The sequence below is a fragment of the Pelodiscus sinensis genome, chromosome 22, assembly GCF_052426305.1.
Source record: "Pelodiscus sinensis isolate ZL-2025 chromosome 22, ASM5242630v1, whole genome shotgun sequence".
NCBI classification, from domain to species: Eukaryota; Metazoa; Chordata; order Testudines; family Trionychidae; genus Pelodiscus; species Pelodiscus sinensis.
The window spans coordinates 14,715,767-14,783,536 of record NC_143073.1 but is presented as its reverse complement, the minus strand read 5'-3'; the positions used below and the strand labels follow the sequence as shown (position 1 = coordinate 14,783,536).

Sequence of the window (67,770 nt, the reverse complement as noted above, 5' to 3'; positions counted from 1 at the left end):
GTTGGGCACAGCTGCTTGGGGCTGCTGCTCGGCCCCGCCCGCGGCAGAACAAGCCGCGCAAGGCAGGAACCGGCGCGGGGCCGCCGCATCTCCCCAGCAAGCCGGGGATGGCTCCCGGTGAGTGCGGGGCGTGGGGGCTGCCCCGTCACACCCCCCCCCTTGTCTTGTACCCCTCCCCTATGTCCGTTACCTCGTGTACCCGGGAAAAAAAATCTGCGTTCCCGTGTGCCTTACCGGGTCGGTGCACGATCGCAAACTGGTATGGCTATAGGGCGAGGTACCATCGCATAACCCTGGCGTTGTTGTCCTTCATTGAGTGCATCCATCTAAGCGGTGCATGATCTGTCACGAGCTTGAACTTGTTGCCTACAAGATAGTACCTAGCGAGTCCACCGCCCATTTTACCGCTAGCGCCTCCTTTTCTATGGTGGCGTAATTCCGTTCTCTGGCCACCAGCTTCCGATTGAGGTAAAGTATGGGGTGCTCGTTCCTGTCCGCCTCCTGGGAAAGTACGGCCCCCAAACTCCCCTCGGAGGCGTCTGTCTGGACTATGAAGGGCTTGGTGAAGTCCGGGTGTCTTAGGGCTGGCGCGTGGGTCAGCCTTTCCTTCAGTATCTGCAGGGCCCTCTCGCACTGGGGGGGTCCACCTTACCTTCGTCGGGTGGTCTTTCTTTGTCAAGTCCGTTAAGGGGCCAGCTATGGCTGCAAAATCCGGCACAAACTGGCGGTAATACCCCGCCGGCCCAAGTAGCTGGTGGACCTGTTTCTTTGTCGTGGGAGCCCGGTAGTCCCTCAGAGCCTTGACCTTATCTACGAGTGGCTTCAGTGTCCCTCCCCCGACCGTGTACCCCAGGTAGGTGACTTCTTGCCTTCCAAAGTGACATTTGTTGGGGTTGGTCGTCAGCCCGGCCCCCTGTAGGGCCTTCAGGACAGCCTCGACGTGTCTCAGGTGGTCTGCCCACGACCTACTAAAGACGGCTATATCGTCAATGTAGGCCATTGTGTACTGCTGGTGGTCTTGCAGCACCTTGTCCATGAGCCTTTGGAAGGTGGCCGCCGCGCCGTGAAGGCCGAAAGGCATGGTCACAAATTGAAATAGGCCAAAAGGGGTGTAGAACGCCGTCTTCCTCTTGGAGGCGGGCGCAAGGGGAATCTGCCAATACCCCCTGGTCAAATCCAGCGTCAAGATATACTGCGCTCCCCCTAATCAGGCCAACAATTCATCTACCCGTGGCATGGGGTACGCGTCGAATCGGGAGAGGGCATTAACCTTTCTAAAGTCTATACAGAACCTGAGTGTTCCGTCAGGTTTGGGGACAAGGACAATCGGGCTCCTCCATTCGCTATGGGATATTTCCACTACCCCCTAGCTCCAGCATCGCCTGGACCTCCCCCCGTACGGTATCCCACATCTTCCGTGGGAGGGGCCGGATCGTGTCGCAGACCTTCTTACCCGGTGTGGTTGCGATGTGGTGACTTGTCACCGTCATCCTCCCCGGTGTGCTCGCCATTACTGTGGGGAACCGCTGTAACAGGGTGTGTGTAGGTCGGCTTGCTGTTCTGGTGTTAGGGTCGTGTCCACCCACACTGGCGTGTCGGGGTTTAGGTCTCCGGCCCAGGGTCCCAGGTCCACCTCGGGGTCCTCCGGAATGACCAGGAGTTGTTCGTGAACCTGCCACCTTTTCAAGAGGTTCACGTGGTAAATCTGCGTGGTTCGTCTCCTTCCGTCCCGCCGCACCTCATAATCCACCTCCCCGATCTTGCGAATAATCTTAAAAGGCCAGCAGCCTTTGACTCCTGGGAGGGGAGGAGTACCAGTACCTGGTCTCCGGGCGCAAAACTCCTTCGTTCGGTGCCTCGGTTGTAGGTCCAGGCCTGCTTTTCCTGCGCCCGGGTGAGGTTAGCCCTGGTGAACTCGGCTAATCTTTGCAACCTCTCCCTGAGCTGCACGATGTAACGTACCGTGCTTGTTCCCCTCGGGCTCTGCTCTTCCCAGGTTTCCCTCAGGACATCCAGTATCCCCCTGGGCATCCACCCGTACAGGAGCTCAAAGGGGGAATACCCCGTGGATGCCTGTGGTACCTCCCGGATCACAAACAGCAAGGCGGGGAGGAGGGTGTCCCACCCGCTGGGGTCCTCGTCCACGAACTGGCAGAGCATCGCCTTTAGCGTTCGATTAAAACGTTCTACCAGGCCATCCGCCTGGGGGTGGTAGGCCGATGTTCTGAGGAGTTTGTTATCCATCAGTTTACCCAACTCGGCCATTAATCGGGAGGTCACGTTCGTGCCCTGATCCGTCAAGATCTCCTTGGGGATCCCCACCCTCGCGAAGATCCTCACCGCGAGGGTGGGGGCGGTGGTGTTCCTTAGTGGTACCGCCTCGGGGTACTGGGTGGCGTAGTCTATGACCACCATAATATACTTGTTCCCGGTTTTTGAACGCTCGAGGGGTCCCACCAGGTCGAGGGCAATCTGCTCGAATGGTTCATTCATTAGGGGCATGGGCACTAGAGGGGCCCTCGGCACCCTCCCCGACTCTGTCTTTTGGCAAGCCTCGCAGGACTGGCAGAAGTCCCGTACCTCCCTATACACCCCGGGCCAGTAGAACCTTTGCAGGATTCTCTGGAGGGATTTTTCCGTCCCCAGGTGCCCCGCCCATGGGTTGTCGTGGGCCAGCTCGAGGACCGCTTTTCTATGGGAGGTCAGGACGAGTAACTGTCTCTGGCCCCCCTCGCTCCCCGGGTCCCTACCGACGCGATAGAGGCGGTCCACATGTACCTCGAAGCGGGGCCCATCGTGTCCGCAGCCTGGGTCATCCGAAGCCCCGTCAGTGGCGGACTCCCAGGCTCGTTGGAGGGAGGCATCGGCCCGCTGGGCCTCAACAAAGTCCTTCCCTTCGAGGACTCCGTCCGCTGTAGGCTGCCACCGTCCCTCGGGGTCCCGGTCTGTCCTGCCGCTGGCGTCCGATGCGGTGGGGGCCTCCGGGGCCATCGGTTCCGCCGCACAGACCCAGCCAGCTCCTTCGGGTCGCTGCCAGGTCGCCCACAGGTGTTGGAACCCCCTCCAATCGCGCCCCAAGATCGCTGGGTAGGGCAGACGCGGGGCTAGGGCCACCAGGCATCAGGTCCCCCCCCCTCCGTCAGTCAGGGTCACCCAGGCCGTGGGGTACTCACGCACATCGCCGTGGACGCACTGCATCCTCACTGGGGGTCCCCTCAGGTTTGTGGGACCCACGAGGTCCTCCCAGACTAGGGTCTGGCTGCTCCCGGTGTCGATGAGGGCTTCCACCTGGATGGCGTCGAGGTGAATCAGGACCGTCGGTCGGGGATTCCCCCCGGGTTCTCCCAGGTATGCTGTGAGGGCCTGCCCAAAGGAGCAGTCCATGAATGGGCAGTCTTGCCGGAAGTGCCCCTCCTGCCCGCACTCAAAGCAGAGGTTCTTCTTGGGCTCGGGGTCACTGGGGCGTACGGCCCCCGTGGACAACCCTCCTCCCCAACCGACGGGATCCTTTGGGGTCGGCCGGGACCACACCGGGGCCAGACGTCTCTTCTCGTCTCCCCCCTTGGACATCGCGCCTTCTCTTACGGTGAGAGGCGTCCGCGTTGGCGCGGGGGGGAGATAGGGGGCTCAGGCCCTCCCTCACTCCGAGCCCCGACCCAGGGCCCTAAGGTCTGGGGAGATGCTTCAATCCCCTCAGTCCTGGTTGGTGGGGGACGGAACCCCCTAAACACACCAACCCCCCGGGTTCCAGTACGCTGCCCTGGGTCGCTTCCTACCTCCCCGGCTGCTGGGCCGCCGTGTCGACTGGGTCTTGGGGGTCTATGCAGATGGGGTCCGAGGTGCCTCTGTCGGTGCCTCCTCTTCCCGGCTGCGTATCGGCCTTCCCTCCTGGTCTCTGGCGGCGGCGCCCTTTTTAAGTGTCCCGCCACCCTGACGTCCTCCGTAGTGGGGCCGGCCTGCCCACTCCGCGGGGGCGGCTGGCCCGCCAGGGCACCGGCACAGGTTGGTGCCACGGGCAGTGTCAGCGCCCAGCGCTCTGGCACAGCTGGGGAAGCGGCGGTGGAGTCGGGCACAGCTGCTCGGGGCTGCTGCTCGGCCCCGCCCGCGGCAGAACAAGCCACGCAGGGCAGGAACTGGCGCGGGGCCGCCGCTTCTCCCCAGCAAGCCGGGGATGGCTCCCGGTAGTGCGGGGCGCGGGGGCTGCCCCGTCACAGGGAGGCTAATAATTCTATCACTGTGCTGCTTGTACTACTGAGCTCTCATAAGGAGCTGCTCTCGTCCCTGCTGCCTATTCCTTCCCAGTGGAGCTCTTCTGCAGTAACTATGTTCCCCAGGACTGGAGAGCATAGTTCCCACCCTAGAGTCAGACGAACACACAGACACATCCACTAACAGAGCACGTCTGAGAGGACCAGTTAATCCAAACTCACAAACTGACCTCTCACAGGTCCCTGGGCTCAGTAGGCTGCGTTGCACAGCAGTGCCACGCTGTGACCCCCAAGTGCCCTTGGACTCAGTGGGCTGGGTTAAACAGCACATGAAGCTGCCACCCTCATACGCCCCCAGGTTCAGCACCTCCCTATCCCCTCTTCATACCACAATTGTTCTGCTAGTAACCCACTTGATGAGCAAACCGCACAGGATTTGAGGGCACTACAGGGGTCTTCAGCTTAAGATACAAGGAGCATTGTTGCAGAGTGAATGGCGAAGCCAACACACCCTTGAGGGAGAGAGAGCGAAAAAGAGAAAGGAAAAGAGAGAAAAGCAACCAGCTTAATAAAGAACATTATTTATTTTTAGGTAGTAACCATATCATGGAAGTCAAACAAACAAAACAGAGACATTATTAAATCGAACTTAAATCAGATTAGACATTAGGTCTAGCAAACCATAACTGATCACATAAAGGCAGGGTAAGGGGGCTTTACCTAGAAGAGAGAGGTGGAGGTGGTGGGGAGAGGGAGGAAGAAGAGATCTCACCACTCTGTATCTTGAACTGATTGGGATTGCCAGATGGTGTTGGCAGCTGGGGGTCCAATGTGTTGGAGATAGGCAAAGCAGAGCAGAGCCCCCAGCATGATCAGTCAGGAGAAGATGAAATCCTAGTGGAACTGATGCAGACTTTAGTTTGGGGTTGGCAATAATTTTTAATGGGGGGGCCACTCCACGATTTTTTAAGTGGTCAAGGACTGCACTTCTGTGGAGGGGTGTATGGTCTGGGACGGCGGGTGGTGTGTAGAAGGCAGCTTGGGATAGAGGACTGGGGTGCAGGAGGGAGTGTTGGGTCTGAGGGGGAGTTTCGGTGAAGGAGGGGCTATGATCTGGGGCAGGGGGAGCAAGGTTCAGAAGGGGTTATGGGTGCAAGAGAGGATTCTGGTCTGGGGGAGGGGTGTAAGGGGGGTGTGGTGTAGGAGGGGGTGCAGGGTCTTGGGTGGTGACATGGGGCAGGGGAATGGAGTGCAGGGCCTGGAGGAGGGGTGCAGGAGGGAGTGCAGGGTCTGGGAGGGAGTTGTGACCTGGAAGAGGTGGGGAGAGGGGATACAGAGGGTTTGGGTGGTGGCTTGGAGCAGGTAGTCGGGAGGAGGGCGGGGTGGGGGTGTCAGGCTCTGGCTGGGAAAGAGTGTGAGTATCCATGTGGCTCTGCTCTAGCACAGAAGGGAGGAAGGGAGGGAGGAGGCTTCATTCACTGCTGCTGCCTTCAGCAAAATTTCTCAGCTCATATTGTCTGGAAACTGGTCAATGGAAGCCTGGAGATTTTGCTAGGGGATGCAGACAGCGCTCAATGCTTTCTCCTCCCAGCCCAGCTTGCAGAGCAATTAGCAGCCTGCTCTTTAAAGCGGCTGCAGCTGCTCTGTAGTAAGGATGCTGGCGAGGCAGCCGCAGGCCAGATCTGGCTCGCTAGCCACCTCTTGCCCACCCCTGCTTTAGATTCAGACCTCTGAAGATTTTTCTTGAGCAAGGATAGGAGTTTTTGTAGGGACACAACAATGGTTCAAGGGGAACATTGGATTTGTTTATGGGTAAACAGATGGTTCAAGGGAATATTCTAAAGCTATTTTGGTTAGGCTAGACCAGGGCTACTCAAGTTTGGAAGCCCTGGTGGCCACAATGATACTCACAACACATGCTGAGGGCTGCAACTTAAGTGTGGTTGCATATATATGCAAATATATGCAAATACATATTTCACATTTATCTCCATTTCCATTTATCTCTGCAAAAGTGAATTCCATCTCCCAAATCGGGTTGAAAACCCTGTGTTCATCCAACAAGCGTCTCTTCTTTGTTGCCATTTTTAATAATTATTAAAACGAAAATTGTATACCAGTGTTTTGGGTGTTTAGCTTGAAGCTTCAGGTTGTATGTTTCTTGGAACGATTTTACTGTAAAAAGAAGTTTCCAAGCCAGAGCGTTCCAACTTGCAGCGGGTGGGGAGCTGGGCAAGTCAGGCTGGACACAAGAGGCAAAAGAGGAACAGATGCCTGGGAGCCCTGTCCTGAATTCCGGCAGGGCTGACATCCCCACGCGGCAATCCGTCGCTCCATGTGGGAGGGAAGCAGAGCTGCCTGGCCATGGTGCCAGACCCAAACATGACCAGTGTGAGCCAGTCAGCACCTCTCAGGCACTGCCCACAAGGCTAAGCAGCCAGCACTTCTTCTTCGAGTGATGTCCCCGTGGGCACTCCACTGTTGGTGTTGGGTCGTCCCGGTGCCGCAGATGGGAGTTTTCATGAGCCGCAGTCAGCTGGACCGTGCATGCACGGCACACGCTTCGCACTGTTTGCGCCGTTTTGATCTCTCTCGCAGTCCGGATCCTGCCAGTTCCTTTTTCACTGCCTGCGGTTGCAGACAGAGCGAGCCCTCTCTCCTCAGACAAGCAATCTTGTCAGGAATCAAAGAAAATCTTAAATTAGTGTTTATAGTGAGTTATAGTTCAAATAGTTATAGTTCCTAATTATAGCTCGTTCATAGTTTTAAAAAAATGTTTTTATCTTAGTAGATAGTATCAACAGCTATGCCAGGCTCTCCTGGCTTTAAGAACTGCACCACATGCCGTGACGTGATGCCAGCATCGGACATACCTCGGCGAGGCACACGTGCCTCAAAAATGCATCCACTGTGCCAAATTGACTGTTAGGGCACATAGGGACAGAGAAATGAGGCTAAAAATGTTCCTTTTTGACAAGGTGTGATGTAGTGGGGGTACCTTGCTGGTTGCTATGCTGGGCAGTGGGCTGTGGGTGACCTCTGCTGTCTGTAGCATGGCCCAGCAGGGCAGGGGGTGAGTCATTATGCAAAGGGGGCTCCAAACCTGTCTGACCAGCTACCCCACAGGGAGAGAAACAAAGGAAGGTGGAATGCCGCCCCTGGCTGGGGGGCAGGGCTGGAAAAGAGTTTGTTAGTCTCTGTCTGGTATCATGGAGGAAGCAGCCTAGGCAACAGACTGGGATTTAGGAGCCCAGACTCCCCCATATCTAGGGGGGCTGAGGCATCCTAGGCCTGCCCTGTAACCAGATTACATCTGTGCCGTATCCTGGAGAGGCAATAAACTCCCTCTATTCTACTGGCTGGTGGAGTCTGTTCGTACCATTTCGGGGGTGCAGGAGACGGGAAAACCCCAACGCGCCGTCACACAAGGCATTAAAACCCATGGAGCTATCACAGCCAGTCTCCACTCTGCGATCACCTAGGTCTGAGAAAAGAGCTGTTTCTCCGTAGCCAGCTCCAGCTCGAAAAAGAGCTTCACCAGCCCATTCCCTACCACAGGCCCTCTTGGCCCGTGTAAGTGTGGGTGACAAACTGTGCACTTCTGGCACCTTGGCACTTAAGCATAAGTCGGCCTCAGAGCCGAAAGCCCGGCAAAAATATACTTCCGTGCCATCAACAGTCATAATAGGCCATCGCTCGGCAGCGCCGGCGACTACACCAGCCATCACAGCACCGATGACGACAGCACCATCTGTGTCGACACTGCCTGTACACGCGCCTGTTACAACAGCACCGACTACATCAGCACTGGCAACTTCAGCGCAGTCAACCTTGGCACTGTCACCACTGTCGCAGACATCCACATGGCCAATGTCGTCACCATATGTGCCATCCAGCCCACTGGCACCGAAGAAAGCAAACCAGAAATCTGACCCTACGAGACAGCTGATCCCGGAGCCATTGCTCTTCTCCCCGGCACTGTCCTCTGCACCACCTTCTCCCTATTCACCTCACTTAACAGAGGACGATAGGGGTTGGAACCTACGGGACCAAACCAGACACGATAGGTCCAGATATCATTTGTCACTGTTACCCTATAGAAAATATACCTTTCATTCGCTTCCTCCTTTTTCAAGAGGTTCACCACATTCCCCACACCTCCCAGTATATCATCACACTCACTATAGGAGTGGATTTTCATCTAGATATGCTTCCTCTGTGCGATCAGAGTACAGGCGACACAGCCCAACATACTACCACTATTATTCTCATCATATCTTGGTTCATCATCATTATCATCACTTTGATGACGGTCACCCAACTTCTTGTGCTCCTGCATTTTCTGCCCAACTATCACATAGATAGCAAATAGTAGTCACACCTCCCACCGCTCCCTCAGAACTAGAGAGGGTCAACTATCTGATGTTGGGGAGCACCCACTGGATGTCTCGCCAACTGATCAGTCCTCATCATCTCCAGATGAAGTGATTATACCTAGTGACCAATCTCCTCCAGACGACCTGAAGCAGTTTCGGGAACTCTTTAAAAGGGTAGCTGCAACCCAAGATATTCTGTTAACCGAAGTACCAGAGAAACAACACTGGCTTCTAAAAAACCTTCAGCCCTCACAACGGGCGAAGATCGCAATCCCCATAGATGAGGCTATTACGGAAGCCGCTGATGAGATCTGGCAGACTCCAGCCTCAGTATCACCAACCAATAAATGGGCTGACAAGAGGTACTTTGTTCCTCCAAAAGGAGCCGACTTTTTATTTTCCCATCCACAACCAAAATCATTAGTTGTTGACGCTGCCCAACACAGATCCAAACTACCACAACACAAGAACACAGAGGAGAAAGATAACAAGTGTATGGACTTGTTTGGCAGAAAGCTCTACTCTTCCTCCACTTTACACCTGCGCATAGCTAACTATGCAGTGCTATTGTTCAATCATAATTTTGACAGTTATTCAAAGCTTACCACTCTTATGTATCACCTGCTGGACTTTAAGAGGCCCATATTAAAAATCTATCATTCAAGAGGGTTACGCTTCCTCCAGGGCTGCCCTCCAAATAGCACTGGAGATAGCTGATACAGCAGCCCGAGCTACTGCAACATCGGTGGTTATGAGGAGAGCTTTGTGGCTACCACCTGCCGAGGTCCCTCATGACCTACAATAAAAAGTGGAGGATCTCCCTTTCGATAAACAAAAGTTATTAGCTGAAAAGATCGACGAGGTCTTATATTCCAGCAAAGACCTTCAGCAAAGAACAACTTTGTGCACACGAGATGTATACTCCCCCATACCACCGCAAATGATACACCCCATATCAAAAGCATAGAGAGTTCTCTTACTCCAGATATCAGCAATGTGGCTTCGATCACGCAAGGAATAAACAGCATCCTCAGAGGAGACGCCCCCAGAGTTCCCATAATACCAATAACCAGGTGAACAAGCAGCAGGTTTGATGTGCTGGTTGAGGGTCTGCAAAACCTCCCCATCACGCACCAACCATTACATTCCACTCCTGACTTTCACCACCGTTTGAAGCCTTTCTGTCATCGCCAGGCTGCTATCACATCGGACCATTAGGTCCTTGAAATCATAACATCAGGGTACACCATCCCATTTATCACACTGCCTCCCACTTCCCCACCCTCCCCATCCCCCTTCAGGGACCCTTCTCATGAATATCTGCTAAAACAGGAGGTGCAGCGACTGCTCAACCTTGGAGCAGTAGAATTGGTACCCGGAGGCTTCAAAGGCAAGGGGTTCTATTCCCATTACTTTCTCACCCCAAAGAAGACGGGAGGCTGGAGGCCTATTTTAGATCTTTGCAGACTGAATCGATATCTTCAGAAACAACAATTCAAAATGGTTATCCTAGCATCAATAATCCCAGTGCTAGAAAAGGGAGACTGGTTTGCAGCCCTCAACATGCAGGACGCCTATTTTCACATAACCATTCACCCTGCACACAGACGATTCCTACGTATCGTGGTGGGAACAGATAATTACCAACACTGGGTGCTACCATTCAGCCTTTCTTCTGCACCCAGAGTGTTTTCAAAGAGGCTGGCTGTTGTTGCAGCCTACCTTCGCAGATGGGCCGTGATTATCTTTCCTTACCTACACAATTGCTTGGTAAAAGGCCCATCAGAAGTAGAGACACACCGAATGATAGCAACAACCAGGCAAATATTTGAGCTGTTGGCCATTATACTAAATACATAGAAATCAACTCTACAACTGACACAATCTCTAGAGTTCATAGGTGCTCTCCTAGATTTTAAATCAGCAAGGGCATACCTACCCCTGTAAAGGTTTCAAGTGACCCAAGACCTTACTGCTGCTCTCACAACCAGCCCCATAGTCCCAATGCTCACCTGTCTTCAACTTATGGGTCACATGGCAGCTACAACCTATGTAGTCAATTATGCGAGCCTGCACTTTCGATGCCTTCAGCATTGGCTTGCTTCTGTTTCCATTTCAGGCGACCAGTGCACTGACTTGTATCTCCTCTTTCCCACGTCTTAAGATCTCTCACACGGTGGACCAATCTGCACAACCTTCTAGCAGGCATACCATTTCACTGAGACCAACCCTTGGTACACAGAACTACTGATGCGTCCCTCGTTGGATGGGGAGCCCACATGGATACCATGTCAATACAAGGGCGATGGATCACTCGAGAGACTTTACACGTCAATGTATTAGAACTCAGAGCTGTTTTCAATGCATGCAAGTATTTCGTTACACAAATTCACGGCAAAAATATCAGAATACTGACCAACAACAATGTACTATATACAGGCAGTCCCCGGGTTACATGGATCCGACTTACATCAGATCCCTACTTACAAACGGGGTGAGGCAAATCCGCACTAGCTGCTTCTCCCCAGCAGACCAGGGAGACACGAAGCTAGCGCCCCTCCCCCCCCCCCCCAGCAGACCAGGGAGACGCGGAGCGGCTTTTCTCAGCAGACACCTCAGCTTGAGAATAAAGGACTGAGGGAAGTGAGGTGTGGGAGAATAAAACTGAGCTCTGGAGAAATGTTTGGCTAGAGTTTCCCCTACAATATGTACCAGTTCCGACTTACATACAAATTCAACTTAAGAACAAACCTACAGTCCCTATCTTGTACGTAACCCGGGGACTGCCTGTAAATCGTCAAGGAGGTGCCCGTTCCCATTCTCTATGCACTGAAGCAATTCCGTTAGGGAACTGGTGCATACAAAACAAAATCATCCTGATAGCTTCATACTTACCAAGAACATAACAGCAGATGCCCTGGACCATGAATGGGAGCTACATCCTTGGGTTCTTCAATCCATGTTTCGGTGAAGGGATCTCCCAAAAATACACCTGTTCGCATCCTACAAAAACAAGAAATGTTGACATTACTGTTCCAGAGCTGGCATCGGACTGGGATTTCTAGGGGATGCCTTTCTCCTCAATTGGAAAGGCCCCCTCTTATACGCATTCTCTCCTACTCCGCTTATTCCCAAAGTGCTAGAGATTACCAGAGACGAGGCAACAGTTATTCTCATAGCACCTTTTTGGAAATGACAGATATCGTTCCCTTATCTGTATCTGATGTCTCCTCAGCCTCCCTATCACCTTCTGATTCACCACAACTTCTTAACTCAGAACAGTGGAACCTTACTCCAAACCACAACCACATGTCCTACGCCTGACAGCATGGCTCGTTGTTGGTTCTATTAGGAGGAACTACAATGTTCAGACCAAGTAAAAGAGGTTCTTTTGCACAGCAGAAAGCGATCTACCCATTCCACTTACCTCCAAAAATGATGTAGATTCCTTTCCTAGTATTCCAACAAAAATTTGGACCCAAGCACAGCACCTTTACACAAAATGTTACACTACATCTTGTCCCTCAAGGAAGCGGAATTGGCCCTTGCATCCTTAAAAGTACATTTGTCACCCATTACGGCTTTCCATCAACCAATAGAAAGGTTCTCAGTCTTTGCACATCCCATAACAAGATTTATAAAAGGTTTTTCCAACTTATACCCACCATGCAGGTTAACACTACGACCGTGGAACTTGGAAATGGTGCTGGACACTCTTACCCAGGCCCCCTTTGAAAAAGTTTCTGCATTGTCTTTATTTATGAGAATGGCAGGGAACCTGCCTTGAGTCAGGGGTCACTGACCCATAGAAAAGTCATTTGAGAGCAGGGGACACAGTACTGGGGAGGGGTGCTTGTGGGTTCTGGGGCAGGGAACAGGGTGCCAGTGGGGGCAGGGGAGAGGGGACAGGGTGCCAGGACAGGTTTCTGCAGCAGGGGACAGGGTGCTGGGGGGGACAGTTTTCTGCAGAGGGGAGCAGGGGGACAGGTTTCTGTAGTGGGGAAGGCAGGGGGAGAGGTTTCGACAGGGTGCCAGAGGGAACTGGTTTCTGCAGGGGGGGCAGGGTGCCGGCATACAAGTTTCTGCAGAAGGGGGGCAGGTTTCTGCAGTGGGGTGGGGGGGCAAGGGAGAGGGAACAGGGGGCCAGGAGGGCGGGGGACAGATTTGGGGCAGAGGAGAGGGAACAAGGTTGGGGGCAGAGAGTTCCCTACACCAGCCACAGAGGGAAGCCTCCGACCCGCGCTCCCTCCGGACTGACCGCAGGGCAGCCGGGCTGGAGCAAAGAGGAGCGGCTGCCCGGCCAGCTGGCCATGGCACTCAGCCAGGGTGCACCAAGCTCCACGTGGGCAGGCGCAGAGGGGAAGCCGCCCGATCAGCTGGAGCTTCTCCTCTGTGCCAGCCCACGTGGAGCTTGGTGCACCCTGGCTGAGCGCTGTGGCCAGCTGGCCGGGCAGCCACTTCTCTTCCCTCCAGCCAGGCTGCCCTGCGCTCAAGCCCAGGGAGGCTGTGTCTAGCTCCAGCTGTGCTGGAGCAAGCTTCCTAGACTGAATGCAGGGCAGCCGGGCGGGAGTGAAGAGAAGCGGCTTCCCGGCCAGCTGGCCATGGCGCTCAGCCAGGGTTCACCACGCTCCACGTGGGCTGGCGCAGAGGAGAAGCTCCAGCTGATCGGGCAGCTTCCTCTCTGCGCCTGCCCACGTGGAGCTTGGTGCACCCTGGCTGAGTGCCATGGCCAGCTGGCCGGGCAGCCGCTCCTCTTTGCTCCAGCCCGGCTGCCCTGCGGTCAGACCGGAGGGAGCGCGGGTCGGAGGCTTCCCTCTGTGGCTGGTGTAGGGAACTCCCTGCCCCCAACCTTGTTCCCTCTCCTCTGCCCCAAATCTGTCCCCCGCCCTCCTGGCCCCCTGTTCCCTCTCCCTTGCCCCCCCACCCCACTGCAGAAACCTGCCCCCCTTCTGCAGAAACTTGTATGCCGGCACCCTGCCCCCCCTGCAGAAACCAGTTCCCTCTGGCACCCTGTCGAAACCTCTCCCCCTGCCTTCCCCACTACAGAAACCTGTCCCCCTGCTCCCCTCTGCAGAAAACTGTCCCCCCCAGCACCCTGTCCCCTGCTGCAGAAACCTGTCCTGGCACCCTGTCCCCTCTCCCCTGCCCCCACTAGCACCCTGTTTCCTGCCCCAGAACCCACAAGCACCCCTCCCCAGTACTGTGTCCCCTGCTCTCAAATGACTTTTCTATGGGTCAGTGACCCCTGACTCAAGGTAGGTTCCCTGCCATTCTCATAAATAAAGACAATGCAGAAACTTTTTGGCTGTCTAGACTGGCAAGTTTTTCTGCAAAATCATCTGCTTTTGCGGAAAAACTTGCCAGCTGTCTAGACTGGCTGCTTGAATTTCCGGAAAAGCACTGACGATCTCATGTAAGATCGTCAGCGCTTTTCTGGAAATACTATGCTGCTCCCGTTCGGGCAAAAGTCTTTTTCCGAAAGACTTTTGTGCAAAAGGGCCAGTGTAGACAACACAGTAGTGTTTTCCGCAAAAAAGCCCTGATCGTGAAAATGGCAATCGGGGCTTTTTTGCGGAAAACCGCATCTAGATTGGCCACGGATGCTTTTCCGGCAAAAGTGCTTTTGCGGAAAAGCATCCTGCCAACCTAGACGTGCTTTTCCGAAAATGCTTTTAACGGAAAAGTTTTCCATTAAAAGCATTTTCGGAAAATCATGCCAGTGTAGACGTATCCTTTGTGTTTAACTTAGTATTTTATTTAAAAATGAAGCCTGGCCAACAAACCCCCAATTGGGGCCAAGCCCCCATCTGGCCACAACCACTCCTGCATTCTCCCTTCCCCAGACCCTAGATCTGAGCCTATCAAACATTGGAACCCCCTGCCCTGAGCCCCTCACATACCCCAACCCAAATTCCTGCACCCTCACATCTGCAAGACTGTGGCTTGCTTAGTATCCCAACACTGCCCAGCCTGGAGCCCCCTGCCCGAGCCAGTGTCCCCTTCTCCACCTCCTCCTGCATCCAGATTTCCTCCCAGAGCTTGCACCTCTCACCCCTTCCCACACCCAAATCCCTCATTCCCACCCCAGAGACTACACATCCTGTTTCAACACAGCAAAGGTCCAGCTAGACTGCAGGATTTTTTCAGGATTCTGGAGATATCCCAGAAAAACTCTTCTGCATCCAGGGTTGCGTTTGTTCTTCCGCTTTTTTAGTGGAAGAGCAAACAGGCTCTTTCGGTCACCCCTATATTCCTCTTTCCACAAGGAATAAGGTGGCTTCCAAAAGAAGGGTTTTTTTCTGACATTTGGTCCAGTCTAGACAGGCCAAATGTTGGAAAAACCTCTTCCTACAGAAGAATTTTTTTTGTAAAGCAGCAGTATAAGGATTGGGGATAGTAAGTGACGGAGAGGAGGAGAATAGAGAAGCCGGGGCTTCAAGGAAGGGGCAGGGCAGTAGATCTTGGCTTGGTCTGTCATTTAAAAAGGTTGGAGACCACTGCCTTAAGGAGTAAACCACTTCCTCAGATACCTAGGGCACACTTCACAAGAGCTGTTGCAACATCTCCAGCCTTTCTCCGTGGAGTTCCCCTTAAGGACATTTGCAGAGTGGCCACATGGTTCACCAATGACACCTTTATGAAGCACTATGCTATGTCGCAAGTTCAAGTGAACGACACTATTGTAGCCGCCATGGTCCCATCGACTGCTGTCAAACCATCCACTTATCCTTGAGTACTGATACACACTCACCAACAGTGGAGCACCCATGGGGACATCACTCGAAGAAGTTACTCTCCTTGGTGCAATAACAACGGTTCTTTGAGATGTGTGTCCCCGTGGGTGCTCCACTACCTGCCCTCCTCCCTGCTTCAGAGTCTCCCATTATATCTTCCAGATACCGGGGCGGACTCAAGGAACTGGCAGGAGCCAGACTTCGTGAGAGATCAAAAGGGTGCGAATGGCACGAAGTGTATGCCATGTACGCACAGTCCGGCTGACTACTGCTCATGCAAACCCCGATCTGCAGCGCCAGGACAACCCAGCACCAACACTGGAGCACTCACAAGGATACACATCTTGAAGAACCGTCGTTACTGCACTAAAGTGAGTAACTTCCTCTTCCCACAATGCCCCGGGGCTCCTGGCAGCTCCTCGCTAGGGGCTAGAAATGCAGATACCCTGTACCCATCTGTTCCAGCCAGCCCATCCGCTTGCATCTTTCAACGCTCACTTCATCTAGGAGACACCTTGCTGTTGTGGAGAGTGTTCCCAGTAGAGGCCATGTTCAAAGGATCCCACCCATAGGCCGCATGTTGAGCCCCACGTAAATCCAAACTGCACCGCAGGCCACAAACAAATGGGCTACGGGCTACATGAGTAGCCCTGGACTAGACAATAGAAACTGATCATTCCTGGCTATGGGTGGTGTTCCTATGTGAGAACTCATAATGAAACTAGGCAGTTTCAGTATTTTGGATATAAGTAGAGGGTCTATTACTAAAGTTGGTCTGATAATGACTGATTTGGTTGTGAACAGGCATCGGTTCATTAGCATCGGGAGTGGAGGTTTCCCACCAGGCAGCGCTTTTCTGTTTTCAGTAACCCATAGTTCAGGGCGGTTCTTACTTTGGAAATGCTGTTCTCCATTCTGCAGGCTAATGTAGATGTCTGTTCTATCTATGACTCAGATGAGACTAGGGGTGTTTCCTTAATCCTATCACCATTGGCTGGAGGAGGTTAGGTGCCTTTTCATTGCTTTGTCTTTGGTTCAAGCAGAGGCCTGGTGGTGGAGGGTGTCTTTCATGAACATTATGCACTGTCTCCCTACAAACACAGAGCTGATTGGAGTACCTGTGTTACCTGAAGGAATGAACAGAACAGAGAAACATCAAGAGATCCATCCTGTCACCCATTCCCAGAGTCCGATAAACAGAGGCTAAGGACACCATACCATGCCTGCCCAACCTGGTTAATAGCCATTGATGGACCTACTGGTACCTTCCATGAATTTATCTAGCTCTGTTTTGAACTCTGCTATAGGGTATGTCTACACTGCAGTTTTTCTGGAAAAACGGCCATTTTCCCAGAAGACTACACTTATGTCTACATTGCAATTGCATTCTTTTGACAGAAAGTCAAAAGAACGCAGGGGTTTTCCCAACAGTGGTAAACCTCTTTCTACGAGGAAGAAGTCTTTTTCTGAAAGAGCTCTTTTGGAAAAAGGCATGTGTGGACAAGGAAGAGGGTTTGTTTGTTTGTTTCCAAAAGAAGAGACCTCCAGGAAAAAGCACAGGCCCTAATGGCCACTCTGTACATAGTAATCACAACTTAAATGCAAGATTGATTGGACACTATATGGATGCTATCTTTTGAAAAAGCAGATCGCTTTTTCAATGTGCTTTTGCTGTATGGATCCGAAAGAAGCCTGGATGAAGCCATAATCTTGGCCTTCACAACATCCTTCGGCAAGGAGTTCTACAGGTTGACTCTGCATTATATGAAAAAATACTTGCTTTTATTTGTTTAACTTGCTATTAGTACAAGATCTAGCAGTCACCAAATGATACTATGGGAAGGAATAAATAACTCTTCATTCACTTTTTCCACATCAGTCATGATTTTATAGATCTCTATCATTCGTCCCCTCCACCAGTTGGCTCTTTTCCAGACTGAAAAGTCCCAGTCTTATTAATTTCTCCTTATATGGCAGCCGTTCTAAACCCCTAATTATTTGTGTTGCCATTTTCTGAAACATTTCCAATGCCGAGGTATCTTTGAGATAAGGCAACCACATCTGCACACAGCATCCAAGATGTAGGCATACCAAGGATTTATATAATGGCATTCAGACATTTTCTGTCTTACTCTGTATCCCTTTCTTAACGAATCCTAGCATTGTCTTTTTAACTGACACTACACATCGAGTGTGTATTTTCAGAGAACTATCTATAATGACTCCAAGATCTTTCTTGAGTAGTAACAGCTAATTTAGTTCCCATATTATATAGTTGGGGATTATGTTTTCCAATATGCATTAATCAACACTGAATTTCATCTGCCATTTTATTACCCAGTCACCTTGTTTTGTGAAACCCTTTTGAAGCCTGTTTTGGACTTAACTATCTTGAGCAGTTTAATATAATTTACAAATGTTGCCACTTCACAGTTTATATCTTTCTACAGATAATTTATGAATATAACTGATTAGGACTGGGCCCAGTATGGTCCCGAGGGCCATTTTTCATTACCTTTCTCCATCTGAAAACTGACCCTTTATTTCCCATCTTTTAACCGGTTATCAATCCATGACAGACCCTTCCCTCTTATCCCATGATAGCCTTTGACAAGGTCCCTCACCAAAGGCTCTTTAAACAAAGTAAGCTTTCTGGAAATCTAAGTACATTATATCCACAGGATTCCCCTTTTCCACATGCTTGTTGACCCCCTGAAAGAATTCTAGTAGATTAGTGAAACATGATTTCCCTTTACAGAAAGGATGTGGATTCCTCCCCTCCCCCCCAAATTATGATAATCTATGTGCCTGACAATTCAATTCTTTATTGTTTCGACCAATTTACCCTGTACAGGCTGATAAATATAACTTCATTAATTGCCAGGATCACCTCTAGAGCCCGTTTTAAAAATTGGCATCTCATTAAATATACTCCAGTCATTTGATACAGAAGATGATTTAACCGATAAGTTACAAAACACAGTTAGTAATTCTGCAATTTCACATTTGAGTTCTTTCAAGACTTTTGGGAGAATACCATCTGGTTCTGGCGACTTATTTCTGTTTAGTTCATCAATTTATTCCAAAACCCTCTCTAATGTTACCTTTGTGACCTGAAAGCGATGTGCCAAAAGATCTTTAAGACAGAGGAAGCATGGGTCAGAGCTACTGGCAGGAAGGCACTCAAGCTGAACTGCAATAGCTAAGGACCATGCATAGCATACACCAATAGATCCCAAACCATCACTACAAGAGCAGAGGGAGGTGCTTTAATTAAAATTTTTGGCCAAAAAGATTGCAGATTAGGGTTGACAAACAGTGAACAAGGCAAATTCATGAAAACTTTCAGTCAGACTCCAAAACACCCTAAACTCCAAAAATATTTTGTTTCGTCATGTTCTTGGCTTTGTTTCAAACTTTACTTCAACTATGATTTGCCAAATCACAGAAATCAATTTTGGATTAACTTCAACATTTTCTTGATGTACCTTTTTTCTCCACTGTTCAATTAAGAGTTTCAAAAATTCTTATTTCCACCCAAAGGCTATGTCTACACTACCGGGTTCTTGCACAAGAACCCTTGCACAAGAAGTCTTGCGCAAGAACACGTCCACACTGCCATGAGTGAGCTGTGCTTTTGCGCAAGAGCACCCATGGCAGTGTGGACGTCCTCTTGCACAAGAAAGCTCCGATGGCCATTTTAGCCATAGGGTTTTCTTGCGCAAGCAACCCCAGAGGCGCCTCCACACTGCCCTCTTGCGTGAGAGCTGTTGCGCAAGAGAGCTTACACTTGTAAGAAAAGAGCATAGCTCTTGCGCAAGAGCATCCTCTCTTACCACACCGTACTGTAAATCTTCTTGCGCAAGAGAGGGTGGGCAGTGTGGACACTCTGCAGGTTCTTGCACAAGAACGGCCATACTTGCGCAAAAATCCGCCAGTGTAGACATAGCCTTTAAAATGATTTTCTCCCTATGTTTTGGAACAGCCAGCAAGCAAACAAAAATCCCATTGTGTTCACAATTTCACTTATGACATGAATTTTAATTAGTAGAAGACAGCCAGGTGCTACCCAATCCTGGTCCTCTGCAATAGGAGAGAATTGGGAATAGTGTGTTCTTTGTAACTCTGTCTTGAAGATGGGTAACTACAGGTTACGACTGATCATGTTTTCTTCTGGAGGACAAGCCAACCAAGAGAGATTGATCAAGAAAAAAAAAAAAAAGACATCCAGTCTTGATTTAATTAGATCTGTTCTAGTTTAAACAGGAGCTCATTTGGGAAACTTGCATGGATTGTGTTGTACAGGTCAGACTAGATGATCAGTGGCATTACAATCTATTATTAAATTTTGTAAGATAAACAGCTGATGCTTAATGAGAATTGTTAGCCATCAAAGTCTTAGTCATATCCTCTCACCCACAGGCCACACAGAGATAGGTAATTCTGTATGGTATGGCTCTAAGTCCTGAGGGTGCAGTCAAATGAGCTTAAAGAGCCCATTTAAAGAGCTGTTGGTGGTTGGAAAAACTGCAGCCCTGAGTAGGGAATAAAATTGTGGCTCATCAGCAGAACAAGGGTGCTGAGAAAAATCAGATGGGCTAAAGAAGAGGGGAAGAAAGTGTAAAGGCAGCTTTGAGAGCTAGAAATCATATCTGAACTACCTAGAAAGAAGAGTATTGGGTCTACAGAGGGGAGAGAAACTGCACAGTCTTAAAACCACACAGAAGCAGAACATACAGTAGCTAGAACAGTTCTTTTAGGGGACTGTTTTGCCAAGAGCCAGTAGCAGAGACATACCACAAGTCAATGAGCACTTTTCACATTTGAGATTATGGACTATTAACGATAATGCTCGATGTCAGGCTGGCGGTCGGTTTCTAGTGGAGTGAGTCAAGGATCTGTTCTAGGACCAGTTTTGTTCAACATCTTTATTAATGACCTGGATGAGGGGATGGATTGCACCCTCAGCAAGTTTGCAGATGACATTAAGCTAGGAGGAGAGATAGATACACTGGAGGGCAGAGATAGGGTCCTGGACAGATTAGAGAATTGGGCCAAAAGAAATCTGATTAGGTTCAACAAGGACAAGTGTAGAGTCCTGCACTTGGGATGGAAGAAGCCCAAGCATTGTAACAGGCAGGGGATCGAATGGCTAAGTAGCAGTTCATCAGAAAAGGACCTGGGGATTACAGTGGATGAGAAGCTGGATATGAGTCAACAGTGTGCCCTTGTAGCCAAGAAGGCTAATGGCATATTAGGGTGCATTAGGAGGAGCATTGCCAGCAGATCCAGAGAAGTGATTATTACTCTTTATTTGGCTCTGGTGAGGCCACATCTGGAGTAGTGTGTCCAGTTCTGGGGCCCCCATTATAGAAAGAATGTGGATGCATTGGACAGGGTCCAGCAGACGGTGACCAAAATGATTAGGGAGCTACAGCGCATGACCTATGAGGAGAGACTAAGGGATTTGGGTTTGTTTAGTCTGCAGAAGAGAAGAGTGAGGGAGGGATTTGATAGCAGCCTTCAACTTCCTGAAGGGAGGTTCCAAAGAGGATGGAGAGAGGCTGTTCACAGTAGTGACGGATGGCAGAACAAGGAGCAATGGTCTCAAGTTACAGTGGGAGAGGTCTAAGTTGGATATTAGGAAAAACTATTTCCCCAGGCAGGTGGTAAAGCACTGGAATGGGTTACCTTGGGAGGTAGCGGAATCTCCATCCCTAGAAGTTTTGAAGTCTCGGCTTTACAAAGCCCCGACTTGGTTGATTTGGTTGGGATTGGTCCTGCCTTGGGCAGGAAGCTGGACTTGATAACCTCCTGAGGTCTCTTCCAGCTCTATGATTCTATGAACGCGGGACCTTGGCTCTGCATCAGGACTTAAAGATAACACCCTCCTGCTCCAATCACTAGAGACCATTCCCTAAGCCAGAGTTAGGGATAGAACTCAAGAATATTGACTCCCCGGTACTGATCTCCTTCCCAAGTAAAAGTGATGTGGTCTAGTGGAGACACTGCCCCCAGATACCATCTCCCTGCTGGAAAGGAGATCAAGGCAACCAAATAAGCATTGACATCTCTGGTTTTATTAAAATTAAATATAAGTTACAATGGTCAAATATTAAAAACTAAATCCCCAAATGACAGATATTCCCTATTTCAAACCCTTCAATATTTAAATTCATTTCACAGAAATGCTACAATAGCAGAGAGCACCAAAAAGCCAGTTTCTTCCTTGAGAGATGCACAGGGATATATGAAGCCTTTGCCTCATGCAGTACAGTGACGTGCAGTACTCTGGGAGGCATTTTGCCTGTAGATCAGGCTGTTAACTTGCATGATAAAGGTTGGCAGATACTGGCAACACTGGTATAGCAATTGGCTTTTCACTGGGATTTGCAGAGAAAGAGGTCTTGGGTTTGAGGATTATTTTAGCTAGTTCGTTCATACAGACAACCTTGTTTTAATCTGTTAATACTTGAGACTCAGATTTTGCTCATACAGGACTTTCCACCCAGAGATATTTGCAGTATATGCTGGTAGGTAGGTCAGTCAGCTGCAATGTTGACATTTTACATGGCAGAAAGAAGTGGAGTGGACGAGCCGGGCATGTAGACATTTCAGGGGTTGCAGGTGTCCAGATCAGGCAAGCTGTTGGGATGCCAGCCTCCAAACATCACGGTGACAGATGGTCAGAGATCTCCAAGAAGGGACATCTCTGCCTATCAGTTGCTGATTTGAACTGACAGCCTCCCATCAAGTCTCCCTGCTTGCCACGGAGATGAGCAGTGATGGGTCACACCAGTCTTTGGTGCCTTGCAAATCTCTTTGCAGGTTAATGAGAGCCAGGAATTCTAGTTCCAGTGATATGATACAATCCCATAGAGCTGACATAATATAATGAGACCAGTTTGTCAGTAACTACCTGCCTGGAGGGGAAGTGCAGCCAGCACTGGAGGGAAGAGGAGCTGGTTTCTCCTGAGTGGTCAGAGCCTTTTGACAGCAGCCAGACCCAGTTCTCCTGGGCAGCCCTGGGAGCCTCATATGATATAGCAGGGCAAAAAGGCGAAGTCCTTCATCTCTGGATCATAGGCTGTAAGAGGCAAGCAGAGATGTGAGTGCAGGCAGAGATGTAACTCCACAAACAATAATGTAACTCCCACGCCCACACAATCCAGCCTGGCAAATATTTACCAGTGAAACCTCTCTGCTGGATTTCCTATCCCTGTGTTAGAGAGGAAAACAGAGACAGAAAGGAAGGCAGGTGCTGGTATCTGCATCTCCTACTCTCAGAGTGTCCCCCACCACTAGATCCCACTTTCCTCCCGAAGCTGGGGATGGTCATTCCCAATTTCCCCTCCCTCCAGGCCAAGGATAGACATGATATGACTCACCCGCACAACAGATGACAACATCAATCCCTGTGAAGGAGGTGCCACTGGCAGGGGGAATCTGACTAGGGCTATGTCAGTGTATTCACTTAAACGGTTAACCAATGAGCTTGGGCTCATCAGTTAACCCTCATAGTTACATACCTCTCCCCCCTCCCGTGTATCAGAGGCAGGAGGGGAGGGAGGAGTAGGAAGGGGCCAGGAGCTGGTGGCTTCACAGGAGCCCATGCTTGCTGGGAGAAGCTTCTACAGAGCTGCTGCCCCCTGCAAATGTTAAGTTACTTGCACTGCTGGCTGTTACGCATTTCTTACAGGGGCTCTCCTATTGCAAAGGGGTCCCTGCCACTCTTTAAATAGCTCCCCGCTGGCTTTTGCCGCAGCTCAGCCAGCTCTTGCGAGGGCTGCGCACCGGGGCGCACCCACTTCCTTTCACCGCTGGCAAGGGCTGAAAACCGCAGCAGTTACACGTTTACAGAAGCCTGCCGCTTGACATCCCTAGATCTGACACCACCACCCACCCAAGGGTGGCGGGAGCAAGTGATTTGCCATCACCCCCTCCCACACACACCGCCTAGGGGTGGGGGCGCACTGAAGGGGGAGTGACTTGACGTCGCCTAGCTCCCTCCCTTTCCAACCCACCCCTGGCCAGAGCAGGAAGGCCCCAGGCGTTGCCTTGGCTCTCCCCCATTCCCGCAGGAGGCAGCACGCGCGCGCGCGCGGACCGTTAAACCGCCGCCGAACTTGAGAGGGGAGTGGAATGTGAAAGGGGTCAAGAAAAGGAGAGCGCGCGCGCGAGGCCAAATACTCACGGTTGATTGGCAGTTGCTCCCGCGTACCCCCGCCTATCAAGACCTTTTTCAGCGCGCGCCACAGCCGCGATCGGCCCGCCTCTTGCGGCACGTCATCGCCAGGCATCGCCTCGTTCTCCTCCTCCTCCTCCTCTCGCTGGGCAATTCGCTCCCAGAGTTCTGGATCGACGGGCGGCAGGGCCAATCGGCTGCTACCGTTACTGCTCCTTCTCTTCCAGCCTTCGCCCCGGCGGCCGCGCACGCGTAGCGAGGTGACTGTGCGGCAGAAGGGGCACGTGACCTCCTCCCAGCCCTGGTCGCGCGCCAGGCGGCAGAGGCAGGCGGTGCAGAGCGCATGGCGGCAGGGGGCGGGGCGGCGCCACGCACCGTGCGCGGGCCCGAGGCGGCGCGGGGCGCGAGCCCGGCGGTCATAGGGCAAGTAGCAAATGCCGCACTCCGGCTTGCTGTCCGCCTCCATTTGGTGTAGCCGCTGCCGTACCCCAGCGGGGTGAGAGCGGGAAACGAGTGTTCTGTCACCTCACAGCTCTGCCCGGCGCGCGGGCCGGCGGCGGTTATAGAGACGTTCTGACCCCGCCCCCGGCCTGGCCCCGCCCCCAGCCGCCGTGCGCCAAGACGCCTGGGTTAGCGGGGGCGGGTTCCACGCGGGTCCAACGCTCATTGTCCCACCCGGGGAGCCGCGCGCGGCTTCGGCGAACTGCCCCTGCCCCGGGTACAAACAGCGGCTGAGCGGGACGCCCGAGGGTGCGGGGGCGCTGGGCTGGAGCGGGGGGGGGGGGGCGGACTCCGCCCTTGTAGTGCCAGCCGGGGGGGGGGGGGCAGCGTCTCTGTCGCGGGGTCCATGCAGGCGCGGGGCTGGGGAGGTTCGTGCGCCCAGGCTGGCTGGGAGCGGGGCCTCTCCCGTTTGGCTGACGAGGGGCTTGGTGTCACTGGGGCTGTGGGTGCGGGGGCAGAGGGGTCTGCCTGGTGCAGGGGGCCCAGTCGGCAGTACCCGGAAGCAATGGCCTCGGGAAAGGAGGAAATAACGTGGGGGTCTGTGCCCGACCGAGCTCCCGCCAGCCCCGGGTTTCCCAACCTCTGACTCACGCCTGCCTGTCACAAGCTGTGAGTCATTCCCAGTGTAAATAAATACATCAGGTGCCTGCGTGGCACATGGCCAGGCAGCTGTTGGCCTCCCACCATGGCCTGGCTCATAACCCCCCATTTTCCAGGATGGGGAGATGGACATGGAGGGAGCATCGCCCCCCAAACTCTCCCCCCATCCTGGCTGGCTCAGTGGGGCAGGGAATGGGACACAGGGCCCATCCCTTTTAGGGGCTGTTGGCTACCTGGCCCCAGGGCAGGGACAGACTGGCTGGCTGTCTGGGGAGGGGGGGAGGTTGCAGAGGAGTTGAACAGGGGCCTGTCCTCTCTAGGGGTGCCAGCTCTGCAGGGCTATGGGGTGGGGGCTGGGTAAAAGGGTCTGTGCAGAGGATTTCCCAGCCATGGGCGCTGCTCCAGCTTCTGCCAGGAGTTGCAGCATCCTGGCAGCTGGTTCTTCCAGGATTTCTCAACCTGGGTCTAGTGGGTGGGATTGCAACCCAGAAAGGGGGCCAAGGCACTTACCCTGCAGCAAACACCTCCCAAGCCTGATCTCCTCCCCGAGCTCTGGCAGTGTCCCTCACTCCTGACCTGCAGTTCCTGCTAGCTAAGCCCTGTCCCCCTGAGCCTGGCTGGTGCCACTCACTCCTAACTTGCAGCCCCTGCCAGCCCAGCCCGGTGCCCTCCTGCCCCAGCAAGTGAAATAATCACACAGTCCAGTGCCCCAAGATTAGCTAAATAGGTGGGCAAACTGAGACATAGAGCTGTACCTACACATTTCTGGAAATTGAAGTGAGAGTCAGTTTTGCATGGACACCTGCTAGGTGTCCATTGGCCTTCCTAATTCATAGGACCTTCAATAACCTCACACACTTTGCTCAGGAAACATGAAATTTGTTGGCTAATTACCATGAGCCTGGTGGCTGGCTGGGCCTGTTTTACCACCCTTCCACAAGGGCTGTACTTGGGGTGTCACCTTCCCAACAGGCAGTGCCTGGGATACAAAAAGGAAGAAGCGAATTAGCTGACAGGACGTGAGTGGACAGTTTCCAGCTGTAGCACATGGGGCTGTGTGTGGGGGAGGGGATGGGGGAGAAGACAAGGATGTCCTATGTGGGGATTGGGTGCCAATCTGCCATAAGGGGGCATCGTGGTGCAATATGCACACTCCACTGGGCAGGCAAGGGGACTGACAGTGTGCTTGAAGGTCCAACAGATTGCAGGGCAAGAGGGTTACAGCCAAGACATGGAGTGGTTCCTGTCTCACTCTGAAATGTGCAGCTTAGGTATGAGAATGTCCCATTGACTTAAGTGAACTGGCTCCTGATTGACTCCAGAGTGAATGAGGGGGAAGTTAGCCCTTTGACTCCAGTGGAGTGACTCCAGATTCACTCCAGAGTGAGCAAGGGGGAAGCAGCCCATTGACTACAGTAGAGTGATTCCTGATTGACTCTGGAGTGAGGGGATAATTGGCCCATTGACCCCAGTGGAGTGACTCCGGCTTGACTTGAGTGAATCTAAGACTAACTGGGGTTTATGGGTCAAGCATTTTGTCCCCTCCATTCTCCACCAGGGTTGGCGAGTTTTATTGGCTGGAGGCAAAACACAGTGGCTGTGTCTAGACTGGCCAGTTTTTCCAGAAAATCAGCCACTTTTCCGGAAAAACTGGCCAGCTGTCTACACTGGTCGCTTGAATTTCTGCAAAAGCACTGACTTCCTACTGTAAGAAATCAGTGCTTCTTGCGGAAATACTATTCTGCTCCTGTTCAGGCAAAAGTCCCTTTTGTGCAAAGCTTTTGCGCAAAAGGGCCAGTGTAGACATATCAGATTTGTTTTGCGCAAAAAAGCCCCGATCGCGAAAATGGCGATCGGGGCTTTTTTTGCGGAAAAGCGCGTCTAGATTGGCACGGACGCTTTTCCGCAAAGAGTGCTTTTGCGGAAAAGCGTCCGTGCCAATCTAGATGCTCTGTTCTGAAAATGCTTTTAACGGAAAACTTTTCCGTTAAAAGCATTTCTGGAAAATCATGCCAATCTAGACGCAGCCAGCCAGACAAAGGACTGGTGCCTGGCCTTGCACCTCACTTTGACATTGGGGTTTTTCTTGGGGAGGGGGACTTGTGCAGGAGTGTCTAGTTTAAATTTTTGTTTTGATTTGCCATAAAATTTGGTATTTTCTGAAAGATTCACAGACTCCTGATCTTATTCTGACTTCTTATTGTTCATCGCCCTTCCCCCCGCACTCTAATCCACCAGCCCCCAATTCCCTCCCAGAGCCAGGGAAAGAGCCCAGGAGTCCTTGCTTCCAGGCCCCCCCCAGCTCTAACCAGCCCCTACTTCCCTCCCAAAACTGGGGAGAGAACCCAGGAGTCCTGGCTCCCAGCCAATAGCCCTTCATCCCAGAGCCGGGAATGGGCTGGAAAACCACTGGCTGAGAGCCCCGGGCTGCTCCCCATCCCCGTGTGACTCTATAACCAATGACTCAGCAGCTCTCTGGGGATTTTTCCAGCGGCTGAGGCCCCTGCCGGTATCTGTCGCAGCCACACGTCATCGTCATCCTCCTCCAACCTCATGTGTGCTTGTCAGCCCCCTCACTTCCCGGTGGTGACCAGCAGGCCACTGACACGGAGAGAAGCTGTGTTTAAAGTGGATGTGCAATCTAGGCCTGATCGATTTGTGCTCTACCTGGCACTTTTCCATGTGCTGCCCAAGTGCTGAGGGTTCCCAGGGGATGAGGCAGGAACACCTGGTCTCTGTGGGGCTGGGAGGGACCAAATTCACCAAGGCTCCATTTAGCCTGGGGATTGGGCTGAAACCAGGCAGTGGTGGGGGAAGCATTGTGAAAGACAAATTGCACAGTTTGTGTGTGTGTGGGGGGTGGGGGTGGGGGTTGGATAGGTGAAACAGAAAAGATGGTGCAGCTGGTTATATAGGGACCCATTCTCAGCACTGAGTTATAGCCAGCTCTGGGACAGGGCTGCTGGTTACACAGGGACCCCTCACCCAGTGCTGAGATGCAGCTCCCTCCAGCAGGGTGGCTGGTTATACAAGGACTCTTAACCTGGCCCCTGTAGCCCCTCAGTGCTTGCTGCCCCCTGGTGGTCATGTGGAAGAAGGCAGGAGACACCAGACTCGGTGTGTTGCTTTACTGATTTATTATTGTCCTGTTTACATTTCAGCCTTCTGAAAAGAGCGACGCTTCCACAGCCAAACCTTGGAGAGCTCTAGGGCGAACCATGGCTAAGGGTCTCTGTGTAGTGTGAGACTGTAGTGCAGTTGCAGTGTCATGGGGAGGGCATAGAATGACCTGCAATGCACTGCATCATGCTGGTGGGGGGCAGTATAGCTCGGGGATAGACCCACAACTGAGCCCCACCCCCAGCTCTGCCCTGTACTTCTGACTTGCAGCCGCTGCTAGCCCAGCCCTGAGCTCCCCCTCGTGCCCCTCACTCCGAACTCTTGGTCCCCTGCTAGGCCAGTCCTGTGGTGCCCCTCGCTCCTGACCTGTAGCACCTCAGCTATTTCAAGCTCTGGGCTATTCTAAGCTCCTATCACACACTACTGCAGAACAAGGGCAGAAAGCTCCATTCAGCTACAGAACCTGCCTTTGAAGGGGCTCGGTAGGAACAGTGCAGACTGTGGCTAAGGTCACATAGTGTGTCAGCCATTGGCTAGGAACACAACCCAATAGTTCTGGTCCCCAGCCCCCACTCTCTGACCACCAGCCCCTACTCCCATCTCAGAGCCAGGGAAGAGAATCCAGGAGTCCTGACTCCCAGCCCCCCTGCAGTAACCCACCAGCCCCCACTGCCATCTCTTGGTCCTTGGATTTCCATCCCTTCCTCCAATTCTTCTACCTATCTGGTGGAATCCTAAGAACAATGTCCCCCTACTGGCTGTTGGGGGTATTGCAAGTTCGCATAGAGTCTGAGTCACAAAGATCCAGTTCAAAGTGGGGAAAGGAAAAGCACTCAGACCCTGGGTCACAGGTGGGGCAACTGCCTGCCTGTCTCAGCTGGAGCAGCCCCAAGGGAGTCAGTGCCAGGCTATGTTTACAGGTAGAGTTACAGCAGGACGCTCCCCAGCTGTTCCCCTGAGCAGGTGAGAGATCAGCTCCCATTCAGTACATAGAAGCAGCCCTCTCTGGGACAGGGCAGCAGGTTACACAGGAAGCCCTTGCATGACCCGGAGATGCAGCCTCCTCTGGGGTGGAGCATCTGGTTACATGGGGTCTCCTTGCATGGTGCTGAGATGCAGCCACTGCTGGGGCAGGGCAGCTGGTTATACAGGGACCAGATATTGAAATGCAGCCACCTCTGGAGCAGGTCATGGCCTCTGCTTAACAACTGCATGCAACTTTATGAGAACATGGGCCAGAAAGCAAAGGATAAAACCCATGGGTCCTCTGCTCCCTTTTCTCTGGGTTTGTCCTGGCTGTGGCCAAGTTGCCCTCTCCAGAGAGAACTCCCCTGGAAGCGTCGCTCTCACAGCTGTACAAAGTCACCCAACCAGAGGACAGGGACTATCTGTGCAGCTACCATCTGTCTGTCCAGAAGCAGGATTGTGCAAAAGCAGGGAGGGGGGAATTCCTGGATGGGGGGGCTTGTAGCCTCCCGTGCTCCCCATCCCTTGCTGGAGCATTATTGCTATAGGAAGAGCTGGCTCAGAATGATTGATGGTTTTTTGTTGTTGTTCATTTAAAGCAGAGAAAGAAATTAAAGTGGAAAGCGAGACATCCCAGGGAGGGGTGTGCATTGATCTGTATCCTTCTGCCACTATGAATGGGGAAGAAAAATAGTTCCCAGAGGGAATTCCATGTGTCCCCAGCAGGGGGTGCCAGAGAGTTGGGACAGAGCAGGCCCACGTAATAGCCATATTGGTGGGTGCTCAGGGAAGTCCCTTGCTGTTCTCCACGCCAGCAGCCTTCCCCTGCAGCCAGGGTCTGTCCCTGATCCTTCTCCCTTGCACAATGCCTGCCTCCCATTATTGGGTCCCCTTGGCCTTTGCACCCCCACTCCAGGCCTCACTCCTGCAAGGTCCTCATGGTCCCTCTGATCGTGCTAAGAGATGGACAAAAAACTGAAAACCAAAATCAGCAAAACGGCTGAACCAGCAGAGGCCGCCAGCGGCACTGAGCAAGGTCGTGCATCGCTAATTAACGAGGGTTTGTTAGAATGATAAATTAATCCCATGGTTGACAGCCCATGCCTCTGTCTGAGGTGGTGGCCTGTCCCTTTAAAAACAGGAGCATGAATCTTGCAGGAGGCGAAGCAGCAGGCGAGATCCGGTGCGTAAGCTGACGGGGAGAGCAGAGCTTGTTGCCCGCCAACCCCTTGGCTCATGCCCGCAGCAGCGATCAGTAGAAGCAGCAGCCAGGCGGAGGGTGGAGGGATCCGGCCCCACCCCTTCTGTGGAAGGATACATGTGACAGGGTCATGCGCGAAGCGGCTCCTCCTCCCTGGTGGCAGGGTGGGGCAGGATGGGGCGGAGGGATACGCAGTCCAGTGGGACACAAGCGTGCATAGTCCCGGGCGCCGATGTGTCCCTACGCCCGGGACTCTTTTTTTGTATTGGGCTTGTTGCCTAGGAGGGCATCAATTTCTTGAATGATGGATGGGGTCAGCTGGGCCAGCACCTGCCAAGAGAGGGTGGGGGTGAGACCCCTTAGCCCAGGCCCTCCCTTCCTGCCAAAAAGGAACCCAAGAATCCAGGCTCCCAGCCCACCCCCACTCTCACCCCTATTCTGTGCTCCTCCAGAGCCAGAGAGAACCCAGGAGTCCAGGATGCAAGGCATGGGAGGGATGCTCACCTGGATGGCTCCAAGGTTTTCGATCAGCTGATCGGCGCTGGACACCCCAAGCAGGACAGAGCTGACACCCTCAGAGCGCAGGCACCATGCTGAGAGGCAGAGATTGGGGGGAATCAGTCCAAGAGTGCCTCTTGCTGAACCCCCACCCTGCTCCCTGCCCCACAGTGCTGCCCTGGGTCAAGTCCTGCCTGCCAGGGGAGAGCGACCCCTGCTGAGCTCCTGCCCCACAACACCCCCTGATGCTGCTGTAGGGAGAGCACCTCCTGCTGAGCCTCTGTCTCACAGCCCCCTCACCAATTGCCAGCTGGGCCACAGTGCAGCCAAGACGCTCGGTGATGGGCTGCAGTTCTTTGATCTTGGCCTGCTGCTTCCTGCCATCCTCGCTCTGCAGCTTCTCCTTCAACCATTGGTAGCCCTGAGGGCAGAGCATCAGGGAAAGTCAGGGATACTGGTGGGGAAGTCAGAAGTGCTGGGGGGGAGGGTTAGAAGGAACCCAGATGGGGGCGCTGGGGCAGTAAGGCGGGTGGGGGATTGATAGAAGGGGCCTCCATTGGGTATTGGGGACATAGAAGTAAAGGGGCTTGGCAGGGCTCAGTGTCCTGGCAGGGCAGGTGACAGGGTACAGGCAGGTCAGGGTACCAGCAGGGCATGAAGGGAGACATGGGGTGGGAACGGGTCCTGCCAGGGCATGAAGGAGGAAGTACGGGGGAGAGTCAGAGTCTCAAGGTCCTGGCAGGGTGTGCGTGTGTGGGAGTATGGGGAAGTAGGGTCCCAGCAGGGCATGTTTGGGAGAGTATGGATGGGGTCAAGATCCTGGCAGGGTATAAAGAAAGTATGGGAGGATCAGGACCTTAGGGTCCCAGCAGGGCGTAAAGGGATGTATGGGGGAAGGTCAGGGTCCTAGTAGGGCACGAAGGGGCCAGGGAAGGAACACGGGGAGAGATGGGGCTCCTCATACCTTGATGGCTGCCCGGCAGTTCTCAGGGACTCGCTCTTCATACTTGCCAGTGATGAGGCCACAGGCTAAGGGGGACCAGGTGACGGCGCCCACTCCTGGGGGGGGTGAGCAGAAAGAACAGGTCCCAGCAGGGCAAGAGGGGGCCCTTCACCCCACAGATCCCCTGCCCCAAAAGGTCCCAACATCCCCCCAATGGCCTGCCCCATGGATCCCCCTCCTCCCATAGCCCTGCCTGCCCCAGCTCCCCTCTGCCCTATACCCCCCCACCCCATAGACACCCTATCCTCACCCCCACTCCATTGCAGGTACCCACCAATCTTATGGTAGAGCTCCGGGAGCTGGGTCTCCACCTTGTCGCGGTGGAACATGTGGTACTCTGCTTGCTCACACACTGGTGGGATGAGGTTGAACTGCCGGGCCACTGAGTACGCCTCCTGCGGGCAGGGGTGGGGGTGAGATGCATGGGGTAGCTCTTGCACCAGGCCTGGCCAGCCTCCCACTGCCTCCCTCTGCCAAACTGAGGGCTTCCTCTGGCCCCCCAACAGGATCACTCACCATGATCTCCATGGCACTCCAGCGTGAGGTGCCCCAGTACATGGCCATGCCCTGGTTGATGACGTAGGTCATGGCCCGCACAATCTCTGGGAACGGTGGGGGGAGGGAACAGGAGAGACAGGTCAGCCAAAGATCCCCTGCTATTCTCCCACTCTGCATCCCCACCTGTTCAAGAGGCAGGACTTGAGTCCCACTCAGTCACCATATTCACTCTGAACTCTACTGATGGCAGGCTACTGCCCTTGCAGAGACATGACTCACTGCTGCTTGCATAATGCTAATGCTGAACCTTACCAATGGGGGTGCAGGGCAATAAGTGTGTTACTGCAACCACCCACCGCCTATGTAAGAGGGAGTGTTAACTCAGAACCCTGCTGATGGTAGATTCCAGCTCTGACAGAGACTCAATCTGCAACAGCTTACATGGTGTTAACACTGAACTCTACCGAAGGTAACTGTTAGCCCTATCTGCAAGACAGCTGCACTACAGGCCCTCCCCATATAACAGTGAGTGTTCATTCTCAAGTCCACTAATGCCATGTTTCAGCCGCACCTGTGGAAAAATGGCTCCGTCAGACCTACAACCTGCTGGCAGTGATCCCATAGGAATGTTAAGCCTGGCCCCTACCAATGGGAAAGTACATCTGAATCATGCTGACAGAAACAAGGCTGGTACCATTTAGCTCAATAGACTGTTGACTCTGAACCCTACTGATGAACACACACCCCATCTCCACCCCCAAAAACATTACTTTACGAGCTGACAGCCCTCTGCATGGACACATAGTACAAATCCCACCTTTTCAGGTAGAGTCCTATAACCCACATCAATCCAGTGGGGAGATCTCTACAAACACGTCTGGATTGATGTGGGTCAGGGGGCTATAAGGTTATATGGAGTAGGTTTCTACAGGGCAGGGGCTACAGGGTTTCTAATCTACAGGGTCTATGTGGGGTTTGTGAGTGATTCAGGGTTCTATGGGTTGTGGGGTTTCAGTGATCTCTATCCTATGAGGCTGGGCGTATGTGGTTTGGGGGTCTATGGGTATTCAGGAGGGTCTCTGCCCTACCGAGTATTCAGGAGGGTCTATGGAGTGGTTCAGGGAGTATATGGGTTTTGGAAAGAGCTATACAAGTTTGGGGGGACTCTAGCCTATAGGACTGGGTCTATGGGGCTGTGGAGGGATTCCATGGGGTAGGGATCTATGTGGGTTTAGGGGGGTGTTGCTCCAGTACCTTCCAGAAGCAGTAGGCGGAAGTTGGGGTCATACTCTGCAGGGGAGGAAGCAGATAGAGGTGAGCAGGGCTATGGGAAGCCCCCATCTGCCCCACAACTCCTCCATGAGATATCCTGGGGGGAGGGCTCTCAGTGCCAGGGTGGGGATGCCCCAGGAGGGCAGTGCTGGAGGGACAGGGGCAGAAATTACCTTCCATGGGGCTGTTGGCATCCATGCGGTTGGCAAAGATGATATCCACGTAGTCCAGCTGCAACCGCTCCAGTGACCCTTTCAGCCCTGGGGGTGTGGGCAGGGTGGGGTCAGTTGGGGGGCACTGAGATTCCCCCCTGGCTTGGCACCCTGAATCCTGCCACGGCACCCTGAATCCTGCCACATCCTCCCAGGTCCCTCCCTCCTGGGCCAGGTGCCCCCCAAGCTGTCCCCTCCTCCCCTCAGCACCCCCCACCTGCTCAGCCATCCCCAAATTCTGACAGCCCCCCACACCATCTCCCCGGCAAACCCAAACCTGCCCCATCTCCCCTCCTGCTGACTCCTCCCCTCAGCTCTGCCCCCAGCAGCTCAAATCCTGCCCCACTGCTTCCTCTTCTCCCCCTTCACCCCACCCAATCCCACTGTGGTCCCCGCCTGTCATCTCACCCTCGATTATGTGTTTCCTGGAGAGGCCCCGCTCTGTCTCTGCCCTGGGAAGAAAGAGATTGAGATGGGGGGAGGGGGAGCATCCCTTCAGTGTCCAGCTGCTGGCCCTCAGGGCCCAAGGCCACTCCAGAACACCCCTCCTCCTGCCATATTGGGCGGAGACCAGGAAAACATCTCATTGACAAACTGACACCCCCTAGAGGGGACAGGCCCCATTCCCTATAAGCCAGCCAGTCCCTGCCCTGGGGCCAAATGGGAGCCAAGGCCCCCTAGAGGGGACAGGCTCGGTGCTGATTCCCCACCCCATGGCATTCCGAGTACTCACTGGCCGCCCCAGTAGATCTTGGTGGTGATGACGTAGCTGGATCGTCTGGGGGAGCAGAGGACAGCTGGTTAGATGGGCAATGGTATCGGGACCCTAGCCCAGCCCCACTGGCCCTGCTCCCCAGTCCTCCCACCCTGCTCCCTCTGCCCCATAGTGCCCGTTACCTCCAGCCTTTGCTCCTCAGGATGTTTCCCAGGGTTTTTTCTGCCCTGAAAAGAAGAGGGAGGGGGAAAAAGCCAACCAAATAGATAAAAGAGAAAATAGAGAAACAAGAGGAGGGAGCCTGCCCTCCCCCAGAGCACTGCACACCCTAGACAGGGATCCTGGGTTCTCCTCTACCAGGGGAGGGTAGTGGGGGCTGGTGGGTTAGAGCAGGGGTGCTGGGAGGCAGGATACTTGGGTTTTCCCCTGGCGGGGGAGGGGACACCTACTTGCCGGAAGCGTAGACCTCGGCCGTGTCAAAGAGGTTGACCCCACTCTCGTAGGCGATAGTGAGCACGTTTTCTGCCGTCTGGGGATGCAGAGAGTGGAGTCAGCAGACCCACAACTCCCCACCCCTCCCACACCTGTGTCAGATCCCCCCCATCATTACAGTCAGGATCCCTCAGGGACCCACAGCTCTCCAAGCTTACCTCATCTGAGATCTGGGAACCAAATGTCACCCAGGTGCCTGTGGGGAGAAAATCAGCAACATGAGCTGGAGCCAAGAGAGGGCAGGATAGGACTCCTCTAACTCCTCCAGTCTGTGCCCTCCCAAGCACCCTGTAGTCCCATTGTGATCCACCCATGTGACCCAGAAACTCACCCAGCCCGAGGCAGGACACACGGAGCCCAGATTTACCCAGATTTCTGCAAAAGAAGGAGAACAATGGAACAGGCAGTTACACAGGCACCCCAGCACTGCTAATGCTCTTCAGTTACACAGAGCCCTGCTCCAGAGGTGGCTGTGAGGTGTCCCTGTGTAACCAGCTACCCTGGCACCTTCTCTAGATGTGGCTGTACCTCAGCGCTAGGTGAGGGGTGCCTGTGTGACCAGCCACCCCATCCCAGAGGTGGCTGCATCTCACCATCAGGCAAGGAATCCCTTAGTAACTGGCCGCCTCATCCCAGATGTGGCTGCATATCAGTGCTGAATGACAGGCCCCATATATGCAGCAGATACATGTTTTCTGGTATCCCAGCCTCCCCAGGACTGTGGGTCACTCCCTGTGGCCCAGAGGCCTGGGGTCAGCCTATGATGCCTTTTTGGGGTATAGGCTGGGTTAAATTTCATAGCTATTTATAGTCCTTTCTTGCTGACTGTGGCTGTTTTATGCTGCCCAAGCCAGAGTCAACCAGGCTGGCTCAAGGGATGGGATCTGGGCATGTCTGGCAGGAGCTGTGAGGGAAAACTGAGGCACTGACCACAACGACAGGCCATGCCAGAGAGCTAAACCCCACTTCCCTCCCAGAGCCAGGGAGAAAACCCAGGAGTCCTGGCTCCCAGGCCCCTGCTCTAACCACTGGTCCTGACTCCCCTCCCAGAGCCAGGGAGAGAACCCAGGAGTCCTAGCTCCCAGCCCCCCTGTTCTAACCACTGGTCCTGACTCCCCTCCCAGAGCCAGGGAGAGAACCCAGGAGTCCTAGCTCCCAGCCCCCCCTGCTCTAACCACTAGCTCTGACTACCCTCCCAGAGTTGAGGAGATAACCCAGGAGTCCTGGCGCCAGCCTCGCCTGCTCTAAGCACTGACACAGGTAATTTTATCATTCTCAATATTCCCCTCTGAACAGACTCCTATCCTCAGAATCCCCCCAACTCACTCCCCCACCCCCCAACCAGCCTACCTGTATTTCATGCCGGTGGCCAGCCCCGTGGACTCACGCAGCAAGAAGGCGATGTGGGGCAAGTTCTGGCCCGGAGCCCGGAGGCCCCCGGCCGCCGCCAGCCCCCGGGCTCCCTTAGGGAGCTGGTGCCCTCCATTGCCTGGTCCCCCCGGGGCCGGGCCCCCCCGGCTCCCCGTACAAAGCCGCTCCTCTGTGCTGCGGCTCCGCAGGTTTTGCTCGGTGCAGGCGATGGAGACTTGCATGACTCAGCGGCGGGGAGGGGGGCCGGGACCCCCGGGGATACCGGCTCTTTGTGTTAGGGTGAATGCAGCCCCCCCCCCCCCCGTTCCTGCCCGGACTGAGGCAACCGGGAACCTGGGATGGGGATGAGTGTAGAGGTCCGTGGCAGTGCTGGGGTGTGTGGGCTCGGGGGAGCGGGATCTGCGGGTAAGTGGGAGAGACAGAGAGGGGTCCCCCCTAGTCCCGGAGGGTCCGTTGCACGGTGCGGAGCAGCCTCGTCTCATTAGCATAACAGGCTCCGCCCACTGGTCCAGGGCAAGGGATGGTGGGAGGGAAGCAGCGAGATTTGCGGCTCTGGGATGGGAGGGGGTCAGTGGCTGGGAGCCGGGACTCCTGGGAGGGGCGTGGAGGCTGGTGACTTAGCGCGGGGGTGGGGGTGCGACTGGGAGGCAGGACGCCTGGGCTCGCCCCCTGGTTCTAGAGAGACTGGGTGTTAGGGTGGGGGAGGGATTGAGCCAGGACACCTGGGTTCCATAGTAAACTGAGGCCTCTCGCTCCTGCGGTTTGCCTCCGCTATCTGAACAGACCCCCCCCCCCCGCCCCAGGGGGAAGGGCGCTGTTCTGAGAGCCATGGTGACTATTAACGGGTCCAAACCTCGGGGTACCCCCGCTAATGCGCCAGTGGGGGGGAGAGGGAGGCGCTGCTGCTGTGAAGGACAGATTCCCCCCCCCCCCCGCAGTGTGTACGGGCGAGGGGTGGACGCCCCTCCCAGCCCGGCGCTGAGCGAGGGGTCCTGCGTCCTGTAAGTAAGATCAGGCAGGTGGCCAATGGGCACTGCAGGGTGTGTGCGGGGCGGGCAAGGGGGCGTCAAGAACTGACTGGGAAGAGGGGAGCCCCCCCCCCCCATTGCGAGGGGCCCGGAAAGGAGCTGGCTTAGCTTGCCCCCTGCTGGGCTTGGAGGGCAGAGCAGCTCTTCCCCTCCGCACCATCAGCCTCTCCTACTCCACAGGGCCCCCTCTCTGGGCTGGGATGTAAAGGGTACGGTGCGGGGGGCAGCCAGGACACCTGGGTTCTCTCCCCCGCTTCGGGAGGGGAATGGGGACAGATGGGTTAGAGGGCGGGGGAAGGGAGCCAGGGTGTTCCAAGGCGTGGGGGAAGGGCTGGGGTTGGAACCAGAGGCCTTGCAGACCCATTAGGACTCCCCACAGTCGGGGGGTTTGGTGGGGGCGGGGGCAACAGGGCTATCCCGCCCCAGAGCGGGTCTTAGAACCGCCAGGTCCGCCTCGCTGCGCATCGGCTGCAGCTGCTCCCGAGGCCACATGGTGGCGCCATTTCCCCATCAACGCCAAAGAGCTCCAACCAGTAGCCCCCACTTCCCTCCCAGAGTCCGGGAGAGAACCCAGGAGTCCTGGCTCCCAGCCCCCCTTTAACCATTAGGCTCCCTCCACACGCATAACCTAGAGAAACAGAAGATGCCCCTCACTCCCAAACCCACAGCCCTGGCTAGCCCACTCCTGCCCTGCCAGTGCCCCTCACTCCTGACCCACAGCCCCTGGTAGCCCAGCCCTGCCCCACCAGCCTTGCCGATGCCCCTCACTCCTAACCCACATCTCCTGTCAGCCCAGCCCCTGAAGGGCAGGCCATGCCAAGGACGATGGTGGGTCCTTGGGGCTGGCACCTTCACTTCATAGCCCTCAGCTGGGGGCTCCCAAAAAGATCCTTGTAGTGGAGCTTGTGAATGTTCATGGCCACATGGACAACAGAGAAGGACAGCCTGGGCTGGTATGGTACTGTACAGTCTTTGGGAGCAAGGGTGCCAGGGCTCAGAGGGCCAGTGTGTGATGGGGGTTGGGAGAGGCTTTGACAAGGGTCCAGCATCTGCAATATCTGGCTGACACCCTCCCATGCCAGGGCTGTGTCAGCCCCCTATTGCCCACCTGGTCTCCAAGGACAATAGGGGTGGGGTGGAGGAGCCCAGGGGAACCTGTATGCACATATCTGTGCTGAACTGGGACACAGCCTGGGCCAGGTGCATGCTACATGGTCCAGGTGACCTGGGCAGCAGGTAAAATAGGCAAGGGGAGGCATTGCCTTCCCAAAACTGCTCATGCTTTCCCACAGCTGGTGTGATAGCTGGGCTCCCCAGCCACCCAGGAGAGGTGGGACTGTAGCCAGGCTTCTCCACCTCCAAGGGAGGGCAGAGGCCGCAGCCCAGCTCTTCAGCTGGCCAGGAAGCATTGGGCAGCTGCCCCGGATGCTCTGGCCAGCTGGGAAGGGTGAGGCCATGACACCTGCTGGGACGGGGACACCAAGAGGGCTGGGGACAGTAACTAGGGTGGGGGCTGGGCTTGACTCCACAGGGGAGGAGGTAGCAGAAGGGGCAGGGGGCTGGGGCTTGCCTTCCCCAGCTGGGCCTTCCACCCATGCTTGGTTGGCTGTTCAGGGTGCCAGAGAGAAGAGGGGGGGAGTGGAGAATGGGAGAAGGGAAAATGGAGGGAGGGGGGACTGAAGGCAGCTCTGAGTAAGCAGTTGTGTTATTGTAGAGTCTCTGGGGGCATTGGGATTCTGTGTATGCATATATTATTGTAGGGTCTCTGTGGGCGCTGGGGCTGGGAATGTGCTATTGTACAGTCTCTGAGGGTGCTGAGGCTGCTTGTGCAACTGTTATTTTAGGGTCTCTGGGCACTGGGGCTTGGCATGCAGGTGTTATTGTAGGATCCCTGGGGGTTCTAGGGCTGTGTGTGCAAATGTGTTAATATAGGGTATCTGGGGGCACTGGGCTGTGTATGCAGTTGTTATTGTAGAGTCTCTGAGGGTACTGGAATGGCATCCATGGTTATGTTTTTATAGGGTCTCTAGGGGTGCGGGTGCTAGGCATGTGTGTTATTGTAAGGTGTCTGGGGGTGCTGCAGTTGTGTGGGTGGGTTTATTAGTGTAGGGTTGTGAAGAAGTGGGGATGGTATTCGCTCTGTTCACTTTATGTTGCATGTGCTTTTTACTATCCTGTAGTAACCCCATATGTATGCCTCAGTTTCCCTAGGCACTGCACAAATACCTAGATGGTGATGGGACTTTTGATGTGAGTTTCTCCCTCAGGTACACAATGGCTGATGGTTTCTGTAACCTGAATCTGGGAGGGGATGTGTGACCAAGTGACACCTTTTGCCCAGGAAACTGGACTGAGGCCAGAGGTGAGGCTGGCTTTAGGGCTGGGGCCAGTTTCTGGGTGTGTGAGTTAGTCTCACAGGCTTGGGGTGCTGTCCAAGATGGGGGGCAGGGCCCTTCACTCTAAGCCTCCTCCCAGGGATGGATTGTGCTGGCTGCTTCTGGTTACTACACTGACAAGTTCTATGTTGTGTCCCTGTCAGTTCATAACCTTCTGTTCTACCTGCTGGCTGAGTCGTATCTGATTGTGAATGGGGTGCACGGCCTGGTGACTTCCCACACCTCAGAGACAAGGGTCTCCAGGGGCATTGGGGCTCAATGCATGGGTGTGTTGTTACAAGGTCCCTCAGGATGCTGGGCTGCATGTGCAGGTGTGTGATTGTGGGGTCTCTGGGGGCGCAGGGCTGTGTGTGTGGGTGTGTAATTGTAGGGTCTTGGGGTGCTGGGGTAATGTGTGAAGGTATGTTATTGTAGGCTGCCTGGGCGTGCTGCAGTTGTATGGGCAGGTGTCATTGTGTAGTGTCAGGAGGAGCTGGGGGCTGGGCCTGTGAGTGTGCTATTGTTGGGTCTCTGGGGCTGTATGTGCAGGTGTGTTATTGTAGAGTCTCTGGGAAACCCTGGGACTGAGCATGCTCATGTTATTGTAGGGTCTCTCAGGCTGCTGTGGCTGGATTAATGTGATGTTTCGGTGAGCGCTGGGTCTGCTTGTGTGTTATTGTAGGGTCTCTGGGGGTGCTGGGACAGTGAGTGTGGGTGTATTATAGTAGGTTGTCGGGGGAGCTGGGCATGCAAGTGTGTTATTGTAGGAGTTCTGGGGGCATTGGGGCTGCGTGTGTGTTATTGTGAGGTCTCTGGGGCTGGGTGTGTTATTGCACAGTCTGTGAGTACTGGGTTGTGTGTGCAGATGCTCAGCTCCCTGGGCAATCAATCCTGCCTGCTCTTGAAACAGCCTGGTGACATCCTTCAAGTGATCTCCCAGCCCCCCTGCTGTAACCACCAGACAGTACTACCCTACCAAAGCTGGGAGAGAATCCAGGAGTCCTGTCTCCTCACCACCCCCCTTCTCCCAGCGCCAGCTCCAGAGGTGTTTTGATGGGTGGTTATAGCTGCCTGTAGAGGATTATGGGGCCAGTAGGGGCCATAGCGGGGGTGGGAGAGTGGCCCTGCCAACTGGGAGGGAGGGGGGCTGGTGCCAGCATCTGTCTCCCCTGATTAGGCCCTGTGGCAGGAAGGGGAGGACACCAGCTGTTGGGGGCTTCACTCATTTCAATTCAGCCAGGGACAGATTGCGAGGGATTAGCATGGGGTGGGTATTAGGGGCACATGGGGTCTCACACAGTACTGGCCCGGATGGAGGCTTCCCCTAACTCCTGGCCCCCCTGATTTATCACACAAGGCTCCACTCCATCCCAGAGCCAGGGAGAGAACCCAGGAGTTCTGGTTCCCACTGCCACCTGTTCTATGCCACTCCCCACTCAGAGCTGTGAATGCAGGCAGCTGGATTCCTAACATGCCAAGCAGTCTCAGAAACGTATGCACCCTCCCAGATGAATTCTGCAGGGCTCACGTTTGTGGAGGAGATAACAACCTGCTGTTGTGACCAGCTTCCTTCCTCAGCTCACTCAGAAAGGATCTGTGGTGGGGGGTCTAAAGTCTCAAACCCAGCAGGTAAGGGACTATATCATAATGCATAGGAAGAGATAGAGTTAAGGTGAAATAGACATTCTTAACATCCTGCCATCATCCTATTGGGGCATACACAGGAGAAAGAGCTGGAGGTCCCTCGTGGCTTCACTTGTGGCCCCTGGAAATGTGCTGGTCCCTACCCCAACCCCCAAATCTGGCTGCTGTGTGGGGGGGGGGGGGGGGGGAGGTATGGGCCAGAGGCCTGTAGAGATTTTGTTTCTCTCCCAGGAATGCCATCTTATACAAATCACCCCAGTTCCTTTGCATAGGGAAGCCTCATTTGCATAGAGCCACTCAGCATGACTTCTGAGGGGGAGAGCACTTCTGGGCAGAGAAATGGGGGAATGAATCACAGCTGCTCCAGGGGACACTACTGAGCATTTGGAACCTGAGCTTGTAGCATGGGGGGCCTTGGTATGGGAGAGAGGAATGCGGGGTGCATAGAGTCCATATCATAGAGGGAGCTGTAGTGTGCCTCTGACCTAGGAGGAGCAGGGAGGGGCACAGAGGGGTGTGTGGTTCTCCGAGATTCCCTCCTGGAACACAGTGCACCCACCATTCAGTGAAGGGAATTTTGAGTCACTCCCAGAAAATTCTGCCCCTCTCAGTCCTGGGTTTGATTTTCCCTATGGGACTGGCTCCAGTGCCAGGGAGCCCCTGGTCATCCAGCCTGTGAGCAGAACAAGGGATCATTGTTCTGCGGAAACTTAACTTCCAGTATCCCCCACCCTGAGTCACACTGGTGCCCCCTATTTCCCGACTTAGATTCCAGGTCAGTGCCCCCACCTGCACACTCTGGAACTCTGCAGCCAGGATCACCCGTCTCCAATCCCCCACCTCAGCAGGGCTCCCTACCTGTAGCTCATGCCAGTGCGGTTGCCCTGCAGCTCCTCTGCTGGCAGCCCGGCCTCCAGCAAGTAGCTCTCCAGCCGCCTGCACTCCAGCAGCCGCCGTGCTGCCTCCAGCAGCTGGCCAGGGGTGAGAGCTGGCCCATCTCGGCCCCCGGCGCTGCCCTGGCTGCGTCGCCGCACGCTTTCGCCCCGGCCACCCTTGCCCTTCTTGGTGGCTGGCAGTCCATATAGCTCATCAACGCTCAGCTTGGCTCCGGTCCCACCCCGTCCTGCCGGGCCCAGGGCCCCTCTTGAGGAGCTGGCAAACATGGCCCAGTGTGCCCTGGTGTCTGTGCTTTCTCCTCCGTGCACCCTGATGTCTGTGTGCTTTCTCTTCTGAGAACTCTGGGATTATTTGCTTTCTCCTCTGGGCACCTTCTCCTCTGTGTGCCCTGGTGCCCGTGTTCCTTCTCCTCCGTACGCCCTGGTGCCCATGCGCCTTCTCCTCTGTGTGCCCTACTGCCCGTGCGCTTTCTCCTCCATGAGCCCTGGTGCCTGTGCGCCTTCTCCTCCGTGTGCACTGTGTGCTCGGGACACTCTCCCTGCTACTCCCCTCCCCGGGTGGCCACGTGGAGCTGCGGCTTAGCCTGCTTGGCAGGGGGCTGGCCAGCTGCCTCACACAGTCCCTATCCTCATCCCTCATGTGCCCCCTGCCCAGTCTCCCCAGCCCACTCCCTGTCACTGTGTCCCTGTCTAGCCCTCCTCATTAATCTTGCCCCCACAGGGGACACCCCCCAACCCTGCACTTCCCTGTCCTTTGTCCCACATCAGGGAACCCTTGGACAGAAGCAGGGTGATCTTGTCTTCCTCCCCTCCTTACTCGATCCCCTCCCTGTGCCACCGTCTGCTGCCCCCCCATCCAGGGCCATAGGGTCCCTCCTAGGTGAACTTATCGGCCTGCCTGCCACCCTTCTCCTGTCATGGGCATGCCTCAAACCCACATTCCCTGCCCCAATGCAGGGGGCACGGATGGACAGGACAGCTGGTTCTCCCCAGCCCCAATAGATTTTTCCACCAGGCCTCAACAGGCCTTGCGAGTAGGCCCTTGTTCTCACAAGCCTGGAGATTTTTCACAAGAGACTCATGGTTTTCACCAGTAGTCCCCATAAGACCCTTGTGATTTTCATGAGTGTGCTCTGATTCTCACAAGAGGCCAGTGATTTTCACAAGTGACCACTGATGTTTCATGAGCAAGTCCCTCATTCTTGCAAGAGGTCCATGATTTTCACAAATGGGCCCCTGATTTTAACAAGAAACATGAGATTTTCACAAGAGACTGATGATTTTCCACTCGTGCTCTCTGATTATTACAAGAAGCTGGTGATTATTTGGGACACCTCTCTTTCTGAGGCACCATTTTAGACTCACCGAGGGGCCCACCCCTTTTACCCAGCACTGAGCAACTCCCCAGGAAACCCCCTAAAGGTGAGTCACCTACAATCACAAGCATATTATCAACCTAGTCTGGGAGGGGAACTCAGTCCCAGGGACCTTTAGAAGCGACAGCTCCCCCAAATCATCAAGACGGTAGCTTCCTGGAGCAACCAGATTAGCTAAGCTGCTTATAGGAACAGGAGGCCAGAATCCTAGGTTGGCTCAGAGCCGGGGTGGGGGAAGAGGAGGATCTGCCAGGAGTGAGGGGAAAGGGGCTTTGCACTGTGAGGAGTGAGATCACCCTATGGCATGCAGGCACTCTCAGTATGTGGATGAACCAAGGGAATCCCTCTCCCAGAGCCTGATAAGATGGGGGTGACGGGAGGAGCCAGGACTCCTAGGTTCTCCCGTTGGCTTGGGAAAGGAGTGGGGGCCGGTAGGTTAGAGTTGGGGGGCTGGAAGCCAGGGCTCCTGGGTTCTCTCTGTGGCTCTGGGAAGGGAGTGAAGGCTGATGGTTAAAGTTGGAGGGGGATAGGGAATCTAGGACAAACCCTGTGCTCACCACCCATAAGTCCCTGAAGAGCCAGCATGGCCAGGCCGTTCCTGGGAACAGGAGCTGTGTAAGAGGAAGGCTGAGCTGTGGGATCAGAAGGGTTAATGCAGCCAGCCCAGCTGCTGTGGGACTTTCAGGGAATTAAACCACCAGCCTCACGCAAAAAATTAATGCTCAATGCACCCACCCCACACCACCTGGCACTGGATTACACTCCCCCCACCCACAGCACCACAGCTCTGCTTGTACTGGGTGTGCAAAGACGGGCAAGGAAACCCAGAGCCAGGGATTGGATCCAGGAGTCTGGCTCCCTGCTCTAACCACTAGACTCCACAAAGCCTCTGAGGAAATGGAGGAGGGGGAGAGAAGGGGAGGAGAAGGGGTTTAAAGAGGAGGTAGGAAATAGGGCACAGAAGGGCCCAGGAACTGATTCAGAGGCCAGAGCAAGTTCCCAGCCAGAGCTTGACCTACAGCGAGCATCTGCCTCCTCAGGTTTGCTGCTGTGCTCCAGCTTTGGAACAGCTGCTGGCTGGATCTTCCCACCGGGAGGACCAGTGCCGCTGTCCCCTCAGGATCTGGGCCATGGCTCTTTGAGGAAAGGCCAGTCTCCAGCAAGACTGCACAATCTCACTGCTTTCCCTCCCAGTGGGAAGATCCAGCCAGGGACTGTTCCAAAGCTGGAGCACAGCAGCAAACCTGGGGAGGCAGATGCTCTCTGTAGGTCAAGCTCTGGCTGGGTACTTGCTCTGGCCCCTGAATCAGATCCTGGGCCCTTCTGTGCCCCATTTCCTACCTCCTCTTTAAACCACCCACCTCTGGACCCTGGGGTCACCCAATACAAGCATGGTGAAGGACCTGGCACCATTGGGACATAGGACAGATGGGGGGGGCATGGCTCTGGGAGGGGGCCCTGGAAGCCAGGACTCCTAGGCTATGTCTATACTCACAGCTTCTTGCACAATAGATATGCAAATGAGGCTAGGCACTGAATATCGCTGAGCCTCATTTGCGTACCTCATGAGCCACCATTTTTGCAGAAGAGGCTCTTGCGCCAGAAGGAGATGTCTACACTGCCCCTTCTTGCGCAACAAAAACTCTCTAGCACAATGCCATTTTTCCTGAAAAGCAATCAGCGTAACGGCATTGTGCAAGAGGGCTTTTATTGTGCAAGAAGGGGCAGTGTAGACAGCTCCTTCTGGCACAAGAGCCTCTTCTGCAAAAATGGCGGCTCATGAGGTACACAAATGAGGCTTGGCGATATTCCATGCTTAGCCTCATTTGCATATTTCTGGCACAAGAAGCTGCAAGCGTAGACATAGCCCTAGGTTCTGCACACAGAGAAGTCGGCCATAGCCCTCCCCCAGCGCTGGTACCTGAGCGGCCTGGCAGGGGATTAGTGGAATTATCTCTGGCAGATGGCTCCCCTGCATGGGTAGCATGTACTGCCTTTTAGTGCAAGGTGCCACCACCAGTTGAGCATGGTACCTTCTCCCCCCACATAACGTTATCCTCAGCCAGCCCAGTGTCCTGGCTAGTATAGGGTTCATCCCCTTCACCCTGACAAAATTGCTTTTATTAATGGGAATATCTCTCCCTCCCATGAAATGTGAGCACAGTCCCCGCCCTGGGACCAGGTGGAAGCCAGCATCTCCTAGACTGAAAAGGGCCAAAACAGGACACTTGGGCTGTGCCTACATTGGCAAGATTTTGCGCAAAAGCAGCTGCTTTTGTGCAAAATCTTGCCGTCTGTCTACACTGGCCGCTAGTATTTGCGCAAGAACACTGACGTAATGTACAAAATCAGTGGTTCTTGCGCAAATACTCTGACGCTCCCGCTCAGGGATAAGCCCTCTTGCGCAAGAGGCCAATGTAGTCAGCAATGTTAATTTCTTGCGCAAGAGAGCGTCTACACCGGCACGGATGCTTTTGCGCAAAAGCAAATCTTTTGCACAAAGGCACATGCCAGTATAGACGCTCTCTTGCACAAATACTTTTAACGGAAAAACTTTTCTGTTAAAAGTATTTGCGCAAAATCATGCCAGTCTAGACACAGCCTTGCTGTTCATTCCAACCCCCCCTCCCATCTATCCAGTGCCCCTGGGTGTTCTGTCTGTCTGCAGTTCAGCCCCTTGCAGCAGGCTCTGCTCACCCTCCTCCCCCACACAGACCTTCCCGAGACAGTGAAGGGAAGACTGATGGAAGGTGAGAGCAACATTTTAATTCACCAAGGAGACTGCACCACAGAACTGAGACCCACTCAGCACAACCAGTGCCACCTCAGCGGTCTGTACACACACACCAATACCAAGCTGAACAGGGGTTTGGAAAAGGAAGGCCCTCTTAGAAAAGGCCTCAGAGGCAGGCCTCCTGGGTTTTGTCCTGACAAGTAGAAGGGGAGTAAGGTATAGTGGGACAAAAGGGGGAGAGGGCTGGGAGCCAGCATTTGTGGGTCCTATTCCTAGAGCTGGGGTCCAAAGCAAAGGAGGATGAAAGTCAGGAACACACACACTCCTGATTTGCTGCTCTAACTACTAGATCCCATTCCTCTTCCACACCCAAGGAGAGAACAGACGTCCTGGCTCCAAGCCTCCCTGATATCCTTTGCACCCCAGATGGTCAGTGCTGCACCTGGGCATGGGTCCTCCACTTCCCACGGCTAGGGAGCAGCCCGCAGTCCCCCGCCCTCCTAGACTATCTTGGAGTGTTACAGCTTGGTTAGGAAGTTCATGGGGAGGCCAGGGCATATTCTAGTGGGACTGGGCCATGGATCCTACTGCTTCCTCCTGAGCCCAAAGAGCCTGGTGCTGCCCCATGCTGAAAAGAGTCTTGCAAGTCTCCCCTGCCAAAGGGCAGGGGTATCCAGACAGTTCTAATGCCCCTTACCAGGAAGTGAGTGAGCCCACCAGTCAGATCACCAAATGTACAATGGGTACACCAGCCAAGGGGGTTCGCAGGGAATTGTGTCACTCTCATTGTGGGCCCATGCTGGCTGATCCCAAAGAGCCAGGCCATGTGATCTCTGAAGGGGTGGGGCAGCAGGGCTGTGCCATGGGGAGGGGCAGAGCAGCAGCCCCCACAAAAAACAATCCGTCCGTGCCATGGCTGGAGGCTTGGGTGCAGCACAGTCCCTTGCCCCAGCACAGGGCTGGGTTCGCCTTGGAGGGAGGCGGCGCCGGGTGCTCAGCCAGCCCGGGCTGAGAAGAAAGGCAGGCCGCGGACAAAGCTGTCCAGCTTGGCACGAAACAGCTCGCTCTGGATGGGCTCACTCAGGCTGCACAGTGGGTTTTTCACCACGAACTCCACGTAGATCTGTGGGGGGAAGAGAGCAAGTGCGGGCTGGGGGATAGAACCCAGAAGTCCTGATTCACAGCCCCCCAGCATTCCGAACCCTCAGCCACCACGCTCCTCCCAGAGCTAAAGAGAGAACCAAGTAGTCCTGGCTCCCAACTTCTTCCGCTCTAACCAATAGCCCACATTCCCCATGGAGGGCTCAGGCCCAGACTCACATTGCTGTAGATCTGGTGTAGCACATCCCGCACATTGGCCACACCCAGGTCCGTGTTCATGACAACTTTGAGCCCGCTGGGCGTCTCATAGTAATGCAGCTTGTACTTGCTGGTCTGAAAGGCCAGGAACCCTTCCTTCCTGCACCCACACAGCTAAGGAGTGTGGGGGCCGTGGCCTCCCAGAGAGAGAACCATCAAGAAACGCAAGACCTCCCCCCCACCTGTGGTTTAACCTCTCCTGCCCCTCACATGGATTGAGAATCTCCCCTGCGTCCTCTGGCTGGGCCCCCCACCCCACCCCACGGACAGAGATCCCCACATCTGCCTCCTGGGCCCCCCCCCCACCCCACGGACAGAGATCCCCACATCTGCCTCCTGGGCCCCCCACCCCACCCCACGGACGGAGATCCCCACATCTGCCTCCTGGGCCCCCCACCCCACGGACAGAGATCCCCACATCTGCCTCCTGGGCCCCCCACCCCACGGACGGAGATCCCCACATCTGCCTCCTGGGCCCCCCACCCCACGGACAGAGATCCCCACATCTGCCTCCTGGGCCCCCCACCCCACGGACAGAGATCCCCACATCTGCCTCCTGGGCCCCCCATCCCACAGCATCCCCCAAATCCCTTGCCGGGTCCCCCATCCCCGAGCCAACCCCCCACTGCCCTGGCGGCGGAGGGATACATGTCCACGGGGCTCATCTTGCCCACGAAGGAGCGCATGGAGAAGAGCATGCCGTACATCAGCTTGAACTCCTGGGCAAGGAGAGAGGGCAGCGTGAGACCCCCTGGGGCCGGGCGGACGCTCCGCCGCGGCTCGTGCGGGGCCCCACGGCCCCGGGTCTCACCTCCTCCTTGGAGATGCCGGCCTGCTTCTTGCGGTGCCACTCGCCGTAGTGCAGGCACACGCCGTTGCGGTCGAAGATGTACAGGTTGTGCACGGTCATCTGCGGGGCGGGGCCACAAACCTCAGTCACTCGCCTCGTTGATTTGCTCCCCCCGCCCCGGTCCCTCACCCACCCACTCGCCCCTCACCTCGGTCGCCGCTGCGCGCTGGCTCCGCCTCCGAGCTGTTCCCTCGCGCCCCGCTTCCGCTTCCGCCCCGCACGCCGGGCCCCGTGCCGCGTGCCCCGCACCAAGATGGCGGCGGCCGCCTCGCGCCCAGGTGCCTGGCGGGCGGAGTGAGGGGAGGGGGCAGCGCGCGTGGGGGCGGCGAGCGACTGTGAGGGCGGGGGTGGGGCTGAGCAGAAGGGGCGGGAGCGGAGCAAGGAGTGGGGAGGGGCGGGGTTGGAACGTTGGAAGGGACTGCAGTAGAGCAGGGGGCGGGGCGGGAACGTTGGGAAGGAGGGGGCGTGGCGTGGCAGGAGAGGGGCGGGGCTGGAGGAGCAGTTGGAGGGGGGGGGGGTCACCGGGGAGGAATTTTTAACTAAGGAGAGCCTGGGGAGACCCCTAGGGAATGGAAAGGGGGAGGCAGTGGAGAGAGCCTGCAGGGGAGACCCCTGTGTGGCTGGAGGGGGGCAGGGCTGAGGTGAGCCCCTGTGGGGTGGTGGCTAGTGGGTTGAGGGGGGATTGGAAACACTGGGGCCTGGCTGAGGCTCCCCCCGATTGCTGTGTCCCTGGATTGCAGAGTCCGTGTGGGGTGAGGCCATGGGGTGCACCTCGGCTGCTCTCACCCTGGCATGATGGGCCTGGCGCCTTCCCTCCACCCCTGGAGCACCACCTGGCAGGGTCTCCCCTCTGGGCTGGCTCCCCTTGGGAGGCTGGAGTGGCCTCCACACCAGCTTCTCCCCCTCACAGTCCAGGGCAGACTGGGGTCACCCCTGCATCACTTGCTTCTTTGGAGCCACATGGCCAAGAGAGCAAGGGGTGACTTCAGTTTGCCCTGGGCCATGAAATGTGGTGGAGGTGGGGGAACTGAGAGCAAGGACTCCTGGGTTCTCTCTGCAGCTCTGGGATGGGATTGGGGGCTGGTGGGAGGGAGCAAGGGCTGGGATCTAGGACTCTGGGCAACTCCTTTATTGGTGTGTCTCTGTGCTGCCAGGCCTCAGTTTCCCAGCTGAGTGAGCTGACATATGTATATCACTGGTTGTATGGGTTTGTCAGAGCTCCCGACTGCTCGCAGCTGAGGGGATTCCTGGTAGTGTAGGTGTCCGTGACTGCGACGAGGAGTCAGATTCAGACTAACACGGCTACCCCTCTGATACTTGTCCGTGACTGTGTATGTTAGGGCCCTACTACTGCTCACTGCTGGCAGGGATTCCTGGTGGTGTGTAGGTCTATGGCTCTGTGTATGTATGTAGGCCATTGAACTGCTCACAGCTGTGGGAGGGATTCCTTGTGGTGTGTGGACCTGTAGCTGTTTGTGTGTCAAAGCCCTGCTACTGCTCACACAAGTTGGACTCACCAGGTGTTCAGGTAGCTACAAGCCAGCAGCTCCTGGTCCCTTTTGCCGTTCTCTCCAACAGGGGCTGCCGCCGCCATCGTACAACCTTCTATGGCGGAGAAGGGCCCCTGCCCCGGGCTCAATGCCTCCTTGCGCAGTGAGGACTTGCTGAGCGACATGGAGCCGTTGCCCCTCTCAACCCCGACCACACCTGCCCAGCCCTTCGGTTCTGAGGTGACAGCCCAGCTTTATGCTTCTTTGCATCGCAGTCGCCAGGCCGAGCTGGATGCCTGTGCCCAGCTGCGGCCGCCTGACCTGGACATGCTGGCTGAGGAGCTGAGCCGCACCCTGTCGGCTGGGGTGGAGACCAGCGCCCGCAGGAAGGTGAGCAGGGGTGCGTGTGGGACGTGTGGGGTGGGATGGTGGGGTGTGCCAGATGGTACGAATGGCTGTATCTGGCTTCCCTGACAGGGTGGCGAGTCCAGGCATGTGGCTGAGATAGAGAGTGTCAGGTCCCGCTTGCGCACCATGCTGCAGGACTCCCGCGAGCTGCCCCACGGTGAGTGAAGTGTAGGGCACATTCCCCTGCCAGTATAACCAGCTGCCCCATCCTAGAGGTGGCTGCATCTCAGCACTGTGTGAGGGGTCCCTGACTGACCAGTCGCCCCAACCCAGTGGTGGCTGCATTTCAGCGCCAGGCGTAGGGTCTCTGCACATGGAGCAGGTTGTGGGTGGTTTTTGGTTATAGGACTTGATAGGTTACTCTGGGCCACTGCAGATTCCCTTTCACTCCCCTCCGGCTTCACCCAGCTGGGGGGGAGCAAGGGGGATATGCCCAAAAGATGCATTCACCCTCCTCCCGCCCCCACTATATTCCTCCCTGCTTGCAAAGTGATGTAGTGTGTGGCCTGCGGGGGGCACTGTGGCATTCCCTGGCTCAGCTGAGCACTTAAGTGTGTGTGGGAGGGAAGGGGGGGGGGGGCTGCTCTGCCCTACCAGAGCACCAGCCCTTCCTTCCCTCTGACAGCCAGAAAGAGAACCCAGTAGTCCTGGCTCCTAGCCCCTTCTGCTCTCACCTGCCAGCCCCCACTCCCCTCCCAGAGCTGGGGGTGGTCATGCAATGTGTTCTGGGAGGAGCAGGGGCTGTGACACTGGAGCTGGGCTCCCGAGCAGACTGGCTCAGAGTGTCACTCAGCAGCCAGCCCCTTCCTCTGGCAGGTGACCCCCTCACCGTGGGGACCATGGAGCAGAAGGATGATGATTCCTTTGAGAGTGATAGCACCACTGCCCTACTCACGTAAGTGCTGGGGGGGAGGTTATGAAGCTGCCCCTCCCCAGAGGTGGCTGCATCTCAGTGTTGGGAGAGGGGTATCTATTTAGGCAGGGACCCGGAGGGCTGTGGGTACCTCCCTGCACCAGGGCATATGGCAGCTTACTTACCCCCTGCCCTGTTGCAGTGCCAGGCCCCTGCAGGAACTCTCCCCGCCTGGTTCGGTGTGTGGCCTGGAGGAGCTGTTTCCCCGCTACAGCAGCCTGCGACTGGGTGCCCCCCCTGAGCCCGCACTTGCCACCAACCCCCTGCAGTTGAAAGAGGCACTGGCCAAGGAGCGGGCCCGCAGGAAGGTGAGGGGTGGGGCCCTGGGCTGGTCTCTGACATATTTTGTGCCCAGCATGCAGGGTGGATGTGTGTTTCCAGGGTGGGGTGTCCCCCACACTTGTGTCTACCAGCATGTATGCAATCCCCACTCCCTTCACAGAGCTTGGGAGAGACCCCAGGAGTCCTGGTTCCCAACTCCCCTGATCTAACAACAAGCCCCTCCCCCCCCCCCCCCCCGCTCCACTTCAGGAGCCGGGGAGACAATTCAGGAGTCCTGGCTCCTAGGAGGGCCTTCCCCTCCAAATGCCTAGTGAGTGGGGAGGTGAAAACTGGGGGGAAGCAGAAGCAGCTATTTGTAACCCACTGCCCCTGGGTACTGGCTGCACCCTCAGGGCAAACTGCTAAGGGGTGTTGTGCCCTGGCAGAGATATAGGAGAGCTGGCTTTCAGGATGGGGGGCAGGGTGGACAGGTGCTCCCTTTCTCCTCCATGGGGCTCCAGATAGGACAGGCCTGACCATGCCAGAGATGCAGCAGAACCATTTTCAGAGGTGGGGACAGAGTCTCAGGTTGGTGGGGAATGGTGCCTGGGGCCTGTTCCCTTTATGAGGCACGAGTTCTCACTTGGCCTCAGGGCAGGGACTGGCTGATTCAGAGAGGTGCTTAGTCCTGCTTCGGCACGTGTCCTATGCCAAGTCCTGCTAGCAGCTCAGGGGATTCTCTGGGTTGGAGTTGGTGCTGTGGGTCTAAGCTGTTCCTGTGGGAGCTGCCTGAGGCTGTGGCATGGTACGGAGGGATCTGTGGGGCTCTCCCCCTTCTCAGTACTGACCCCTTGCTTTCCTAACAGCATTGTGAGCGACACGTCCAAGCCCTGCAGAGCCGGGCCCTTGAATTGCAGCAGCAGCTGGCTGCTGCCATCTCTGCCGACATGAAGAAGGACAGTATGATCGAGCAGCTGGACAAGGTGGGCAGAGGCTGTGGGTCAGGAGTGTCAAAGCTGTTCCCCACGCTAGCACAACGAATGCAGAAGTTGGGGGCCCGCAAGATGGCAAGAGCACTCCAAACCTTGCCGCTATAGGCTCTGGTACAAACACCTTCCCCCAGAATCCTAATACCCAGATTTTGGGGAATCTGTTGCCACCATCAAGTGCTTTTGAACCCATAAACAGGGGTGGACGCTTGAAACCAACCCCCGGGGCACCCCAAGTTCTTTTTCCCCCAAAGACCTTGGAAAGGAACAGAGAAAAAAAACAAGCTGCAGTCTGTGGTGGTTGACCCCTCAGTCAGGCATACAGATAGACACAGACAGACCTTCTAGGACACAATAATCCACCGATAGCGGCTAATTAGAAAAAGAGCAAACTTTTATTATTAAAACAAAGCTACAGTTGCAAGCATAGTGCATTGGCTAGATGGAAAGAGCCACCATTTGATATATATACTCAGGGAAATCCCTGGGCTGAAGACTTAGTTACAAAAAGAAAAAACAAGCTCAGACATTATTTCCGCATCCCCAAACAAGGAAAACAATAAATCCTGACAGACTAGCTAAACTTTTCCTTACTTATACATTGTAAAAGAAGTTTGTACTTGGAGAGAGGAGTGTCTCCCGTCTCCCTCAGTACTTGGAAGAAAACTGCTCAGCCTCTCAACCAAAGAACAGAGAGAGAAAACCCCTGTCTTCCAGTTTGAAATTCCTACCTGCATTGTTATTGGCTGACCACCGGATACCTGACTAGACATTAGTTACAGGAGACATTAGTTAAAGCCTTAGTCACCAGGTGCTGGTCAGCACTCCTGATTATGACGGGGTGAGGGGCATCATTAGGGCTGGGGTAACAAGGGCTGTGGCTTGGGGGTGAGGGGCATCAGCAGGGCATGGGGAACCCAGGACTGGATTAGCAGGGGCTGTGGGTCAGGATTGAGGGGCACCAGCAGGCTGTGCTCGGGGCGTACTCTGTTGCCCTCTCCTCTGGCAGACGCTGGCCAAAGTGGTGGAGGGCTGGAACCGGCAGGAGGCTGAGCGGACGGAGCTGCTGCGGGGACTACAGGTGGAAAAGGAGGCCGTGCAGCAGGCACTGAGTGAGCAGCGTGAGGTGAGCTGGGCAGCTTGGGTTACTGGGTGGGGGAAGTGGCCAAGCTGCCCGCCCGACACTGCCCTGAACCCTGGTGTGTCTCCCCTTTCAGAAGGCATCGGATCTGGAGGCACAGCTGGAGAAGGCACTGGAGGCCCTGAGCCAGGAACAGGAAGTGGCAAGCCAGCAGCGCGAGGAGATGGCAATGCTGGTAAGTATTGCCTGCCTGACCTGGGCAACTGAGCCTCGAGCCCTGTGGCCAGGGGATGCAGAAAGGGACATCAGTCCTGAGGCAGCTCCCAACATGCTCTGCTCCCCACAGAGCCGGGCGCTGGAGCCCGCGGGGACTGGAGCTTCCAGCATGCTCTGTTCCCCACAGAGCCGGGCACTGGAGCCCGCGGGGACTGCAGCTTCCAGCATGCTCTGCTCCCCACAGAGCCGGGCGCTGGAGCCCGCGGGGACTGCAGCTTCCAGCATGCTCTGCTCCCCACAGAGCCGGGCGCTGGAGCCCATGGGGACTGCAGCTTCCAGCATATCCTGCTCCCCACAGAGTTGGGCACTGGAGCCCACTGGAAATGCAACTCCAGCATATCCTGCTCTCCACAGAGCTGGGCATTGGAATCCATACAGACGGCAGCTTCCAGCATATCTTGCTCCCTGTAGAGTGGGGTGCCAGAGCCAAAGAAGACCACAGTTCCTAGCATGCCCTGCTCCCCTCAGTGTGAGGCCTGGTGCCTGCTCTGACTCCCTGCATTTCCCCTGCAGCAGGAGGAGAAGGCAGCACTGCTGCAGAGCTTGGAGGCAGAGCGCCAGCACGGGCGGGGGCTGCAGGCGGAGCGGGAGCAGGGTCAGTGCCAGCTGGAGACACTGCGAGCCACGCTGGAGGAGCAGCAGGCAGGCTGGGCACAGCGGGAGCGGAAGCTGGAGCAGCGGTGCCAGGCACTGCAGGATGAGAGCGCTGGGCAGCTGGAGCGTGAAAAGGTGAGAACTTGGTCCCCTTCTCTCAACCCTTAGCCGGCCTGATGCAGTGCCCCTGAGCCCTCCACCCTGGCCTCTTCTGTCCCCTCCCAGCCCCTGTGCCCGCGTCCTGCCCATGTGACCACCGTCCAGGCTGATTCTGCTGGTTGGGGGACTCTTTTGATGCTCTCCACCTGGCACAGTCTATCCTTGTCACACCCCCTTGGCCCCTCTCCCCCTATGCAGCCTGTCCTTGGATCCCCTGCCTCCCAGATAGGCAGTTCCATCATCACAGCTGTATCCCCCCGCTCCATCCTGCCTTCTGTGCCCTGAATGCCATTTCTGTCTCCTGCATTCCCCTGGGGTCCAATTTTTCCTCCACTCTCAGCTCTGTTGGGGGACTGTGAGTTAATGGGTTAGAAAAGGGGGGCTGTGAGCCAGGACTCCTGGGCTCTCTCCCCAGCTCTAGGTGGGGAGGCAGTGAGGGCTGGTGGGTTAGAGTGGGAAAGGGGGCTGGGAACCAGGACTCCCCTGGCTTCTCTCCCCACTGAGAGCAGGCAGTGTGGGCCAGTGGTTAATGTGGGGGCTGCCCCATCTCTTCCCACCCCAGGCAGCCGTGCAGCGGGAGGCCCAACGCACGGCAGATGCCCAGCAGGTCCTGGCCTTGGTGCAGGCTGACGCCCAGCGTCTAGAAAGTGAGCTGGAGGTGGCACGGAGCGAGCGGGATGGACTACAGATGGAGATCAGCCTGGTGAAGGTACTGGGGCCTGTCCCCTCTAGGGGATACCAGCTTCCTTCTGGCCCCAGGACAGGGATTGGCTGGCTCGGGGTGGGGGAGGGCAGGAATGGGGCATGGGTCTGACCCCTCTAGGGGGCACTGGCTTCTTTCCAGCTCCAGGGTGGGGGTGAGTCCTTGGGGTGACAGAACAGCCCCTCTCTCCACAGGCGCGGTGTGAGGCACAGAAAGCGAAGCTGGAGGCAGAGCTGAAGGTGGCCCTGGAGCAGCAGGTGACGGAGCGGCTGGCCCGGGTACACGAGGACAGCCTGCGCCAGACAGGTGCCATGCGAGAGCAGCACAGGTATCCCCAATTCCTGCCCCCAGCCATCCCCTTCCCCGCCCTCTTTCCAGTAATTCCTGCCCTCAGATTCCCTTTGGATGGGGCTGGCTTGGGTCGGGGGCGAGAGACCCTGTGCTTGCTGCTTAGCCTGGCCTTCCCCGCCCCCACAGGAAGCAGCTGCTGGAGCTGAGCGGGCACCATGAAAAGGAGCTGGCAAGTCAACTGGCACAGTTCCGGGCCGAGCTGGCTGAGCGTGAGGAGCGGCACCGGCACTTGGTCGAGGACTACGAGTTGCGGTACGGGCAGTGCCAGCGTGGCTGGTGACTGAGGGACCACTCGCCCAGCGTGGATGCAGCTACCTCGGGCAAGGCAGCAGCTTACGCAGGGGCTGTGTCTAGACTGCGTCCCTTTTCCGTAAAAGGGATGCAAATTAGACACATCGCAATTGCAAATGAAGCAGGGAATTTAAATCTCTTAAAATAAGGGATAAGGGATCTTTCGGAAAAGGCTTTATTTTCCGAAAGATCCGCGTCTAGACTGGTGCTTTTTTCCGGCAAAGCTCTGAGCCGGAAAAAAGCGGCAGCCATGTTTATGCAAATGAAGCGGGGGGGATTTAAATCCCCGCTTCATTTGCAATTGCGATGTGTCTAATTTGCATCCCTTTTACGGAAAAGGGACACAGTCTAGACACAGCCAGGGACTCCTGGTCTGGCACTGAGATGCTGCTGCCTCTGGGGTGGGGTAGCTGGCTACACAGAGGCCCCTCGCCTAGTGCTGAGATGTGGCCACCTTTTGGGCATGGGCCAGGTGTGTGGATCCCAGCTCAGTCTGCCCCCACGGAGTGCAGAGCGCCAATGCCACCCCTCTCCACAGGCTGGCCAGGCAGGAGGAGGCAGCGCGGGAGCTGCAGGCTGGGAAGTGGCGGCTGGAGGCCCAGCGGGCAGATATGGTGTCGCGGCTCCAGGCCATGATGCAGTCACATTGGAACGAGGCCCTGCGCCTGCTGACTGGAGATGCCTCCCTGCATTCCCCTGGCAAGGGCTCTCAGGTGGTGAGTGCCAGGGAGAGAACCCAGGTCTCCTGGGCCCCAGTCGCCGCTCCTCTCTCAGAGCCAGGAGAGAACCCAGGTATCCTGCTCTGATTCCCTGCCCCAAGCCGTGGCTAACCTCCCCATCGCTAACCCCTGTTTGTTTCCTCCAACAGCCCCCTGCTTCCAGTGCTGCCCCCCCCTTGGAGCCAGAGTGCCTAGGGCAGCCCCTGAGCCAGGTCCCGCTCGGGAAGCCGGAGAGCTGGCAGGGAGACCCCCGCGGCGCCGGGGACGGCGAGCGGAGCGGCAGGTCCTTGGCCCAGGCTGTTCCCCTGCAGCCTGTCACTCAGCGCAGCTCCCAGCCGCTGGCTCCAGAGCCACAGGGCCTTGAGCGCTTTCTGCCCCTAGTGCCCAGCGGGCGCTTCTCAGCCGAACTAGCCCAGCTCCTGAATCAGAGCGTCCAGAGCCAGCTGGTCTTCCAGCCGCTGGAGCCGCAGCTTGATGACACGGCCGGGCCAGGTACAGGAAGGGCGCAGGGGCTGCAGGGCCCCCATCCACTGTCACCGCCCCCTAGCGAAACCCTGGGGCCAGCCCTGCCCACCAAGGGAGAGTGCCCCCTGCTGAGCCCCTGCCCAACCTGCTCCTTGCAGCACAGTGTCTGTGGGGCATTGGGTTGGCACCTGAGGCTTGAGGGGCAGAGGGACACTGGGCTGCTCTGAGCCCTCTCTTCCCCATCCAGGGCTGAGTTCACACCCCAGCCACCTGGCGGAGCACCCCTACCCTGAGGACGATGTGAGGGCCAGTGACGGCGAGACTTCCCCAAACAGCAGCCTGGAGCATGGAGGGCAGGCGGCCCCTGGACAGATGCACCCAGAGCTGCAATACTACATGGCTCTGGTAGGAGCCAGGCAGGAGGGGTGCTGGCTGGGGGAAGGGGTGGGCAGAGCGGAGGGCAACCAAAATGATTAGGGGGCTGGAGCATATGACCTATGAGGAGAGGCTGAGGGAGTTGGGTCTGTTTAGTCTGGAGAAGCGAAGAGTGAGGGGGGATTTGAGAGCAGCCTTCAACTTCCTGAGGATGGAGAGAGGCTGTTCTCAGTAGTGAGATGGCAGAACAAGGAGCAATGGTCTCAAGTTGCGGTGGGAGAGGTCCACGTTAGATATTAGGAAAAACTATTTCACTAGGAGGGTGGTGAAGCACTGGAATGGGTTACCTAGGGAAGTAGTGGAGTCTTCATCCCTAGAGGTGTTTAAGTCCCGGCTTGACAAAGCCCTGGCCGGGTTGATTTAGATGGGATTGGTCCTGCCTAGAGCAGGGGGCTGGACTTGATGACCTTCTGAGGTCTCTTCCAGCTCTATGATAAGGGGATGGTTTGAGAACATGGTCTTGGTAACTAATTGACCATTCATTATCAGTGGGAAATAGGTCAATGGAGGGATGATAGGAGTTACTATAGAGAACTTTCTGGGTGTTTGGCTGGTGAGTCTTGCCCACATGCTCAGGGTTTAGCTGATCGCCATATTTGGGGTTGGGAAGGAATTTTCCTCCAGGGTAGATTGGCAGAGATCCTGGAGGTTTTTCGCCTTCCTCTGTAGCATGGGGCACAGATCACAGCTGGAGGATTCTCTGCATCTTGGGGCCTTCAAAGTATTTGAGGGCTTCAATATCTGAGACATAGGTGAGAGGATTATTCTAAGAGGGGTGGGTGAGATTCTGTGGCCTGCACTGTGCAGGGGGTCAGACTAGATGATCATAATGGTCCCTTCTGACCTTAAAGTCTATGAGCAGGGGGACAGGGTACTGCGATTTGGTTTGGGGCGGTTGTGACCAGCTCACTGTGGGGTGAGGCACGGGGACTACAGGTTTCAGGGGGGCCAGGTAGGGGGTACCTGGCTGCACACTTACTCCTGTCTCTTTTCTCAGCTCTTGGAGCAGGCATCAAGCGACCCCCAGAGGCAGGAGGGGCCTCTGAGTGAGAGCTCCTCCTGCCCCACAGCGCAGCCACATGCCAAGCCAGGTGAGGGCTGCGGAGGAGGGACAGGGGCAAGGTGTCCTGTTTATATGGGGCTGGAGGTGCGCAGGGGAGATCCTAACTCAGCCTGTGCCACCCGGATTCCCCGATTCCCCAGCTGCTCCAGGCCTGCTTCCCATGGGGGCCTGGTCCAGTCCCCATGTAATCCTTGTCTTTTCTGCCCATAGGCTTGGCCCGGGAGGACTCCTCAGCCCCGTGGGAGACGCTCCGGCCTCTTGGCCCCCAGCGTGTTCCCCCCACTGCCACTGCCGTGCACAAGACCAAGGTGACACTCCCCAGAGCCAGCTACAGCCAGCGGAGTTTGGAGCTTCCCAGCCCCTTGCAGCGCCCAGCTGGTGAGACCCCCACCCCCACATGTTGCCTGGCCAGTGAGGTCAGCCCCACCTGCCAGAGGGCAGCCAGCTCCCCCCCCCCCCCCCGGCCTGCTCCCTGCCCCATAGTACCCCTCATGTTGCCCTGGGGCCAGCCCTGCCTGCCAGGGGAGAGTGCCCCCTGCTGAACTCCTGCCCCACAGTGCCCTCTAGCGCTGCCCTGGCTCATCTTTTCTCTGTGCAGGGGGAGAGGGGGGCGTCCTGTCCCCACGGCAGGTGGCTGAGGTCTCCCGTCTGCTGCGGCTGTACCAGGTCAAGGGCCGCGAGACGTCCCCCTCGGAGGAGATCTTCACCTACACGCGCCCCAGTGACAGCAGCAGGTAAGCCTGGTGCTGTGTCCTTTCCAGGGTGTCTGGGCTTCACCCTACTCCTACTGACATGGATCCTCCCCACCCTACTGTACCTGGCCTGGGGGAGGTGGCTTTTGGGGACTACAGCTCCCAGTGTGCACTGCTCTGCCCCACAGTGCATGCTGTGAGCTATAGTTCTCCCCCAACCCCCGCCCAGCTGTCCCTCTCTCCCATTGACCCGAACCTTAGTATTTGGTGACAGGGTGGGAGCTAGGACTGCTGGTTTGCTCCCTAGCTCTGGGATGAGAGTGGGGCTAGTGGTTAGAGCTGGGGGGGGGGGGGGGAAGCAGGACATCTGGGTTCTCTTGGGTTCTGTTACTATCTCCTGCTCCCCAGGCCGGAAGTGAAGGGTGATGAGAGCCATGTGAACCCGGCTGCCCGCAGGAACCTCGACTCCCGGCTGCCTGAGGCTGGCCGGAGAGAGGTGAGTCTGCCAGGGCGGCTCTGGGAGCTGGGTCCTCTGTGTGTGGGGTGGGGGGTGGGGGGGGGAGAGGGATTGCTGTGGAGTGGGGCACAGTTGATGTGTGGTGCTGTGGGACAGGGTTCCATGGCGGTTGTTGTGGGGCTGGGCACTGACAGGAACAGCCAGAGGCCGTTGTCCCTGGGTTCTGTTCTCAGCTGCTCAGCCTCCTGTCTATCCTGCAGGTGGGTCTCCCCAGGCGCCCGGCCAACGCCCGGCCCGGTCCCGAGAAGAGCCACGGCCCTGCCAAGGCTGGGAGGAAGGCAGCTCAACCCACCCAGTTCGGTGCCCGCGCTGGCAAGGGTGGCGGCGTGTGGAGATGAAGCAGGGACCCTGCAGGCCCCCCGATGTCTCCACAGCCCAGGCACCTGGGTAAAGTAGCCCCCTGCCCTGGGCACAGCCCCCCAGGTTCCATGTTGTGTTGGTGCCAAGGTGGTGTGTGGGGGTGCTGGGATCCCCCCAGCCCTGACCCCACCGCGTTCTGTTGCTTAAGTTATTGGGCTCCTGGCCCCCACCCGTTGGTGATGCAGTTGGTTATTTTTCTAAATAAAGAAGAGTTGGTTTTGCAGCACGTGTGGGCCTGGTGCTGTGATTGGTGCCTCGCTGGGAGGGCACCTGGCCCTTGAACCCTTTGTTCCTGTGGCTGCTTCCTGACTGGCCGGAAAAACTGGGCATTAGTCAGTTGTATCGGTCCCATGGGCCTCTCTACCCCGGGATCAGAGCTTTTTCCTGCTGCTCAGTTCAGACCCATGAGGCCCTCTATCCCCATATCCTGCCCTGTCCCTGCTCAGGCCTGAGTAGTGGAGTTTGGAGAGCAATTGGCAGAGCTGGGTTTGTGGGGGGGCAACCCTCCCATATCCACCTTTTTCCCCCCCAGACTGGGCGCTGCCATCTGCTGCCCCTCCCCCGACAGCGCAGGGCGATCAAGCTGCTGTGATTAGCTCTAATCTGCTTTAGTGCGAACGTGGCTTACACAACTCTGAGCTGTCCTGAGGGGGGAGGGGCCCATTCTGCCCCGTGTCCCACCTCAGCCTCTCCTCATGTCCCCTGATGGAGAAGTGGCACCCGGGGCCCATACATCACAGGCTGCAGCTCCATCCAGCAATGAGTTAATGTGTGCCCAGGCTATGGGTCAAGCTCCTGGGAGGCTGGCCTTAATAATTCCCCATAGCCCTGCTGTGCCCCCTAACTGAGATCAGGGCCTTGTGAGGCTGGGCACTGTTTGGACCCCACCTCTCCAGCTGAGATTAGGGTCCCATAGGGCCAGAGACTCTGGTTACAGGGCAGACCGTCCCCTGTGGTCTGTCCCCTCATGGTCTACCACACCCATGGCACCGTTTAACAGACCTGTCGGCAGCCAGGCACTGCTGGTCTAGGCCTGCTGGCACTGCCCACTTGCACAGGTGTCGTGGGCTGGCTTTCACCCCGCCATCACCTATTATGTTCCCTTTCCACCCTCCAGACCCTGCCACCATGTTTCCTACCCCCGCCACTAATCCCTTTGCTTCTCCTGGCTTGTCCTACCAGCAGACGGCTCCTTTGGCTCATTTTTTGGGTGCTCTATCAGAGACCAGAGTTTTGGGGATGCAGTGCTTGGTGGGCACGCAGCATGGCTCACGGGGTGAGCCCTGGCTGAGAGCATACACGTCCTGGCTACAGATCACACTGCAGGGACTCAACTGGTGGGCATCCAGTGTCTGAGAACACATTTGATGCCCACCGGGGAAGAGTTGGGTTCTCTTGGTGAGAGAGGCCAGGGCATCTCCGCTCAGGGAGAAAGCCCTGCAGCTGGCCTGGGGTACTCGCTCCATTTCCCAGGGCTCGACGGGTGGGGCTGAAAAATTGCTGGGATGAGCTCTGGGGCACTCCTTCCGTAGCCCCAGCCCAGGTGTCTGTGGCACACTTTCAGCCCCACCAAGCCACCCGCCAGATTTTTTTCCTAGTGCAGATGTTCAGGGCCGTACGTGGAACCTTTGTGACTGTCCTGTCAGACCCATCCTGTGTGCCCTCTCAAGTCTCCTGAAGCAGATCTGGTAGAAAGCCCGTCCCTCACGGTATCCTACTTAGCACCTCTTGCTGGTGAAAGCGATCATGTTGTTCCAGGTGGAATTTGTCCCATGTCAGTGTCCAGCTGTTGGGTCGTGTTGGTCCTTTGTGCATCGACCAGAAAAGCTGCTTTTGGGGGGGGGTTCTTAGCTTCCAGGCCGGAGATCACCTCTGTCCTGGAGTCCAGTTTACTTTCTTTTGCTATGTTTACACTGGGCCAGATTTAAATGAATCACGATTATTAAGTTTGCAGATGATACCCAGGTAGGAGGGGTTGCAAGTACTTTGGAGAGTAGGGTTGTAATTCAAAATGATCTGGACAAATTGGAAGAATGGTCTGAGGTAAACAGGATGAAGTTTAATAAGGAGAAATGCAAAGTGCTCCACTTAGGATGGAACAATCAGTTTCCCACATACAGAATGGGAAGCAACTGTCTAGGAAGGAGCACTGCACAAAGAGATCTAGGGGTCATAGTGGACCACAAGCTAAATATGAGTCAACAGTGTGACACTGTTGCAAAAAAAGCAAACATGATTCTGGGCAGCATTCGCAGGAGTTTTGTGAGCAGGACATGCGAAGTCATTCTCAACTTTGCACTGATTAGGACTCAATTGGGGTATTGTGTCCAGTTCTGGGCACCACATTTCAAGAAAGATGTAGAGAAATTGGAGAGGGTCCAGAGAAGATCAATAAGAATGATTAAATGTTTAGAAAACATGCCTTATGAGGGAAGACTGAAAGAACTGGGCTTATTATTATTATTATTATTTATTATTATTTTATTATTATTAGACAATCTTTCTATTAAGCTGTCACTTTTCTTGTCTGTCTGTCACGGGATTTTCAACTTGCCCCTCCTGGACACGTGCTGGCCACCTCCTCCTGCCTCCCACTGTGGCTGATGTGGCAGGCTGCCCCCACCAGCTCTGGCTCCTGACCCCCTCCCCCCGGCAGTCCGCCAGCTCCAGCTCCCGGCCCCCTGGCAGCAGCTGAAGACCAAGGGGGGGGGGCAGTAGCCCCAAAGCCAAAAGGGCAGCAGCCCCAGAGCGGGGGTGGGAAGCCAGCAATCCCACAGTGTGTGTGGAGGGGAAAGACTAAAAAGATATAAAACTTTTTAAAAGGACAGTCTTTCTAAAAGTGCACTAAAAGAGTAGAAATAAAGTTTTCAGCTACCAATTTAGGAGAAAGATTGCATGGCTAACGGTTAGCAACTACCTTGAATCATACTTAGCCATCCAATCTCTAGAAAAGAAGTCTGAGAGGGGACATGATAGCAGTTTTCAAGTATCTAAAAGGGTGTTACATGAAGAAGGAAGAAAAATTGTTTCCCTTGGCCTCTGAGGCTAGGACAAGAAGCATAGCAGTTTTCAAGTATCTAAAAGGGTGTTACATGAAGAAGGAAGAAAAATTGTTTCCCTTGGCCTCTGAGGCTAGGACAAGAAGCAATCGGGTTAAATTGCAGCCAGGGAGGTTTAGGTTGGACATTAGGAAAAACTTCCTAACTGCCAGGGAGGTTAAACAAGAATAAATTGCCTAGAGAGGTTGTGGAATCTCCATCACTGGAGATATTTAAGAGCAGGTTGACAGACATCTGTCAGGGATGATCTAGACAGTGCTTGGTCCTGCCATGAGAGCAGGGGTCTGGACTCAATGACCTCTCGAGGTCCCTTCCAGTTCTATGATTGCTTGATCAATGGGGAACCAGTGGAGCCCAAATCACTCTGAATTGGCCACACAGTTTCTTTTATTTCCCACTCCCCTGTCCACTGCCAGCTTTTTCAGGACTGAATGAGCTGAGTGGGGGGAGGGGAGTAGTGGGAAAACAGCTTGGGGCCATTAGCCTGGAGAATCAACACTCCTGCAGTGTTTTTTTCCCCTTCTAATACTGGAGTCTCTGCTGGCAGTAGTAGGTTATTATCCCCTTGGTGGTGAGGTGCTAGAGGGGGCAGTTGGTGGGTTTGACAGATCTTTGTTTCCAGTCCTTCTGCGCTGCCTCCATGCCCTGTATGTCTCTTCTGGTGCCCCCTAAGCTTTTCTTCCCACTCCCTCCTGCCCCCTTGGCAGGGCTGTGCCTGCTCACCCAGGCCACCTTGTCCTATGGGAGCCTATGTCTGCCCTGTCTCATGGCCTGGCCTGGAGCTAGTGCCAGGAGCTCCTCCCACAGGCTGCTCAGACCACACCCAGGGTCCTCCAAGCTCCCTTCTGGCCAGCTGGGGTCAACGTGACTCCTTGAATCCCCCCTTTCTCTGCCAGTGTGGGTGGGTATCAAGGGAACAGTCAACATACAGAAATACCTCCTCCCCCACACTGACACCCCCTAACCACACAACTTCTCTCACACAGAGCATCACAACCCACAGCCCAGATTGCAAGAACCCCCTCAACAATCTCTCCCACCAGGCTGCCCCCGCCATCTTGTCCCCCTGTCAGCCTCCTGAAAATCCATAAAGTCCACCCGCACTGGTACACACCCTGTTCTGAATGCACCCTCCTTGCAACACTCCCAGCTCGCACATCTGGGCCCTGGACACACTCCTGCCCCCCGATGTGCACACAGGCGCTGGTCCTCTGCACACTCTACATGCTCCTATTCCCCAGCTAGCCTGTTTCACATGTCCAATGCACAACCTGCACCCTCCCAACACATGCACAACCCCTACATACATAACACCCATCCCCTCCACACACACAGCCACCACACATATACACCCAGCACACAACCTTCACAACCCCCAACATGCAATCTCTATACACACCGACACATTCCTAACCCACAGCCTCTACACACACACCCAGAAAACACAACTCGTACACGTATCCCAAACACAGACCTACACCCAGCACACAACCATTACACATACACAGCAAACACACAACCTTCACAGATCCCCAACATGCAGCCTCTGCGCACCATCACACACCAACACACAACCTATACATATACCAGACCCACAACTTCCACATGTCACAATTCACAACCTTTATATACACACACACACAGCACACGCTCTACTTTTCCTGCCATGCTTAACACACAACCTGCCCTGCCAGTGCCTCCCACACACACAGTCCCTCTGCAGGCACACACATACACGCACACATCTCAACACAACCTGCTTTGCACATCCCCTCAGCACACAACCTGGCCTCCATACTCCCATGCCCCTTGCACTAGTTGCCCAATGCCCCATGGCCTGCAAATGCAGCCTCCCCACGGTTCTTCCCCCTTCAGCCAGACAGCCCGCTTCCATCTACACTACTCCACATGCTGCCTCCCTCCTCTACCCACTCTCCCTGCTACCTTCATGACTCCCAGCACCCCCTCCCCACACTCCCTCGTCAGTCCATCTCCCCACTGTGAGCCCCATGCACTCCTCCTCCTCCCAGAACCCCCATCTGCTTGCGCTGCTCCCTAGGCATGTCTGCCTGGTTTGCCTGGGATGCAGCCATCCCCTGCACTCTTCCCCCCCCCCCCCCCTATCTATTCCAGCTCCCCCCCCCCCCCCCACCAGGTCCCATAAGCTGATTAGCTCAGCAAAGACACAGGGTGAGGATTATGGGTGTTAACCCCCCTCCCCCAGCCTCAGGTGCTGGCAGCCCCATCTACACATGCCGTGCACTCCTGCCGCTGACGGGGGGACCCCTTGCCCAGAGGCCAGCCCTGCGGGACCCGGAGCTCTGTGGCTGTGGGCACCCCCTTTTACTCTGGAGACCCCCTAAAGCCCAGCAGCACCTCCTCTGGACGTGACTAAGGATTCCTCCCCCTCCCAGGTGCTATTTCTTCACTTACCCCTTTTTGGGATTTTTCCTCCCTGCTCCACATCCAGGGCCTGGAATATTTTGGACCGTGTTCGTGGGTCGCTGGGACTACAGGGCCAGGTAAGGGTTTGGGGCAAGGACTCTGGGGTGTGGCAGGCTGGAGTGAGGTCAGGCTGGGAGCCTGGACTCCTGAGTTCTCTCCCCAGCTCAGGGAGGGGAGTGGGGTTTGGTGCAGGGGGGCTGGAAGTCGGGACTCCTGGGTTCTCTCCCTGGCTCTGGGAGGGGAGTGGAGACTGATGGGCTGGGAGCTAGGACTCCTGGGTTCTTTCCACTGACCTGCCAAGTGAATGCTGGTTATTCCCTGGTTTTGCCAGCTATCTCACCTAGAAAACGTGGTGGGGGTAGGGTGTGTGGGGGTCCCTGCTCCCCCGGCTGTCTAATGTGCTGGGTGCTACCCTTGGCAGAAGCCCCCCCCCAAAAAAAAACCACTTTTGGGGGGTGTAGTCTGACTCCCTGGGGCGGGGCAGCAAAGAAAGGGCTGGGGGCCAGGGACCAGAGTGTGGGGAGCTCTCTGCCCGGGGGGTGGGCAGAGTGGGGAGGGGTGGTGGCAAGGGGCTGATCCTGCCTGCCAAGTGGGTGTAGGGAGCTGTTTGCCAGCGGGGTGTGTGTGGGATTAGACCAGATCATACCTGTCCATCTTGCTAAGCAGCTGTAGCAGGCCCCTGTGTGTAAGGGGGGGTGGCCTGGGAAGCGCAGGGTTAAATGCTAAAGCCAATTAATAACACACATCACCCTGTGCTGGGAATGTGGCCATTCCCAGGACCTGCCCCTCTTGGAGGAAGCTGGGGACCTGCCTTGGGATGAGAGGAGTAGAAGGGGGACATGGGGTGGATTGGTGGAGAGTCAGATAGAAGGGGAGGGATGGATGCATGGGCCTGAGGTCACACCCTTCCTACCTCCCACACCCTACAGAAGCCCAAAGAGCCCCTCCCCCCACTGCAGCCCCTGGCCCCAGCACCAGCTGCCCCAAGTCCCTGTGGGAGGCATGCCAGCCAGCTCCCTGGGAACAGCAGGAGGGACTTTGGCTTTGGGCGGGGCCATGGTAGGCTATTTGGGGAGGTACAGCCTCTCCCGCCCACATGGAAGCATGGGGCAGGGCTAGAAGAAGGGAAGGGGGCCCGGCAGATCTGTCCTTTGGGATCCGTTGCACAGAAAGGTGCCTGGGGAAGAAACACTGCAGGGACCAGCTCTGTCCTCTCTCTGCCCCTTGGCTCAGTCCATCCATCTCACTGCAGGCTGTATCCACCCTCCTGCCCCATGGCTCTCTCCAGTTTGCAGGGCTGGGGCTTGTGGTCCGCCCAAATGCCAAGGAGAACCCTGCGTAGGGTGTGCACAGCCTGCCAGCCCCAGAAGGCTTGCGTGACCCATCCACATGGCTGACTCCATGGCTGGGCCCCACACAGAGTGCACAGCCAGACCGGAGCTTCAGCCCTTACCCTGGAGCTGTCCTGCTGTCTCCAAAGTGGGGCAAATCGCTGGTCCTTTGTTACTGTGGGTTTCCCTAAGGGCACTGGGCTGTGTGGTCAGGAGTGTTATTGTGGGGTCTCTAGGGGCGCTGCGGCTGCGTAGTTGAGTGTGTTATTGCAGGGATTCTGGGGGTGCTGAACCCCTCTCCATGAGTTGTACCCCGCAAACCTGCATTGCTCCGCCCTTTGTGGTGGGGTGAGGTTATGCTAGCCATGGAGATCATAGATGCCCCCTGTGTAGCCTCTGCTCCCATTGACTTTCAGAGCAGCAGTGTGGGAGGCATCATCAGCCAATCAGCTACTGTACCATTGTGGAGGTGGTATGCCATCTGTGTGTGTGTGTGTGGGGGCCCTCTGCATGGACTGTAGTCTGCCGTGTGTGTGTGTGTGTGTGTGTGTGTGTGTGTGTGTGTGTGTCCCCAGGGCTAGTTTGGTACCGGTCCACTTCTGTGCTGATCCCCAGCAGGCATGGGTGTGCCAGCCCCTCACAAGGCACTGGCAGCTCCATAGCTCATGACGGAGGCCCCTAAAGTGTGGGCCAACACAGCACCTCTCACATGTGCACATGGGAGAAGGTGTGATTGTGGGTCGCTGACATGCTGTGTTGCCACTGCTTACACACGTGTGCTTCTGTAGTGCATATTGGTTTTTGTGGGTGATTGTGTACCACATGTACGCAAGGTTACACATTTTTCTCCAGGAGTCACTGCAGAGGTTTGCTCGGATTTGCAAGGCCTATAAGAAATGTTGTCAGGTAGTTAACAAACCCTGATCGTGTGACTTGGATCTAGGTGGACTTTTT

General features: G+C 55.7%; 4 protein-coding genes across 8 annotated transcripts; 1 reads left to right on the top strand and 3 right to left on the bottom strand.

Moving 5' to 3' along the window:
* Positions 1-21,376: 21,376 nt before the first annotated feature.
* On the bottom strand, positions 21,377-24,165 carry RNF227 (ring finger protein 227). 2 transcript variants are annotated; one of them, XR_016347712.1, is made up of 3 exons: positions 23,513-24,165; positions 22,848-22,967; positions 21,377-22,405 (listed from the first exon to the last, which is right to left on the bottom strand). XR_016347712.1 is itself a non-coding variant. In XM_075907261.2 (2 exons), the coding sequence occupies exons 1-2, from the start codon at positions 23,967-23,969 to the stop codon at positions 22,353-22,355; spliced, it is 510 nt and encodes a 169-aa protein (XP_075763376.2). In that variant the 5' UTR covers positions 23,970-24,088; the 3' UTR covers positions 21,377-22,352. The 2 variants fall into 2 exon arrangements, 1 of the variants encoding a protein (XP_075763376.2); XM_075907261.2 differs by lacking the exon at positions 22,848-22,967 and having other exon boundaries at positions 23,513-24,088.
* A 3,532-nt stretch (positions 24,166-27,697) lies between these two features.
* KCNAB3 (potassium voltage-gated channel subfamily A regulatory beta subunit 3) lies at positions 27,698-44,536 on the bottom strand. Of its 2 annotated transcripts, XM_075908192.2 has the most exons (15): positions 35,932-44,536; positions 34,913-34,956; positions 34,740-34,777; positions 34,539-34,618; positions 34,272-34,316; positions 34,108-34,152; positions 33,783-33,826; positions 33,336-33,422; positions 33,145-33,180; positions 31,909-31,994; positions 31,667-31,787; positions 31,354-31,448; positions 30,690-30,810; positions 30,396-30,484; positions 27,698-30,221 (listed from the first exon to the last, which is right to left on the bottom strand). In XM_075908192.2, exons 1-15 carry the CDS (start codon positions 36,171-36,173, stop codon positions 30,132-30,134), a joined length of 1,263 nt encoding a protein of 420 aa, XP_075764307.2. In that variant the 5' UTR covers positions 36,174-44,536; the 3' UTR covers positions 27,698-30,131. The 2 variants fall into 2 exon arrangements, with proteins under 2 accessions (XP_075764307.2, XP_075764308.2); XM_075908193.2 differs by lacking the exon at positions 33,145-33,180 and having other exon boundaries at positions 27,700-30,221; positions 35,932-44,534.
* Positions 44,537-46,017: 1,481 nt separating this feature from the next.
* On the bottom strand, positions 46,018-48,496 carry TRAPPC1 (trafficking protein particle complex subunit 1). Its single transcript, XM_075908194.2, has 5 exons — positions 48,363-48,496; positions 48,176-48,274; positions 48,013-48,083; positions 47,326-47,464; positions 46,018-47,128 (listed from the first exon to the last, which is right to left on the bottom strand). Exons 2-5 carry the CDS (start codon positions 48,272-48,274, stop codon positions 47,000-47,002), a joined length of 438 nt encoding a protein of 145 aa, XP_075764309.1. The 5' UTR covers positions 48,363-48,496; the 3' UTR covers positions 46,018-46,999.
* CNTROB (centrobin, centriole duplication and spindle assembly protein) lies at positions 48,252-60,204 on the top strand. Of its 3 annotated transcripts, none has more exons than XM_075908186.2 (20): positions 48,252-48,492; positions 49,793-50,094; positions 50,182-50,269; positions 50,929-51,007; positions 51,168-51,333; positions 52,153-52,269; positions 53,285-53,401; positions 53,493-53,591; positions 54,146-54,361; positions 54,948-55,094; positions 55,283-55,416; positions 55,566-55,691; positions 56,269-56,446; positions 56,599-56,941; positions 57,162-57,319; positions 58,347-58,440; positions 58,623-58,790; positions 59,011-59,146; positions 59,513-59,600; positions 59,822-60,204. In XM_075908186.2, the coding sequence occupies exons 1-20, from the start codon at positions 48,252-48,254 to the stop codon at positions 59,957-59,959; spliced, it is 3,135 nt and encodes a 1,044-aa protein (XP_075764301.2). In that variant the 3' UTR covers positions 59,960-60,204. The 3 variants fall into 3 exon arrangements, with proteins under 3 accessions (XP_075764301.2, XP_075764303.2, XP_075764304.2); XM_075908188.2 differs by lacking the exon at positions 48,252-48,492 and adding an exon at positions 48,711-48,855; XM_075908189.2 differs by lacking the exon at positions 48,252-48,492 and adding an exon at positions 48,880-48,966.
* Positions 60,205-67,770: the final 7,566 nt, after the last annotated feature.

Bases quoted from the DNA above. Each gene is read 5' to 3' on its own strand.
- CNTROB (XM_075908186.2), top strand. From the start codon at position 48,252: ATGTACAGGTTGTGCACGGTCATCTGCGGGGCGGGGCCACAAACCTCA. The intron at 50,095-50,181 runs GTGAGCAGGGGT...CTTCCCTGACAG, and splicing joins AGACCAGCGCCCGCAGGAAG to GGTGGCGAGTCCAGGCATGT. The intron at 54,362-54,947 runs GTGAGAACTTGG...TTCCCACCCCAG, and splicing joins GGCAGCTGGAGCGTGAAAAG to GCAGCCGTGCAGCGGGAGGC.
- RNF227 (XM_075907261.2), bottom strand. From the start codon at position 23,969: ATGGAGGCGGACAGCAAGCCGGAGTGCGGCATTTGCTACTTGCCCTAT. The intron at 22,406-23,512 runs GTGAGTATTTGG...TGCCTCTTACAG, and splicing joins GGAGCAACTGCCAATCAACC to CCTATGATCCAGAGATGAAG.
- KCNAB3 (XM_075908192.2), bottom strand. From the start codon at position 36,173: ATGCAAGTCTCCATCGCCTGCACCGAGCAAAACCTGCGGAGCCGCAGC. The intron at 34,957-35,931 runs GTAGGCTGGTTG...CTTCTTTTGCAG, and splicing joins GCCACCGGCATGAAATACAG to AAATCTGGGTAAATCTGGGC. The intron at 34,153-34,271 runs GTAACGGGCACT...CTGCTCCCCCAG, and splicing joins CTGAGGAGCAAAGGCTGGAG to ACGATCCAGCTACGTCATCA.
- TRAPPC1 (XM_075908194.2), bottom strand. From the start codon at position 48,274: ATGACCGTGCACAACCTGTACATCTTCGACCGCAACGGCGTGTGCCTG. The intron at 47,465-48,012 runs GTATCCCTCCGC...GTGTGGGTGCAG, and splicing joins AAGATGAGCCCCGTGGACAT to GAAGGAAGGGTTCCTGGCCT. The intron at 47,129-47,325 runs GTGAGTCTGGGC...TTCCCCCCACAG, and splicing joins TACACCAGATCTACAGCAAT to ATCTACGTGGAGTTCGTGGT.